Source organism: Malania oleifera, chromosome 9 (genome assembly GCF_029873635.1).
Source record: "Malania oleifera isolate guangnan ecotype guangnan chromosome 9, ASM2987363v1, whole genome shotgun sequence".
Lineage (NCBI taxonomy): Eukaryota > Viridiplantae > Streptophyta > Magnoliopsida > Santalales > Ximeniaceae > Malania > Malania oleifera.
The window spans coordinates 15,722,179-15,794,267 of record NC_080425.1 but is presented as its reverse complement, the minus strand read 5'-3'; the positions used below and the strand labels follow the sequence as shown (position 1 = coordinate 15,794,267).

The window sequence follows — 72,089 nt, the reverse complement described above, 5'->3', positions numbered from 1 at the left end:
GGATCATGTGTAGTAGATTGGAGCTAAAATCTTATGCCTATTTTTTCTGTTTGATAAATTTCAAAGTGCATTCTTTTTATGTTATTATAGTTATGGATCATTAAATGATTCGACAATTTTACTATTAGCGCTAAGGTTTTACGACCTAATTTCAATGTTGACAACTATTTAAGAACTAATTACTTTGAGCATAAGTGTGATGTACAAGTTGTTAATGAATTCATGAAATGGGCAAAGTTTGAAGGATATTTTTAAAGATTTAGAAATAGGCAAAATTTGAAAAATATTGAAGATTCTCTTACGTATTTGATTGTATTTTTAAAATTGAACTGTATGTAATCTCTAAGAAAATGAATGATCATGACACTAAAGTAACAAAAAAACAAAATAGAAGAGAGAAAAGGAGACTATTCTAGACTTGTCGCTTGGGGTGGTTGACGACTTTGATAGAATGCTTGAACGATCGATTGGGCCAAGTGAGTTGTCAACCAGTATATCTTTTTAGAGATTGCATCGGTTTTATTTTTACTTTAATGACTAATATCAAGTCAACAATCTTTGTAAGCGGTCGATTGGTCTAACAAAAAATCATACTCTGTTATGCAAAACAACTAACTTGCCCAAATTTTATATTCATATTGATATTTGAAAGTCACTAAAAACTTTTCTCTCAAAAAGTTTATTTATGCTGAAAGTTGCTTACTGTTGAAAATTGTTTCAAAAACTCTTGTGTATATCCTTCTTAGTGTGAACTTTTCTCTCAATTAAATTTGTCCTTATCACCAGGTGGAGTAAGGGGTTTGTAAGAAATTTGGATTTAGTGGGTTCTCAATGTTAATTGTGCCGAATAATTTTATGAAATTCTAGCAAGTTGGGATAGTGACTTGCGTGATAGAAAGTTCTTCAACTTTCAGAGAATATTTTCGCTTTTATGCAAATACACAATGGGTGGTTAAGTTGAAAATTGCCACTTGATTAAAATGTTTTATTGTTATGTTGAAATTATTGGTCTTGAAACATTTGTGATGATATTATTGAATAAGCAAGAATCCATGCTATGATGATTGTATATATGTTTATTATATGTGCATGCACACGCACACAAGAAGATGGAATGCATATGTTTTGTTTTTCTTTTTTATTATTATTGTAATATAGAGAAATATGTGCACTAGAACAAGTTTCAATGCATGCAAAATCAATTGTAGTGTACATAAACAAATCCAATTTCTCTCTCTCCTTTGACCTATGGTTCCTTTCTTGGACTCTTATGCATTGATTCAAGAAGTAAGAAGTTGTTGCCCCCAAGGTGTAGCTCAGTTGGCAGAGCGGATCTTGTGGAGTGCCGCTTGATGGTTAGCAGAAATGCCTCCCGGGTTTGATTCCTGTGGCGGGCTCCTGAATTTACCCCCCTCGTGGTGATGTGGGGCCATCTCCACGGGGCGTGGGATTAGTCACGACCGGTGCGGACCGTAAAACGGACGTTGACGGGCGTGGACACCCAGCGATATTCAAAAAAAAAAAAAAGAAGAAGAAGAAGTAAGAAGTTGTTTTAGTTTCCTACCGACAATTCTAATAATTACAGTTAAAAGGGAAATGTTCAAAATTATCATCTTCTTAAGCCTAGTCATAATAGTGATATGTAATCACAACTTACTTACCACCTATTGCCACTTTTTGAGTTCTTTATAGATAACCCACTATGCACTTCTCAACAAAAAAAAAAAAAAACACAAATTATATATTATTAATCTGACAACTTTAATAAAAGATGATAGTAATGACACATTTTTTAGCCTAGTTACTTATTTATTTTTGACTTTGAGCTTGAATTACATCACAAGAAGTAGCCTATCTATCATTCCATACCCTTTCCTAACTCTCGTAAGATTCGAATATAAGACCTCTAATATGTAAGTCCCGAGTTATAACCACTAGTACGTCCCTAAATGACTATCATAGTATCTCTAATTGATCTAGCATAAGAGCATTGACAACCATTCATATACCAAAAATTAAAATGTGACGATGCACCTATACTACTTCCAAGCAGAGATCTTGATGGCTTCTAAAGTTAATGAAAGTTGAAACCTCCATGTTTGTTACATAGCCCAAATAACAAATATTGCAACCCTACATTTAGGTTTACAAAAATTGGTACAAATCTGTTTAACTAATTAATTGAATTTGACTAGGTTAATTTTTTCTACATAAAGATTTGTTTCATTTGAGACAAAGGGGAAGAAAAGAAATATTTTTTTTGCTCATTTCTTCTTTTGTTCGCATGAGATAGAGAGGAGAAAAGTATAGAAAACAAAGGTTTAAAAAATGCTAACTTTTTAATCCCCTAAATTGGAGGTAAATGAAGAGAAAGCGTGCAAATATATTTAGGTAGTATTTGAAAACATTGATTTTAAGGTTTGAATTTTGATTTGTGTGAACTTAGACAAAATAGAATATAAAATTGCATCCATTTTTATTTAAATTTACACGTATTCAAATTCAAGTCTTGAAACTCATAATTCCAAATATAGGATTAAAACACTCTTTAACTTTAAATAGTAGTCTTACAAGGAGCATTCTAATGAATAATAAATTGACACCAATTTTTTTTTTCTCCCAAGTTTATCTCTACAATTTACCTTATCAAAAAACAAGAGTGCAAGTGAATGAAACCTACTCGCAAGCTATTCAAACTTGTTAGAGTATGTGACTCATATTGAGTGGAATACATGCACAGGGAAAGTATGGTGAAGTAAAAACAAGGAAGTTGGGTTGTAGGAAACTGTCGACGGTTTGGTAGATGGTTTACCCTCGGGAGATACCGTTGACGGTTTGAAGCTTCACATTTCAATATTTGTATTAAACCGTTGAACGTTTTCTGAAACCGACAACGGTCTTGTTTGATAGTGATTATGAATTTTGAATCGGGAAGATTAGTAGATTTGGGATTTCGGAAGATTTTCCTCAGATGATTGCTATAGTGGTACTTGGGGAACTTTCTAAGCCTTCTGTACGTACAGGGTAATCATATAAATAATACTGTAACCCTTGTTTGAAAAGATAGTAAAAATCAGCCGCTTGCTCCCATGGACGTAGGCACATTGCCTAACCACATAAATTCTTGTGTCGTGTGTTTTATTGCTTTCCTTTATTACCTTTGTGATTGATTGTTTTCTAATAGTTCATTGTTGGTTGCTGCATTGCATGACCCAATTCAATTTGTGCTTCCGTTGCGCACTGATAATCTTTGCACAACAAATTAGTATCAAAGCATTAGGTTCTAATGGCATTGGAATTTCTTATACAAAGTTCGACGGAATGAGAAGTTTTGGACTTTGGTAGAGGAGGGTTAAGGACTTGTTAGTGCAGCAAGGTATGGTGAAAACATTATACGTGAGGTAGCTGGAAGACATGGACGAGATGAGTTGGAAGGACTTGGAAGCAAAGGTTGTGGTGAGTATCAGGCTTTGTCTCGCTGCTGATGTGATGTATCACATCATGGATGAGGAATCGCCAGCAGCAGTTTGGCTGAAACTAGAGAGTCGGTATATGTCTAAGTCATTGACAAACAAGTTGTATCTTAAGCAAAAACTGTATTGGCTTAAGATGATAGAGGGTTCAGATCTGAATCAACACATCAATGTACAGTGTTTTAAGTGGGAGAAGCAAGTTATGAAGTGGACAGAGTAACAATAAGGCTCGGTCCAATTCTAGGAATAGGAAGGACGTACGGTGTTTTAAGTGTGAGAAAAAAGGACACATAAAACCAGATTGTCTAGAGAGGAAGAAAGGAAATGCAAAAAATAAAGAAGGTTCGTCAAACTCGGCGAATGTAGTGGAAGAAGGAGACTCAGGGAGCGGTGGTGGTGATATGCTTTCGATTTCATCCGGTACAAATGGTCTCACAAATTATTGGATCTTAAATTTGTCATGCTATTATCAAATGACACCCAACAAAGACTGGTTCACCACTTATATATTAGTAAATTTTGGTTCTATTCTGATGGGGAATGATGCTTCATGCAAAATTTTCGGAATAGGGAACATTAGAATAAAAATATATGATGGTGTGGTGAGGACGTTATATGATGTTAGGCACATACCGTAGTTAAGGAAGAATTTGATTTCATTGGACACTTTAGATTGTAATGGGATGAGTTTATTTACAAGTCTGAAAGTGGGATAATGAAAGTGAGTGTCGCGATGTTCCTAGGCGGAACGAAGGGAATGAAAAATGAATTTAAATTTTTGTGAAAAATGGTGTAATGGAGTCGCCACTAACCTTTTAGTATCGTTAGAACACTTGATTCTATCTTTAATGTCGCGACAGCTTGAAGATTCCGTTGGGGATGATCAATCGGAAAAGAAATCCTAATTTTATTTTATTTTTGGCTGTCTTTAGATTACCCGCTTTGAGACTCGACAACCAATGCCTTAATTGATTCTTGAGGTCAACTGCCACAATTTCAAAGTATGTCAATATGTGCATGGGGTCAGCTGCCCTAGTTTTCAAACATGTCAAGACAAGAATGACTTAATCAAGAATGCAAAAGGATTATTCAAAAGTTTATTTAACCAGACAAGTATAAATGAATGGTGCTCTATTGCTATATGTATGCATGTTGCTATCTGGGATGCTAGAATGCAGTGATATGTTATTATGTGTACGTGTGCATAATAATGCATGAGTGCAAAGATGTATGCACATTGTATGAGATGTCCTTTGTATTTTCTTTCTTATGCAATGCATTGAATGCATGCTAATGCATGAACTTTCCTTCCTACAATGTGCTTGTAATCGACAAACCTATCCTTATCCTTGGTCATTTTTAAATTTCAATCCAATATGAGGGTCCTTGAATTGATTCATTAAAAATTCATCTCGTCATTTGCCCGAATTACATTGGTTTGTGCCTGCTCTCGACCATGTTTTCAAATCCCAAGTTGCCGATGATTCTAGCCATGTTTCAAATTCCAAAAGTGCTCAAAATCTACCCCAGTGTTTATCTACCATTAATCTTGGCTATGTCTTCATCTTGTGTTTTAATATGAAGGCATCGAAATCAGTTTAGACAAAATTCAACCCAAAATCTGCCCCAATTACCATTATTCTCCTTTCAAATTCGACAGGCGCCCAAAATCTGCCCCAATATCGAGAACTCTAAATTTTTTTTTTTTTCTGACTGTCCATTTTTTAGGGCTTTGAAAAACAAAAGTATTTTTCATTATGCAATTATGACATTAATTTGCTAACGTAGTGTATCAAACTATGCAAAATAATTGTTTTTCTATGTTCAAAAATTATTTTGGGAAGAGGGTAAACTCGACACCAGTACCCCTTGTCAAGGTGATGACGTCAATTTATAAAGCCGAAACAACTTTTCCCTTTTCAAGAACTGCCCTTTTTCACCGAAAAGAACTCACTCCTCCTTTTAATGTTGTAAGACCAAATGATACTCTTCGTTCATTTGTTTGTCCATGACCCGATTAGGCATTATTCATTCGACCTCTAAATGGTCTTTAAGACTTAGGACAAAACATTAGCTTTAAGTATAAGGGCTTTTAGAAGAATGGGAAAACTAAAGCTCAAAGTCTCACCCCCAGATGAATGTGTTCTCCCCCATTTTGGGGTTTTTGCAAAGCATTGACCGAGCTTGTCAATTTGAACAAGCTAGCTATGTACCTTTATAGGATCAGGTCATTACGTAGTTCAAACTCAATATTGAGTCTGACAAATCATTTGAGACAACAACATATGCCAAAACTGCCTCCATATATTCATTTAGGCCTAACTCTCGTAAGATTCGAATATAAGACCTCTAATATGTAAGTCCCGAGTTATAACCACTAGTACGTCCCTAAATGACTATCATAGTATCTCTAATTGATCTAGCATAAGAGCATTGACAACCATTCATATACCAAAAATTAAAATGTGACGATGCACCTATACTACTTCCAAGCAGAGATCTTGATGGCTTCTAAAGTTAATGAAAGTTGAAACCTCCATGTTTGTTACATAGCCCAAATAACAAATATTGCAACCCTACATTTAGGTTTACAAAAATTGGTACAAATCTGTTTAACTAATTAATTGAATTTGACTAGGTTAATTTTTCCTACATAAATATTTGTTTCATTTGAGACAAAGGGGAAGAAAAGAAATATTTTTTTTGCTTATTTCTTGTTTTGTTGGCATGAGATAGAGAGGAGACAAGTATAGAAAACAAAGGTTAAAAAAATGCTAACTTTTTAATCCCCTAAATTGGAGGTGTATGAAGAGAAAGCGTGCAAATATATTTAGGTAGTATTTGAAAACATTGATTTTAAGGTTTGAATTTTGATTTGTGTGAACTTAGACAAAATAGAATATAAAATTGCATCCATTTTTATTTAAATTTACACATATTCAAATTTAAATCTTGAAACTCATAATTCCAAATATAGGATTAAAACAATCTTTAACTTTAAATAGTAGTCTTACAAGGAGCATTCTAATGAATAAAAAATTGACACCAATTTTATTTTATTTTTCTCCCAAGTTTATCTCTACAATTTATCTTATCAAAAAACAAGAGTGCAAGTGAATGAAGCCTACTCGCAAGCTATTCAAACTTGTTGGAGTATGTGACTCATATTGAGTGGAATACATGCATAGGGAAAGTATGGTGAACTAAAAATAAGGAAGTTGGGTTGTAGGAAACTGTCGACGGTTTGGTAGATGATTTACCCTCGGGAGATACCGTCGACGGTTTCAAGCTTCACATTTCAGTTTTTGTATTAAACCATTGAAGGTTTTCTGAAACCAACAACGGTCTTGTTTGATAGTGATTATGAATTTTGACTTGGGAAGATTAGTAGATTTTGGATTTCAGAAGATTTTCCTCAAAAGATTGCTACAGTGGTACTTGGGGAACTTTCTACGCCTTCTATACGTACAGGGTTAGCATAAAAACAATATTGTAACCCTTGTTTGAAAAGATAGTAAAAAATAGCTGCTTGCTTCCATGGACGTAGGCACATTGCCTAACCACGTAAATTCTTGTGTCGTGTGTTTTATTGCTTTCCTTTATTATCTGTGATTGATTGTTTTTTAATAGTTCATTGTTGGTTGTTGCATTGCATGATCCGATTCGATTTGTACTTCCGCTGCGCACTGATAATCTTTGCACAACAAATTAGTGTCAAAGCATTAGGTTCTAATGGCTTTTGGAATTTCTTCTGCAAAGTTTGATGGAACGAGAAATTTTGGACTTTGGTAGAGGAAGGTTAAGGACTTGTTGGTGCAACAAGGTATGGTGAAAGCATTATTCGTGAGGTAGCTGGAAGGCATGGACGAGATGAGTTGGAAAGAGTCGGAAGCAAAGGTTTTGGTGAGTATCGGGCTTTGTCTGGCTGATGATGTGACGTATCACATCATGGATGACGAATCGCCAGCAACAGTTTGGCTGAAACTAGAGAGCCGGTATATGTCTACGTCATTGACAAATAAGTTGTATTTTAAGCAAAAACTGTATTGGCTTAAGATGACAGAGGGTTCAGATATGAATCAACACATCAGCGTATTCAATTAGATCATTAGTGATCTGAAGCGGATTGATGCGAAGTTTGAGGAAGAAGACAAGGCATTGATGCTGTTGAATTCCCTACATACGTCTCCTACGTATGAAAATCTAGTTACAACTTTGACACGGGCTAAAGAAACTCTGGAGTTGGAGGATATCACTAGTGCCTTGTTGGGTTTCCATCAAAGGAAGAAGACTAGTGATAAGAATTCTCAAGGTGAAGGGCTTGTGGTGAAAGGTAATTAGGACTGTGGGAGAAGCAAGTTATGGAGTGGACAGAGTAACAATAAGGCTCGGTCCAATTCCAGGAATAGGAAGGACGTATGGTGTTTTAAGTGCGAGAAAAAAGGGCACATAAAACCAAATTGTCCATAGAGGAAGAAAGGGAATGCAGAAAATAAAGAAGGTTCATCAAACTCGGTGAATGTAGTGGAAGAAGGAGACTTAGGGAGCGGTGGTGGTGACATGCTTTTGGTTTCATCTGGTACAGATGGTCTCACGAATTCTTAGATCTTAAATTCGTCATGGTATTATCACATGACACCCAACAAAGACTGGTTCACCACTTATATATTAGTAAATTTTGGTTCTATTCTGATGGGGAATGATGTTTCACGCAAAATTTTCGGAATAGGGAACATTAGAATCAAAATGTATGATGGTGTGGTGAGGACGTTATGTGATGTTAGGCACATACCGGAGTTAAGGAAGAATTTGATTTTATTGGACACTTTAGATTGTAACGGGATAGGTTTATTTACAAGTCTGAAAGTGGGATAATGAAGGTGAGTGTCGCGACGTTCCCAGGCGGAACAAATTGAATGAAAAGTGAATTTAAATTTTCGTGAAAAATGGTGCAATGGAGTCGCCACTAACCTTTTAGTGTGGTTAGAACACTTGATTCTTCCCTTAATTGGGTAGTAATCGAGTGTTCTAACCACACTAAAAGGTTAACGACGACTCAATTACACCATTTTTCACGAAAATTTAAATTCACTTTTCATTCGCTTCGTTCCGCCTACGAACGTCGCAACAGCTTGACGACTCCGCTAGGGATGATCAGTCAGAAAAGAAATCCCGAGATTTTTTTTTTTTTTGGGTTGTCTTTAGATTGCCTACTTTGAGACTTAACAACCAATGCCTCAATTGATTCTTGGGGTCAATTGCCACAATTTCAAAGTATGTCAATCTGTGCATGGGGTCAGCTGCCCTAGTTTTCAAATATGTCAAGACAAGAATGACCCAATTAAGGATGCAAAAGGATTATTCAAAACTTTATTTAACCAGGCAAGTATAAATGAATAGTGCTCTATTGCTATATGTATGCATGTTGCTACCTGAGATGCTAGAATGCAATGATATGTTACTATGTGTACGTGTGCATAATAATGCATGAGTGCAAAGATGTATGCACATTGTATGAGATGTCCTTTGTATTTTCTTTCTTATGCAATGCATGAAATGCATGAACTTTCCTTCCTCTAACGTGCCTGTAATCGACAACCCTATCCTTATCCTTGGCCAATTTCAAATTTCAATTTAATATGAGGGTCCTTGAATTGATTCATTAAAAATTCATCTCGTCATTTGCTCGAATTACATTGGTTTGTGTCTACTCTCGGCCATGTTTTCAAATCCCAAGTTACCGATGATTCTAGCCATGTTTCAAATTCCAAAAGTGCTCAAAATCTGCCCCAGTGTTTACCTGCCATTGTTCTTGGTTATGTCTTCATATTGTGTTTTGATATGAAGGCATCGAAATCAGTTTAGACAAAACTCAACCCAAAATCTGCCCCAATTACAATTATTGCTAGCTCTACCCCCCTTTCAAATTCGACAAGCACCCAGTATCGAGAACTTTTTAATTTTTTTTTTTTTTTACTGTCCATTTTTTAGGGTTTTGAAAAACAAAAGGATTTTTTATTATGCATTTATGACATTAATTTGCTGACTTAGTGTATCAGACTATACAAATTAATTATTTTTCTATGTTCAGAAAGTATTTTGGGAAAAGGGTAAACTCGACACCAATACCCCTTGTCAAGGTGATGACATCAATTTATAAAGCCGAAACAACTCTTCCCTTTTCAAGAACTGCCCTTTTCACAGAAAAGAACTCTCCTCTTGATGCTGTAAGACCAAATGATACTCTTCGTTCATTTGTTTGTCCATGACCCGATTAGGCATTATTCATGTTTCGACCTCTAGATGATCTTTAAGACTTGAGACGAAACATTGGCTTTAAGGATGAGGGCTTTTAGAAGAATGAGAAAACTAAAGCTCAAAGTCCCACCCCCAGATGAATGTGTTCTCCCCTATTTGGGGTTTTTGCAAAGCATTGACCGAGCTTGTCAATTTGAACAAGCTGCCTACGTATTTTTATAGGATCAGGTCATTACATAGTTCAAACTCAATATTGAGTCTGACAAATCATTTAAAACAATAACATATGTCAATTTGATTAGGTCTTTTCATTTGGGTTGTAATGTAAGCTGTGGGTATTGGTTAAAGAAGAAATGGTGCATGAGGCTCGAACTTATGAATTTTACCAAAGGGTGAATTGGTCAAAGATCACAAACGATGCATGTCCTTTGTTTCTCCTTTGCTTTGATTTTCCCCTTTGTCCTTTCGCCGCATTTTCTTTTTTTTTTACGGGGAATCGTGCCTCCATTTATTCATTTAGGCTTTGTTCGAGACAAGTCTTTCCAAAACTACCCCATGTGGGGTGTGATCCTTTGGTGGATTTAAACAAAAGATTAAACATTTTCAGGCTCAACAGGGGGTATCAAGGAGTATTTTCTTTCTCTAACTTTTGGATAGCGGAAAAATGGCTTGCCGTCATTTTGGCATTGTGTTATTGCCTCGCATGATTTGCCTGACCTTTGAAAATCCCAACCCAGTTTAAATTTGGGAAATGACTTTTGAAGAAAATTGGTTAACTTTTAAGTTTAAAAGGGTTTTCCAAGTGATAGACAAATTTTTGGGTTTTTTAAGGGGGGAATTGGTCGGCCAAAAATGACCATCTATCATCTAATCAAAACATGAACAAATAGAGAGCGCATGGAATAACAACATGAACAATTTATTGCTTTCTTTTGAAAGTGTACAAGGCCTCTAAGCATAATATTTCTTTACAGCATCAGAATTAACAAGGTGCAAGAGGTCGGCTCCATCCACGTTTGCTAAGAACAAGGCGCCTCCTGAGAATGCCTTCTTTACCACATAAGGCGCTTCCTAGTTAGGCGTCCATTTACCACGGGGATCCATATGGATTGGTAAAATCTTTCTCAATGCTAAATCACCTTCTTGAAATTGTCGAGATCATATCTTCTTGTTGAATTCCCTCATCATCATTTTCTAGTACAACTGCTCATAAGCTATTACGACTATCCTTTTTTCTTCAATCAAGTTCAACTGATCATACCGAGATTGTATCCATTCTGCTTCGGTCAACTTTGCTTCCTTCAGGACCCGTAGGGACGGGATTTCAACCTCTATCGGGACCACAGCCTCCATCTCGTACACTAGTGAGAAAGGAGTGGCACCTGTGGAGGTTCGGACTGTGGTTCTGTATGCTATTAGGGCAAAAAGGAGCTTGTCATGCCAATCTTTGTAGGTTTCCATCATTTTTTCCAAGATACTCTTGATGTTCTTTTTGCCTACTTCTACTGCCCCATTCATCTGTGGTCTGTAAGGAGCTGAATTATGGTGCCTAACCTTGAACTGATTACACAACTTTGTCATTACTTTGTTGTTCAAGTTCTTGGCATTATCCGAGATTATCCTTTCGGGAACTCCATACCGGCAAATTAACTCCCTCTTTATGAAGCGACTGACCACGTTCTACGTGACACTAGAGTATGACACTACCTCTACCCATTTTGTGAAATAATCAATAGCCACAAAGATGAAACGGTGCCCGTTGCTGGCTTCCGGAGTAATCGGCCCAATCATGTCCATGCCCTAGGCTGAGAAAGGCCAAGGTCCAGATAAGGCGTGGAGTGGGGCTGGTGGAACTTGAATCCAGTCTCCATAAATTTGGCATTTATGGCACTTCCGGGCATATTCAATGCAATTCCTTTCCATGGTCATCCAGTGATATCCACTCCTAAGGATTTTCCGCGCCAATGAGTGACCCCTGGCATGAGTACCACAGACTCCCTCATGGACCTCATGCATGATATATCGTGCTTCTCGCGCTTCTACGTTGTCGTGCTTCTCGCGCTTCTACACAACGTAGAAGGGTCATATCGTGGTTCCTTTTATGCAACACCTCACCGTCCAAGAAGAACCCCATAGCCAACCTCATAATTGTCTTTCAGTCATTGCTGGTTGCTCCTTCAGGGTACTCATTTTGCTGGATGTATGTCCAAATTTCATGGAACTAGGGCTTTTTGTCAACTTCTTCTACCACTACACAGTGAGCGGGCTCTGACTATATTCTGATTTGAATCAGATCAATATCTACTCCAAGTTCTACTTTGAATAAAGCCGCTAGGGTTGCCAAGGCATAAGGAATTAAATTGTTTCCCTTGGTAGGTGTGAGAAAGTGATGCTATCAAATCCTTTGATCATCTCTTGAATGTACTCATGATACGACACCAATTTGGAATCTCGGGTTTCCCATTCTCCTGTCACTTGATGAACGACTAAGGTTGAGTCTCCCTTCACGACTAATTCTTTGATATCTCAGTCCATGGCGGCCTGTAAACCCAATATACACGCTTTGTATTCTGCTATGTTATTGGTGCACGGAAAAGTCAGTTTGGCTACGACCGGATAATGTCTCCTTTCTGGTGATATGAGTATGGCTCCTATTCCATGTCCCCACACATTGACTGCCCCATCAAATAACATCGTCCATCCTTCGTAATCTTCTTCTTCTTGGCTTATCGAATCGATATCCTTATTTAGGAAGTCAAACTCCATAGGCTGGTAATCTTCCACAGCTTTATCTGCTAGATACTCCGCAATGACGCTTCCCTTAATAGCTTTTCGGATCACATAGGTGATGATATCATATTCAGTCAACAACATCTGCCACCGCGCAACTCGTCCTGTTACTGCGAGCTTTTCGAAAACAACTTGATCGGGTCCATTTTGGAAATTAGTCAGGTCGAGTAATACAATGTGTATTGTCTCAGCCTATTGACTACCCAAACCAGAGCACAACATGTTTTCTCCAAGTCTAAGTACTTAGATTCATATTCTGTGAACTTTTTGCTAAGGTAATAAATGACCCTTTCTTTTCTTCCCGACTCATCGTGCTGGCCCAATACATAACCCATGAAATTTTTCGATACTGCCAAGTACAAAATCAGCGGCCTTCCGGGCATTGGGGGTACTAGCACCGGGGGGTTCAGGAGGTATTTCTTTATTTTCTCAAAAGCTTCTTGGCATTCCTCATTCCACCTCTTCGGGTTATTTTTCCTTAACAACTTAAAGATGGGTTCACAGGTAGCAGTTAGTTGGGATATGAATCGAGCTATATAATTGAGCCTACCCAAGAAACTCCGTACCTCATTTTCAGTCTTGGGACTAGGCATTTCATGAATGACTCTGATTTTATCAAGGTCGACTTCGATTCCTTTCTCACTTACAATAAATCCCAATAATTTTCCTGAAGTAGCGCCAAAGGTGCACTTTTCCGGGTTCAGTTTTAATTGGAATTTTTGAAGCCTTTTGAATAACCTCTCCAAGTTCACCACATGGTCACTGTCATTCCGTGACTTGACGATCATATCATCCACATACACCTCGATTTCTTTGTGCATTAAGTCATGGAATAGACTCACCATAGCTCTTTGGTAGGTAGCCCTAGCATTCTTTAGATCAAATGACATGACCTTATAACAAAAGGTCCCTCATAATGTGATAAAAGTGGTTTTTTTTCCTTATCCTCTAGGGTGATCTTGATCTGATTATACCCTGAAAAACCATTCATGAACAAAAATAAAGCGTGCCCCGTAGTGTTGTTTACCAACACATCAATGTGTGAGAGCGAGAAATTGTCTTTGGGCCTAGCTTTATTTAGATCCTGGTAGTCCACGCAAACTCGCACTTTGCTGTTCTTTTTCATTATCGGAACGACGTTGGCCATCCATTCAGGATATTGGGCTACCTCTAAAAACCCAACTTCAAATTGTTTTTGCACCTCTTCTTTTATCATAAGCAACATCTCCGGCCGCATTCTCCTTAACTTTTGCTTGACCGGCTTCGAACCTAGGTAGAGGGGAATCTTGTGAGTTACCAAATCCGTGTCTAGACCCGGCATGTCCTGATATGACCAAGCAAACACCTCCCAGTATTCTTTTAACAGTTTAATTATTTTGCTCCTTTCCTCACCCCCTCAATAGTGCTCCAATCTTTACTTATTTAGGTCCCTCTTTAGTTCCCAAGTTGATTATAGTGGTGGGGTCGCTATTGGTTAGTGTTGGCTTTTCATCTGACTTCAACATTCTCTCCATTTCAAGGGATAAATTCACCTCACCTTCTTCAATTTCGATTTCATGAATTATATTTTCAAAATTAACATCAATTTCTTTATCAAGGATATTGATGTCATTATCTCTCCTATTCCTGCATGAAGTCACAGCAAACAAATTTTGACAGCTGAACCAGGGATGCAAACAAATATCAAGAAGTGCATAATTTTTTATGAACTAAGAAGAAACTGCTTATGACTATAGTGCCTTGGGCTTACGAAAAAAAAAAATTTTAAATGAAAAATCAGAAATAAAAGAAATCATTACATGAAGAAAATGGGACAATCAAAAGAACTTCAATTGTGTAGTTACTCTCCTGGTTGAAGATGGCGGACCCATTTGTTCGAGGTGGTTGATGAAGCCTCTGAATCTAGAACATATATGCTTAGCTGTCTCATTTCAAACTCAAAATCATCCTGACTGCTTTTTATGAATGTCTGATTGATCTGAGGGACGCCTGACCCCCACCGAGCGTTGGTCTCACTAATGAGTCTTTCCCTTCTTTGAGTTTCTTTTTCTGCTTTCTTCTTTTTCTTGTTTACAAACGTAGGCCTATATCTCAGACCGTATTTGTCTTTCATTTCAGGAATCACCAGTGGCTTCGAAATCCTCTGTAAACATCTTCCCAGCCCTTGACCCGGATGATACCCATCTCTAATCAGTTATGTCGCAATCATGCGAGTTGTTGAGGAAACTCGTGTTTGTGGGACTAGGAACCCTTCGACCACAGTTGCTACCTTGATTATTTCGAAGGCTTGAAATGAATCCTCTCGGGCTCCTTCAACAGCTTCCACATAAGGGGTGGAGGTGGGTTTTGGTTACCATCAACTCCATTTCTCCGTATACACAAACCAATTTCCCATCCACTACAAATTTGACTCGTTGGTACAAAGAGGACGGAACTGCCCCGATTTTCATGTATCCACGGCCTCCCCAATAAGCAGCTATAAGATGGGGTTATGGCCATGACTTGGAATGTAATGTCGAAGGTGACCGGTCCAATTTGCACGGGAATTTCAACAGATCCCACCGATTCCCTACAGGTGTCATCGAAAGCCTGCACAGTCAGATTGTTTTGCCTTATGTAGGACGGGTCAACAGGCAGCTTCTGTAGGGTCGTCATGGGCATGACATTCAAGGATGACCCATTATCAATCAACACTCATGCAATCATGTGATCTCGGCATTTAGCGGAAACGTGCAACACCTGATTATGCCCCTGTCCTTCCATGGGGATCTCCTCATCAGTGAATGTAATGTAGTTGGTAGTTGTAAGACCACCAATCATGTGATTAAAATTATCGATGCACTAATGTCTTGGGGAATATAGGCCTGATTAAGGGCCTTTAATAGAGCTTCCCGATGGGCTTCCGAGCTTAACAACAGCGATAAGATAGAGATATGGGTTGGCATCTTCTTCAGCTGGGCAATGATGTTGTATTTACTATATTTAATTATTTTTAAGAATTCCTCAGCTTCCTGAGGTTCAACCGGCTTCTTCAAGTTCCTGTTTAGTTCTTCGCCAGAATGCACTTTCTCCAAGACCTCCGACGTATAAACCCTTCCACTTCTGGTTATCCCTCTTGCTTCAGCAACATTGCTAGTTTCTCCTTCAGTGCGTACTTCACAATTGTACCTCCACGGTACTGTCCGGTCACTGCGGTATGCAAAAAGGCAAGGGGCTGAGATCACTACCCAAACCGAGGCCTCTAGGACTTGTGGGGTTTTTCCCATGATGGGGATAAATGGTCTGTTGGTGAATTAGGGATAGTCAGATTCCCCTATAACTAAAACTTCATTCGTTTTCTGAATGCGGCTGACTTCCACTTGTTTTTTATAAATCAAGCTACTCAGAAAAATCCGAAAAGTCCCATATTGTTGTATTGATCCTTTCACAGTATTTTGGCATGTGCATGGAGCGCCTTCAGGGCAAATAGCCTTTAGTCCTACTAGGCCTGCCATTGTCAGTTCACCATACACCCAGTCTAGCGTTATTTGTTTCCATTTTCTTTCTAATTTTTCCCCGACTTCTTCTTCGATCATCCCGACATTGTCCCTTCTGTGGTCGAGTAAGGGATTTTCTTGAATACCAACTGGCTTCCCATTGAATGACAACCAATTAGCGTCCCTCAGATCTTGCACCTTGTGTTTGAAGACCCAACACTAGTCAATAGGGTATCCTAGAGAATTGGCATGGTACGCGCATCGGACCTCGAAATTATACCAGTGCGGGGGAGGATTGGTGAGAGGAATCCCGGGGATGGTAGATATCATCCTTTGTTCTAGCAGCTGAGGGAATAAGTCTGCATGCGGCATGGGAATCGAGTCCACTCTTCAAAAACTCTTGGGTGTATTTCTCGTGTGTGTCTGCTAGCTCGGGCAGGCTGGTATGTTCGGTTGGGCTAGCATAGGCGTGGGGGCCACAAACTGGGGCCTGGTGCTTACATATGCTGCTTGATTCACTACGGGTTTGATTGCTAAGTTTCGGTTGGACCACAGACTACGGCCCTTTGTATTTTTTCTGTTAGGTGGTCCCTGAACCATCTGAGTCTCTTCATCCTCCTTTTTGCCAATCCATTTCCTACTTGGACCACTTTCCATGCTACTTTCTTTGACATGACCTGCTTTAATGTCAGCCTCGATCCTCCCCCTTGCAATCACTATGTCCATTAAGTCGTGGGGAGTTACCCCCCCCCTCAAATGTCCTCGTTAGGGTTCCTTCAAGGTGTTAACAAAAAGGGAAATTGCTTCTCGGTCACCCACCGGGGGGTCGACTTGGACTGCTAGGTCTAGCCATCTATAGGCGTATTCTCGGAACGTCTCAGCATGCTTCTTCTCCATTTCAAGCAAGGTCATCCGATCCGGGGCCATTTCCATCACATGTCGATATTAGACTACAAAGGCGGTAACTAGGTTTCCCCATGTTTGGACCCGTGTTTTGCCTTGGTGGATATACCACCTGGCCGCTGTCCCCGTCAAACTGCTTCGGAAATAGTGTATCATCAACTTTTCGTCATCGGAGTATGCGACCATTGCTTGGTAGTACAACCGTAGGTGGGTTTGAGGGCATTGAGTTCCATCAAACTTCTCAAATTCAGGCACCTTAAACTTTGGTGGGAGCACTACCTTAGGCACCAAGCATAAATCCACAGGATTGACAGAATTTGACACACGGTTCCCTTCAATGGCTTTTAATTACTCTTCAAGCTCGTCACAGCAGTATTCAATTGTGGTCTTGCCTGTTCCTACAACTGCCGTCATTGCCGAGGGCATCCCACTTCTCGGAATTGTTGCTCTCGGGATGAATGTGGCTGCACTCAGAGGCGGTCCCTCTAAAATAACTGATGAAGGTCCAAATGAGTGCCCATGGATTGATGTGAAGCCTGGAGGGTTGATAGAATCCGTGTCTACTTCATGGTCCAGCTCTTGAACCGTATTTCCTTTGCTCAGTAGCAAGACCAGCATTCTTTTCATTTGGTTGCTCAGTTCCTCCTGTCCCTGCTCGATGCCTAGGACGCAGCTTTCTAACTGTTCTACCATACCTTTTGCTTTTCTGCGAATGTTGTAAGGGTGTGTAGGTGTCTTAATTTTGCCAATTCTCAATCACGCCTCTTTTCCCCCTGAACATGAAACCCACGTCTTTCAGGAAAAATGTATGATATGCCATAAATGTTTATGCAAATATGTATTTAGTGCATGAAAGAGCAAATACAATTATGCAGCCTATGTGCTTTGACCAAGGTTCCGAAAAAAATCATCATCATTTCATTACAACTTTTCATAAAATATATGGATCTTTTAAATGTTCTACACAGACGGAGGATTCTGATTGTCCCATTTACTCTTGTTGATGCAGTGCGATCCTTCTTGGGCTGGCTCTAACCCTATGAGTGCCGATCTATCCACTCTCCGCTTTAGTGCCTGGTATTTGTCCTCCCAGTACATGGCTTGTTCTATGAATGGTTCGGCCTTATCCAGTGTCTGACTAAAGGTTTCCCTCTACTTATCCCATTGGTCGTCTAATTCTTGAATGCGGAGGGTTCTCTTTTCAATTTCAGCCTTTGCACCTTCCAATGTCTTGGATTTTTTATCAAGCGCAAATCGAAGCATCCGTCTCTCTTTTCTTAAGGCTACTACTTCTTTTTCCGACAGATCGAGCTAAGTTTTCTGTCGTTTGACTTTCTTACACTAAAAGGCTACCAGCTCTTCCTTCTCTTGCTTTGTCCGTTGACTTTCTAATACCATTTCTTTCTTTGAGCATGGCTTCATCTGTAACTATGGGTCCTTTAATGACTGGCCATGAGTAGCAAGGGCTTCAAAAGTTCCTTTGAATTGGGGGTTCACCCAGTTGACCCACCATACCTCATGGCTCTCCTGAATTGCAATTGCTTCCTCATATGGGTTTACCAAGTGCACGTGTTTCCAGGCCACTGTGAACTTCCTGATCTGATTCTAGGCATCCATTGCTGTATAAGCGAAGTATGATTTTACCAACCCGTGAGTTGCTGGCACAAATTGATATGCCCCAATTTGCCTCCTAGCCATCGGAGGAGCATATGTCACTCCTCCCCATGGACCTAGTAACGAGACCCATGGGAGGTTTCCACACTGGTATATCATGCCGAAACGCTTCATCCATGGCGCTTGCCAAATTAGTCCCGAATCTCCTAATTTGTGTAATTTTTCATTCCATATGACCTTGCTCCATTGGACGATTTGCTGAGCCTCTTCAAACTCTACTAAGGGAATTCTAAAAACTGAAAAGGTGTCGCGGTACCCCCCTCGGTTGCTTGGCAGGTGACTGGCAAACCAAACATAAAGTAAAGGAACACAACACTTTAATCGTTCTTGACCCTTATCCTTGCATTTGTTGAGGGATCGAAAAATTTCCGTCAAAATGCATGGGATTGGATTAACTTCATTCTTCACTTGTGCCACAAAAGAAATGGTGGTTCGGTCGATGGTCCCTAATTCTTTAAGGAAAATAACCAAACCATATATGGCCAGGGCTAGCAGATGATCTGAGTTTCCTTACCTTCTTCTTCTTCCAACAATGCCTTCAGGCACTTCCAAGTGATTTTCTCGTCTTCCCCTGCGACTCGCTGAATCTTGATTCTAGCAACATTACACAATTTTCTTTCTAGAGAAGCTCGAGAATCGGGCATATAAATCTGATAAGGTGACCGCCGTTTCATCAAATGTAGGAGTGACGTGTACTCTTCGATTGTAGGAACCATGTCTATCCCATTTACCATGAAACATGCATACGGGGGATTTTAGAAATCGACTAATGCATTCACCATCTGAAGGTTCACCGATATGTGCAACAGAAAACCAATGTGGCCATATAACTACGAGAACTCCAAACGGCGTTATGGTGTCCACCCTTTCCAAATAGACTTTAGTTCATCCAGTGGGTTTGGCAGAGTATATATGTAGACTTTGGTTGGTAACTTCACCACTGACTCTTTGTTTAGGTTGTCTCCCCACTGTCTCTATTGATCTTCAGAGTATAATTGTACCACAGACTCGGTTTCCTGGTAAATTATTGCATCCTCCATGGATGGCCTTGATTTTTCTCGGAACCTTGGTAAAGCGGGTTGGATGCCTATATGTATGCAATATGTTAGTAATACTACCATGCAATATGTATAGCCATAAAATCTCTTGGAAAAGGATGGGGTTCCTATCCCAAACCCGGGGTGGATATATACAAAGCTCTTCGAGACTCTGTCCTATGTAAGGGATTTTGGATAAGCATGTATGGTTAAGCTCTATCCCTATAGACAAATGGTTCCGAGATTGAAACTTCATCATCCCTCACAGAGGTTCGGACAAAGCTTGCACTGAGCAGAGTAGTTCGCGGGTCTCATCAAGCTTAAAATACAAAGGGACAAACGCTATTATACCCCTATTTAATCCTAAAAGGAAAAGTCTGGGTACAGAACTGTGAAGGTGTGAGTTCGTCCATTTTCTCCCACACCCTCTACCCCACATTTATCCATTCGTTATTCACAATCGAATACATGCAACATATCACATGTTAGAAATCTATACAACTAATCACATAATTACCAACTAATCATATGCTCAACATGACAAATATTTACAAGTATCAATTACCACTTATTTGAACATAAAAGGTAGGTCAAAAACTTATGGTTATTAATATGCACAATTACTCACCTATGCACCATCAGTTTTATCAATTTGCACAAAAAGAAAAGGGGAGTATTCAAAAGGTTCATTATATTTGAAATTTGGATAATCGACGATTAATCACTGGCTCAACTCTCAATGATCTCTAGTGGAGTCGCCAAGCTGTCGCGACATTCCCAGGCGAAACGAAGCGAATGAAAAGTGAATTTAAATTTTCATGAAAAATGGTGTAATGGAGTCGCCACTAACCTTTTAGTATGGTTAACACTTGATTACTACCCAATTGAGGGTATAATCAGTCTGCATTACTAGAGACGGGCTTGGAAGTACGGTTACGCAAGTGAAAGATATTCGCACCCCCTACGCGGGCTCTTACGAACGGTACTAGATTAATAAAAAATTATCCCAAGATTAATTTAATAATTCTTTAAAATTACTCTCTTTTAAAGTTGTGAAACAAATACCCGAAGAAAAATAACTTATAAGTATTCCCTCATAACCGAAGCATATCGTGTTTCGAAAAGCTCAACGCCCTTCTTTGCAATCATTGGGATCAGAAAATCGAGAAAATAAGTTTTTACAAAAAAAATAACTCTCAGGTATTTTGAAATTAATAAGATTTCTTTTAAGTAAGGAAAATTAACATTTTTGAAACCTTGGAAGGTTTTGGGCTCATTGAGGGTAAAAATGATTTCTTGGACCTTAAAAATGTTTTTGTGATTTTTTTTTTAAGTGTGAAAACATTTTTGTGACTTTAATGATTTTTCAATATTTTTCCCGAATTTCAAAAAAACACAAATAAAATTAATACAAAACTCATAGAAGTCAAAGTGTGAAAATATTTTTGGAATTTTTCCTAGAAAACTTTTGTGATTTCTTTTTGGCATTTTATGATATTTTTATGGGTTTTTTGAATTATTAAACGTTTAAAGAAAAGAAAAAAAAAATACTAAATAAAACAGTAAACCAGTTCCATACCGACTCAAGGGTTCAAACAATTCGCAGAGAGATAAACAGGGTTTAGGTTCAAGGTTGAACCTAACTTTGGGTTTGAGTCACTGATTCACAACTTCATACCCTGTTTATTACACTTTAGAATGTAACCTAAGAAGGGAAAATCCATTAGTTTTACCTCTCGTCTTCCTCTTCTCCGGTCTTCTTTTCCTGTCGGTGAGTCTACAGGGGTCAATCTACAACGTCTTCCCGAGGGTGGTTCTTGAGCTCTAACTCGAGACACTACGAATTGCCTTCTTCAAATGGGGTGACTCGGCACCGGTAGGAAACAGGATCAGTCGACCATTTGATCTTCTAAGAGAATGAAACGTAACTTTACTCAATAAAAGACTTCAATATTCAAAATCTTCTTCTTACCACTCAGAAAAACTAGTTTCACAAACTTACAATAAAAGACTTCAATATTCGAAATCTTCTCCTTACCACTAACAAAAACTCCTCCCTTGTGTTTAGAATGAGAAGGTTATTTATAAACTTACCTTGGGATAAGCATAGTAAAGAAGACATAGGGGAGTAATTATGGGGGGAGCAAAGCATGAGGTGAAAAATGATGGATGAAATATAGCATGAGATGAATAATAAAGAGGAAAACAAAACATGTGGAGAGTGAGGATGAGGGAACAAAGCATGAGGTGAAAAATGATGAAAGGAATATAGCATGAGATGAGTGATAAAGAGGGCAACAAAGCATGTGGTGAGTAATTATGTGGGGGAGCAAAGCATAGGGTGAAGAATGATGAAAGGAATATAACATGGGATGAGTGATAAAGAGGGGAACAAAGCATGTGGTGAGTGATGATGGGAACAAAGCATGAGGTGAAGAATGATGAAGGGAATATAGCATGGTATGAATGATAAAGAGGGGAACAAAGCATGTGGTGAGTGATGATGGGGGAAACAAAGCATGAGGTGAAGAATGATGAAGGGAATATAGCATGTGATGAATGATAAAGAGAGGAATAAAGCATGGGGTCAGTGATGATGGGGGGAACAAAGCATACTTACATTTGATAAATTAGATTAATAATAATAATAAGTGTGGAGCCCAACAGAGATGTGTTTGGGGCCACGCGCCATGTGGGGCCCAATGGAGATGTGTGGGGCCCACAAGCCGTGTGAGGGTTATAGGAACCCGAACTAGCATGCACCGGATATAGGGATCCGAGCTAGCGTACTAAAGGAGGTAACGTGCACTGGAAGTAGGAATCCGAACTAGCGTACCAAAGGAGGTAACGTGCACCGGATGTAGAAATTCGAACTAGCATACCAAAAAGGGATAACGTGCATCGGATGTAGGAATTTGAGCTAATGTACTAAATGAGGTAACGTGCACCGGATGTAAGAATCCGAGTTAGCGTACCAGGAAATATGGGGCCCACAAACCATGTGGGGCCCAAAAACCATGTTGAGCCCAATGAAAATATATGGGCCCCACAAGCCATGTGGGGTCCACGAGTCGTGTAAGGGTTAAAGGATCCCGAGCTAGCATGCATCGGATATAGGGATCCAAGCTAGCGTACTAAAGGAGGTAACGTGCACCGAATGTAAGAATCCAAGCTGGCATACCAAAATGGGTAACGTACACCGAATGTAGGAGTCTGAGTTAGCGCACCAAAAGGGGTGACGTGCATTAGATTTTATAAATCAGAATTAGCGTACCAAAAATGTAGGGCCCACAAGCCATGTGAAGCCCAATGGAGATATGTGGGATCCACAAGCCATGTGGGGTCCATAAGCCGTGTGAGGGTTATAGGAACCCGAGCTAGAATGTACCGGATAAAGGGATTCCAGCTAGCATACTAAAGGAGGTAATGTGCACCGAATGTAGGAATTCGAGCTAGCGTACCAAAGATGTGGGGCCTACAAGTCATATGGAGCCTAATTGAGATATGTGGGGCCCACAAGCATCGTGGGACCTACATGTGTGGAGTCCACAAAGATGTGTGGGGTGCATAAGCAGTGCGGGAGGGTTTGACATGAGGTCTCCTCGAAAAGACCTGGTTAAAATTGAGGTGTTTACAACTGTCTCTCTTTGCAGGCATTGTTGCTTTGGGGTAACAATAGGAACTCTCCTATGTTATCTATAGCGACAAGGCTATAAAGATTAAAAAAACACCTATTTTAGTCAGGACATACAACTGACCACGTGTCATCTTCTGAGTAAGGTTATGTGTTGACCATCAAAAGGGGAGATAGAGGGTGACCCGGATGGAAGACGTGGCATAATCTTGTCCGTCATGAAGAAACATAGTTCAAATGGCTCACAAGAGACTACGTAGCATATGACAGTGTGTAGGAGGGCGTGCCACATGTCAGTAGCTAAGTGGCTGGTCAAATTTGACCCGAATCTAGGCGTGGCACAATCTTGACCATCCCCGGAGAACATAGATCCAGCGGTGGTCAAGGGGGTCACGCAGGACTTTTCGTGTGTTAGGGAAAACGAGCCACGTGTCGGTGGCCCGATTGGTGGGTTTATTACGGGTGTGGATCAATGACATGATTCAATCCAAGCTGTCCTTGGAAAAGCAGGATTCAACGGTGGAGGTAAGGCATGCTCGGATTGCTAACATGGAGAGATCCTCATCGTCCCGAGAAAACACACATTGGACGGTGAGCAACAAGTGGTACTCAAATTGCAAATGTGGAGCGATTCGAGTCGTCCCTAGAAAACACAGATCGTGCGGTTGAGGAGGGGGCGTAGACTCTTGATGCTGACGTGTTGATGTGGAGTGATTTGGACTGTTGGTGTACTGTAGGGATCCGTAGGGATTTGACCTGCACAGATCTCCTGTCGTGGCATGATCTGATCCGTCTAATAGAAGGACGATCCAATGGCTTGTGGAGAGGGCTCGTGAGCTTCTATGCGCATTAATGATGAGGGTCACGCACTTGCCATGTGTCACCTGGCGTGTAGACACTCATGATGACTTTTTCTTGAATATGCGATCTTGACCGTTGTTGATCTGCGAGGATCGGACGGTTATCTAGAGTACTAACACGGTGAGATATAGGTCGTTGATGGGGAATAGAAACGAACGAACGCAGGGGAGCCATATGGTTTCTTCGATCGAACGGATGATGAAATGCCACGTGGTCAAATCTTATGGCTTTGGAGTTTTAGATACTTAAACCCTATTTTTTCGTTTTGTTCAATTTTTCAATGTTTCATTCTCTCGAATGCCCTCTCTCTCTCTCTCTCTCTCTCTCTCTCTCTCTCTCTCTCTCTCTTCTCTCTTCTCTCACCCTCTCTATTCTTCTCTTGGTTTTCTCTGTTCTTCTCTCTTCTCTCACCTTCTCTATTCTTCTCCTGGTCTCCTCTGTTCTTCTCTTTTAGTCTCTCTGTCCCTATCTTCTCTCTCAAACGAACCCCCTTCGAAACCCGACTCTCAGACCACCTATTTTTCCTTCTCATATTAGTAAAGCTTCCATCCTCCTTATTCCTTGGCTGTCAACGGGCTACTGAACACATGAGTGTGTTCAAAACTGCACAAGGTTTGCTTGGACTATAACGAACAACCGGTTGACTAAAGGCATATCAAAAAGTCACCCTAGAAGATCCAAGAAGTCTAAAAAGCTAAGTACCCCTTGTTCTCCCTTTATCTAGAAGAGAGACTGAGAGAGAAGAACAGAGAAGACCAAGAGAAGAATAGAGAGGGTGAGAGAAGAAAGAAGAGAGAGAGAGGGCATTCGAGAGAATGAGACATTGAAAAAATGAACAAAGCAAAAAAATTAAGTTTAAGTATCTAAAGCCCCGGAGCCACAAGATTCGACCACGTGGCATTCCATCATCCGTTCGATCAAAGAAAGCATATGGCTCCCCTGCGTCCGTCCGTTTCTATTCCCCATCAACAGCCCAAATCTCACCGTGTTAGTACTCTGGATAACCGTTCAATCCTCGCAGATCAGCAACAATCAAGATCGCCTCGTTCAAAAATAAGCCATCATGAGTGTCTGCACGCCAGGTGACACATGGCAAGTGCTTGACCCTCATCATTAATGCACATAGAAGCTCGCAAACCCTCTCCACAAGCCATCGGATCGCCCCTCCATTAAACGGATCAGATCATGCCACGACAGGAGATCTGTGCAGGTTATATCCCTATGGATCCCTACAGTGCACCAACAGTTCGAATCACTCCACATCAGCATGTCAGCATCAAGAGTCTACGCCCCCTCCTCAACCGTACGATCTGTGTTTTCTAGGGACGACTTGAATCGCTCCACATTGGCAATCTAAGTACCACTTGCTACTCACCGTCTGATATGTGTTTTCTCAGGACGGTGAGGATTTCTCCATGTTAGCAATCCGAGCATGCCTCACCTCCACCATTGAATCCTGCTTTTCCAAGGATGGCTTGGATTGAGCCACGTCATTGATTCACACCCGCATAAACCCACCAATCGAGCCACCAACACGTGGCTCGTTTTCCCCAACACACGAAAAGTTCGGTGTGGCCCCCCTGACCACCGTTGGATCTTTGTTCTCTGGGGACGGTCAGTATTGTGCCACGCCTAGATTCGAGTCACATTTGACCAGCCACTCAGCTACTAACACGTGGCATGTCCTCCTACACACTGTCATATGCTACATAGCCTCTTATGAGTCGTTCAATCTATGTTTCTCCACAACAGACAAGATCATGAAACATCTTCGATCCAGGTCACCCTCTATCTCCCATTTTGATGATCAACGCATAACCTTACTCAGAAGACGACACGTGGTCAGTTGTATGGCCTGGCTAAAATAAGTGTTTTGTATCTTTATAGCCATGTTACTATAGATAACATAGGAGAGTTCCTACTGTTACCCCAAAGCAACAAGGCCTATAAAGAGGGGCAACTGTAGACACCTCAATTTTAACCAAATCTTTCTGAGGAAACCTTATGTCAAACCCTCCCACACTACTTGTGGACCCCACACATCTTTGTGGACCCCACACATGTAGGTCCCACGATGCTTGGGGGCCCCACATATTTCCATTGAACTCTACATAACTTGTAGGCCCCATATCTTTGGTATGCTATCTCGGATTCCTACATCCGGTGCACATTACCTCCTTTAATACGCTAGCTCGAATCCCTATATTTGGTGCATGCTAGCTCGGGTTTCTATAACCCTCACATAGCTCATGGACCCCATATGGCTTATGGGCCCCACATATCTCCATTGGGCGCCACATGGCTTGTGGGCCCCACATCTTTGGTACACTAACTTGGATTCCTACATCTGATGCATATCGCCCATTTTGGTACCCTAACTCGGATTCCTACATCCGATGCACGTCACCCATTTTGGTACGCTAGCTCGGACTCCTACATCCGGTGCACATTACCCCCATTTGGTACGCTAGTTCGGATTCCTACATCCGATGCACGTTACCTCTTCTAGTACGCTACCTCGGATCCCTATATCTGGTGCATGCTAGCTCGGGTCCCTATAACTTTCACACGGCTCGTGGACCCCACATGGCTTGTGGGGCCCACATATCTCCATTGGGCCCCACATGGTTTGTGGGCCCCACATCTCTTGGTACGTTAACTCGGATTCCTACATTCGGTGCACGTTACTTCCTTTAGTACACTAGCTCGAATTCCTACATCCGATGCACGTCACCCCTTTTTGATACGCTAACTCAGATTCCTATATTCGGTGCACGTTACCTCCTTTGGTACACTAATTCAAATTCCTACATTCGGTGCACATTACCTCTTTTAGTACGCTAGCTCGGATCCCTATATCCAATGCATGCTAGCTCGGATTCCTATAACCCTCACACGGCTTGTGGGCCCCACACATCTCCATTGTGCGCCACATGACGCATGGGTCCCACATATCTCCGTTGGGCACCGCACGGCTTCAAGGACCCCCGTATTATTATTTTACTGTTGTTGTTATTATTATTATTATTATTATTATTATTATTATTATTATTATTATTATTATTATTATTATTATTATTATTATTTATCTCATTTATCAAATGCAAGCATGTTTTGTTCCTCCCATCATCACTCACCATATGCGTTGTTCCCCTCTTTATCATTCATCACATGTTATATTCCCTTCATCATTCTTCATCCCATGTTTTGTTCCCCCCATCATCACTCACCACATGCTTTGTTCCCCTCTTTATCATTCATCTCATGTTATATTCCCTTCATCATTCTTCACCTCATGTTTTGTTCCCCTCATCATCACTCACCACATGCTTTGTTCCCCTCTTTATCATTCATCTCATGCTATATTCTCTTCATCATTCTTCACCCTATGCTTTGTTCCCCCTATCATCACTCATCACATGCTTTGTTCCCCTCTTTATCACTCATCTCATGTTATATTTCTTTCATCATTCTTCACCCCCGTGTTTTGTTCCCTCATCATCACTCACCACATACTTTATTCCCCCCATAATTACTCTCTTATGTCTTCTTTACCATGTTTGCCCCAAGTCAAGTCTATAAATAGTCTTCTCATTCAAAGCACAAGGGAGGAGTTTTTATTAGTGGTAAGGAGAAGATTTCGAATATTGAAGTCTTCTATTGTAAGTTTGTGAAACTAATTTTTTTGAGTGATAAGGAGAAGATTTTGAATATTTAAGTCTTTTATTGAGTGAGATTACATTTCATTCTCTTAGAAGATCAAGCGGTCGAACGATCTCGTTTCCTACCGATGTCGGGTCACCCCATCTGAAGAAGGCACTTCATAGTGCCTCAAGTCAAAGCTCAAGAACCACCATCGGGAAGACGCTGTAGACAGACCCTTGTAGACTTACCGACAAGAAAAGAAGACCGAAGGAGAAGAAAACGAAAGGTAAAACTAATGGATTTTCCTTTCTCGGGTTACATCCTGAACTGTAATAAACAGGGTATGAAGTTGTGAATCAAGGACTCAAACCCAAAGTTAGGTTCAACCTTGAACCTAAATCCCGTTTATCTTTCTACGAATTGTTTGAACCCTTGAGTCGGTATGGAACCAGTTTACTATTTTCTTTCCTTTAAACATCTAATAATTCAAAAAAACCCATAAAAACATCATAAAATGCCAAAAAGAAATCACAAAAGTTTTCTAGGAAAAATTCCAAAAATATTTTCAAACTTTAACTTCTATGAGTTTTGTCTTAATTTTATTTGTACTATTTTGAAAGTCAAGAAAAATATTGAAAAATCATAAAAGTCACAAAAATGTTTTCACACTTAGAAAAAAATCAGAAAAACATTTTTAAGGTCTAAGAAATCATTTTTACCCCGAATGAGCCCAAAACCTCCCAAGGTTTCAAAAATGTCAATTTTCCTTACTTAAAAGGAATCCTATAAATTTCAAAATACCTGGGAGTAATTTTTTTTTTTGTAAAAACCTATTTTCTTGATTTTTCGATCTCGATGATTGCAAAGAAGAGCGTTGAACTTTTCGAAGCACGATATGTCCTGGTTTTGAGGGAATACCTATATGTTATTTTTCTTCGGGTATTTGTTTTACAATTTTAAAAAGGGAGAAATTTTAAAGACTTATTAAATTAATCTTGGGATAATTTTTTATTAATCTGGTACCATTCGTAAGAATGGGCGCGTAGGGGGTGCGAATACATTCCCCTTGCGTAACCGTACTCCCGAACCCGTCTCTGGTAGCGCAGACCGATTCTACCCTTAATTGGGTAGTAATCAAGTGTTCTAACAACACTAAAAGGTTAGTGGCGACTCCATTACACCATTTTTCACGAAAATTTAAATTTACTTTTCATTCACTTCGTTCCGCCAGGGAATGTCGCAACGGTGAGTAAGAGTGTTCTAACCGTGACGAAGGGGCAAAAAGTATCGGTAAATATTTATATACACTGTTAGGTACCACAGTTGTAGGTGGAGTTGCAGTTGTAGAGTTTGAGTCAGTTAGTACTGTCTTGTGGCATATGTGGTTAGGGCATATGGGTGAGTGGAATGATGAAGCTTCATTAGAGAAATCTTTTGAGGGGGAGGGGGCTGGGGGTCAAATCATAGAAGCTGAATTTTTGCAAGTACTATATGCTTGAAAAATAGAATAGGGTGCACTTCATGGCAGCCACACACAAGATAGAGGGACTCTTTGACTACATTCATTTAGATGTTTGGGGGCCAGTGAGAGTAGCATCACGAGGAGGGTTCAAATCTACTTTGTGAGTTTTATCGATGATTACTCACGAAAGGTCTAGGTGTACTTCATGCGGCACAAGTTAGAGACGTTTTCCAGGTTTAAATTGTGGAAAGCTGAGGTGAAAACCAGACCAAGAGAAAGATTAAGTACCTTAGGTTAGACACTGACATTGAATACACAAGTTTGAGCTTCAGAGTATTGTGCAAGCAGCATGGCATAAGAAGACATTTTATAGTACACAAGACACAACACAAAATGGTGTGGCTGAAAGGATGAATCGAACTCTAGCTAAAAGAGCCCAATGACTCAGGTTGAATGCATGGTTTGCTAAGAATTTCTGGGCCGAGGCGGTAAGTATGGCTTGTTTCTTAGTTAACCGATCACCAAGGGCATCATTAGATGGGGAAGTTGCAGAGGAGGTGTGGACAAGTAACGAGGTAGACTACTCTGGTTTAAGAGTATTTTGATGTCCAGCCTATGTGCACGTTGAGGAGAGATTAAAGCTTGAGACAAAGGCTAGACGGTGCATCTTTCTAGGGTATCAGAAAGGGGTGAAAGGATTCAAGTTGTGGGATCTGAAGGCAAACAAGGTGATGATCAGTAAAGACAAGGTTTTTGATGAGAAAGCTATGTTGTAGTGTACTCAGGAAGAAGAAAAGAAACAGGTGCTAGAAAACTGCAACAGCAATGAAGATGCGGTGCAGGTGGAGTTAGAGACTCAAGGTGGAGATAACAATGTTCAGAACACAAGGAATTCTAGCTCAGGTAACCAACAACGGCATCACAGTATAGCTATAGACAGACCCAGGCACACTATCAGGATACCTCCTAGGTATACATCTAACGATCTGGTTTCTTATGCCCTCATTACTAGTGGCGGGGATCCTATCACTTTTCAAGAGGCGGTGCACAACCAAGAGAAAAGTAAATGGATGGGTGTTATGGTGGAGGAGATAGGAGTCCTTGCATAAGAACTAGACGTGTGAGTTGGTGAAGCTTCTCAAGGGGAAGAGGGCGATAGGATGCAAGTGAGTGTATAGGAAGAGAGAAGCAGTTTTAGAAAAGAAATGAGTTGATTATGATGAGATCTTCTCCCATGTGGTTAGACACACTTTCATCAGGATAGTGTTGGGATTGGTGATGCATTATGACATGAAATTGGAACAGATGGATGTAAAGACATCGTTTCTCCATAGTGATTTAGATGAGCTGATTTACATGGCACAGCTAGAAAGGTTTAGCCAACCTACACAGGAACACTTAGTATGCAAGCTAAAAAATCATTTTACGGGCTAAAACAATCTCCGAGGCAGTGGTAGAAACATTTTGACTCCTACATTATCCGGATTGGCTACAAGAGGTATGAGTACAATTGTTGTATTTATGTGAAGAGTCTTAAGGATGGTTCACTTATATTTTTGTTACTTTATGTTGATGACATGTCGCTTGCTGCAAAAAATATGACGAAGGTAAATCAGTTGAAAAATCTTTTGAGTAAAGTGTTTGACATGAAAAACTTGGGTGCAGCCAAAAAGATTCTTGGAATGAAACTTTGCAAGGACAGAGTTATAGGGAGATTGAAGTTATCTCAGGGCAGCTATGGGGAGAAGGTGTTGGAGAGGTTTGACATTGTTAATGCTAAATCAGTGAGTACACTGTTAACGAATTATTTTAGGCTATCTATCGCCTAGTGCCCAAAAACGGATGATGACATTCGTGACATGTCAAAGGTCCCCTATGTTAGTGCAGTGGAGTATTTGATGTATGATATGGTATGTACAAGACCGGACCTGGCACAAGCAGTCAGTGTGGTGAGAAGTTCTCTTTGAATCTAGGTTGACAACATTGGGATGCAGTCAAGTGGGTTATCAAATATTTGAGGGGTACAACAAACTATGACATTATGTTCAGCAGGCAACATAATGATCCTTTAGTGGTAGGTTATGTGTATGCAAACTATGCAGGGGACTTAGATGACAAGAGGTCTATCGCAGGGTACGTATTCACCCTTGTAGGAGCGATTATTTGTTGGAGGTCCATGGTGCAGTCACTTGTTGCTTTATCTACTACTAAATTAGAATACGTGGCAGCGGCTGTGGCTGCCAAGGGAGCGTTGTGGCTTACAGGATTAGTCAAGGAGCTGAGTATCCAACAAGGTGGAGTTAACCTGCATTGTGATAGTCAGAGTATCATCTATTTGGCGAAGAACCAAGTGTATCATGCGAGGACTAAGCACATAGATGTGCAATTTCATAGGATTAGGGAACTGGTTACTTCTGGTGAAGTGCTACTTGAGAAAGTTCACACGTCTGAGAATGCAGCAAATATGTTGACAAAGCCTGTTACAACGGACAAGTTCAAGCATTGCTTGGACTTGATTAACGTCTCTAGGTACTAGATAGGAGGCGTTCCAATCTACTATATAAAGTGAAGCTACAAGTTAGGCTTTCATATTTCTCCTATGGAGTAAATATTCGCCAAGGTGGAGATTGTTGGAGTATGTAGCTCATATTGAGTGGAATACATGCACAGGGAAAGCATGGTGAAGCAAGAACAAGGAAGTTGGGTTGCAAGAAGAATTTGTCGATGGTTTCAGTCTTCACATTTCAGTCTTTGTATTAAACCGTCGACGGCCTTGTTCTATTCTAATTACAAATTTTGAATTGGGAAGATCAGTAGATTAGGGATTTGAGAATTTTCCTTCGAGAATTGCTACAGAGATACTTAGGGAACTTTTTAAGTCTTCTGTACTTATACGAATAGCATATAAACAATATTGTAACATTTGTTTGAAAAGATAGTGAAAATGAGTCGCTTGCTCCCATGGACATAGGCACATTTTCAAACCACTAAATTCTTATGTCAAGTGTTTTATTACTTTCCTTTTATCTTTGTGATTGATTATTTCTATATAGTTCATTGTTGGTTGCTGTATTGCACGATCCAATTCGATTTGTATTTCCACTGCGCACTGGTAATCTTTGCACAATAAAACTCAACTCTCTTTGTAACTTAACTTGGTTCTATTCTTGAATCGAGTTCAAACTACTTGACTAGCTTAATGAAACAAGTTTAAATTTTATAATACAACTTGTGAGCTTAATTGAACCCAATGGAGGTTTTGTAATTTTATTATTTTTTATATTATATATGTCATATAATATATATTTTTTATACATATACTTAATATTCCACATTATGTTATTCTACATTAATTTATAATCGAATCAAAGTTGATCGACTTGAACTCAAACCCAAGTTTTAAGAACTTGCAGTTGAATCAAAAAGTCAAGCCCAATTTTTAAGAACTTGTAATTGAAACGAGTTTGATTTCAAATTTGAGTTCGTGATCAAGTTCAAGTTTCGAGCTCAATATTTTCAAGGTTTAGTTCGAGTATCTCATTTTTTTTACTCGACTCAACTCAAATAGACCCCTAAATCCAAAATATATGAAGAGAAATTATTTGTTCTCTCTCTTAAGTATTTTTCTCTCCCCTCACTTCATTCTAACGAGGCATGATTGATTGCACGTTTAGGCTACAACCTTCAACTAGTGGGAAACTAAGATGCTCCTCTTCGTTCGGTTATCCTCCTACATTTTGAAAGTTGAAATTGCTCTGCCAATAAAAAACCCTACGCTGCCTCCATAGCTCAACCTCAGAGTCAGAGGAGCCCTCTGCTTCATTTGTTGATGCTAACTGCAGCTCGCAAAGAGTCAAAAGCCAGCCTTTTGAATCTCAAAACACATTGGCTATTTGGAATTCAGGCACTCCTTTTCTAAACTAGGCAATTTCATAAGAACCCATTACTTGTCATGGACTGCATAGCTTATTTAAGAATCCTTTTGCAATGGACACGTGTCCACATTAATTTAGGTAGATTTTGGCACTGAAAGGTAACAGATGGCACGAAGATAAATCTAGAGCTAAGAATAATTAAATCTATATAAACCTTGCTCAGTTAATAAAGACGCTAAACATGGAAGAAGTCCTTAGGAATCCAATAAATGTTCTTCCATAGGAATCCAATAAATGTATGAACGCTTAGTTATAAAAAACTAGCTACAGGATCTAAAGTGCTTCAGATTGTAACGTATTTCAGATGGGACGTTGACAGATCTTCAAATCAAACCATTTCTAATCAATAAAGACAATGAATTTAAGCCATACAAAATCACCAATAAAATAACCCCTAAATACAGTTGAGAACATTGTTGATGACGTAGCTATCATACCCCCTATGGGTTTACAGATCTCGACAAGACAAACATGTTTTATGATTTGTTTAATTCGATGGTGAGAACAAAAAACAAAAAGACGACGATATTTAAAACAGCTAGAACCATTTCTGCAGCAAATAAAACTACAAAAATTACAGGTTTTCTTCCAACTATCCAAAATTTGCAAATCATTCAAGAGAAAGCCCACATGCTGAAATAAGTTCATAAACAACCATAGGCGTAGCTCATAATAAGCCTTTTACTGACCAACATTTATCAGTTATATATATGTAAGGCAAACAAAATACAAAATACAGGAAGAAAACATTCTAACAAAAATTAGAAGATACATGCCTGCCAATTTATTCATGGTTGTATTACTTGGACCTGCACAAGAACAAATTTTTTGATTTTCCAGTAGACAAAATCATAAAGCAATGACAGAACAAATAATTAAACACCTATCTGCTAAAAGAAGAAAAAAATCAAGCAGTCCCAACAAGAATTTTCCTTGTACATCATAAGCCAAGCGGCAATCACCAGTGGAAAAATTAAAAGCCAGCACCCTCAAGGTGAAGAACAGATATAGAACCAAATCCAGCTTGTAAAAACACAGCAACTGATCTGGATCTGAGTAAACAAAACCACGAAAGCATACACATGCACTGAAATAAACATAAAAAGAAGCCTCTTCCCAAGAAGAGCAACAGAGAGCCATAAGATAAACAATGGATAGCTGTTGCTGAACTCTTCAAGAGCTTCTAAACAATGTGCCTCGTGTTTACGAAGAATGGAAATCTTCCATCAGTGCGCCGTGCAGAAGGTAAGTGTCCTTTATGTTAAATTTCAGATGGTGTGCTGCCCAAAAACTTTCACAATTTTTACAATTTTAAAACCATGTATGATTTAGCAAGTTAGAAACCCAATCGCGCAACCAAAAATACCATAAATAGCCAGTATCCTGCCAAAGGGTTAAGAGTATTAATATTTATGCAAAAATTGAGAACTGACATGGCAAACAGCATAACTGTATAAAATCCAAAAATAAAAATAGAATGTATGGAAAAAATTACCAGGTTGACTCCAATTTATTAAGAAACTGAGTTAAGAGAACTGGAAAGCCAAATGAGAATTTTACTTCTAACATAAGCCTGTGTCCCAGAAGATGAGAAGAACCAGACTCCCAATGGTTGGAACCATCAAAAAATATTTTGTAAAAGCACCCAAAAAACAAACTAAATTGGTTGTTCCCAAAAGTCCTCCAGATATGTATCCAACAGCGGACAAAACTTGTAATCTTATGCAAGCAAAGTTACTAGAAATCCCGCAGCAATAATGGAATTTGCAATTGCCTATGCAAGAAAGTCACTAGAATCCAGCAGCAAGAATGGCATTCAAAGAGCACAAGACCCAATTCCAAAGTGCATGTCAAGTAAGCATAAGACTCCACTGGCCCAAAACATCGAATTGAGCATTTTAGGAACATAACATAGTTGAATTTTTGTGCCAAGTTTCACACTTCCAAAAACCAATCCAGTAAAATTATACGATCCATCCAAAAAAGATGATGAGGCAGTGGCATCCGTCGAAAGGAACTCCAAAGCTTTCCATATGGTATCAGCAGGACCTCCACCTTCTTCAACTGCAATAGGATGTGAGTTCCATCAGTACACCACAGTAACCCCAAAGAATAAGCAAATATCAATACACGTTGCATACCACAATTAAGCATCAATTCTATCCAGAACGAAAACCTCCTGATCCACGGCGCTCATATGGTCCAGAACGATCCCGATTATACCTATCACCTCCTGAACCCCCACGACTGCCAGCATCCCTGTTGCGCCCACCAAATCGATCTCCAGTTCTATTAGGTCCATAACGATTACCTCCACCACCTCCACCATATTTGTCATCCCTGCCACCATACCTGCCCCCTCTTACTCCTTCACCAGGGCATTCCCTGGCAAAATGTCCTGGCTTACCACACTTGAAACACTCTCCACCATTAGATCCACGGCCACCACCACCATAGTCCCGGTTACTATCACGGTCGCGGCCACGGTCACGGCTGCGGTCACTATCATGATCTCTACCAGAGCCTTGGTTATTCTGAGCCTTATCAACAGTAATATTTCTCCCATCTAAATCCATTCCATTCATTGCATCAATAGCCTCTTCCATTGCTTTCTTCTCATCAAAAGTAACAAACCCGAATCCACGTGAGCGTCCAGAAAACTTGTCAACAACTACCTATCAAACAAAATATTATCTGTCATAATCCCATTTGTAAAATATAAAAAGCTTGCAGAAATCAAATATGATAGAACTTATAATAATTAACCCATGATTTTGTTCAATGAACTAATTTAAAATCGCGCTACCTTATTTCATCAGTTCAATCATTTGATGCACAGAAAACTAATCCAAACTTAAAGTGAGCCTTGATTGCTGCCACATGGAAACATGTACATTTGGTTCATTGCTGAATTTGGGTAATGGGAGGGAAAATAAGGAAGAGAGAGACACAAGCTTTGAGCATTTTCTTCTGTTTGTTTATCCAAATCCTTTGTTAAGCACTTGCACCTTGTGTTAAAACATTATACCTTTATTACTGCTTTAAGTCATCCATCCAAATCTCTCCACATTTGAGATGATCTGCTTTGGTAGGCTTATATATAAAAAGTCGTACAGTATTCCCACTTCTCTCATTCTCTCTCTCAATCAAAAAAAAAAGTCAGGGAGACCAATGGACTCCAGAAATTTTATCATTGAGATTTTATCATCATTCTCATGCCCAACTTATCTTTCCATCCTCCCAAAGAAAATGTCAATGGTAGCATCGAGGAGATATTTTCAATTCATTGAAGGACAGACAATCAGGTATCCAATAAAAACAGTTCTTATTCATGAACACAAACTGAAGGTTTAACTGGATACAAATTTAGTATGAGCATTATGTGCAAGGTTAAAAGAACAAAATTATATCCAAGAAAGCAATAGAAACAAAACCCAATGATTGATTACCTTTGCCTCAAGAAGATGGCCAAACTTCTCAAATGCATCCTTCAGATGTCTATCAGATGTTGACCATGAGAGGTTCCCAATAAAGCAGCGGTACTCTGCCTCTTCTGACATAATCTGGACAACAGTTGTTTTTTATTTTTTCCAGGGAACAAGCATCAGAAATGGAGAAAACAAATTGTACATCTGTCATGAGTCACATTTCTAAACCAAACCATGTGCAACTGGAAGAAATTTGGAATAGACTTGTTTGGATGAACAGCAATAAATTAACTAATTTTAGCAACGGAAAAAAAAAAATTACATGTGGGAAAATAGTACTCCATTTCTATTTAAAAATTAAGAAAAGTTCTATATAGTAGAATAAATGAGTAAGCTCTTGTCTGTTTCTTACATGTATTACTGAAGTTTGCTTGTGCTGCCTTTTTTTTTGGGCGGGGGGAGGGGGTGGGTCAAGTGTACCCATTCACATATCCCAAGGAAATGAACAAAAGAATCCAGACATGTTCATAACTCCTTAAACCAACAAAACAATAACCGAAAAACTTAACTCTTCCAAAATTTTAATTGACATCTCTGTACCATCTAAAGAAACAATAACACATGGAGAGGAATCAACGCCCAAACTTCTTTTAACCCTTTCACCCGTCCTCCTCAACAACTTGGAATAAACCAATAACATCCAGGATAAGCCATAGAGCACCAAATAACAATCAAAACCCTTCCCCAAACTTACCTTGCCACTCAACAAAATGTTAGAATGGCAATTAGTTTATTCTTCTTGTTTGTACACAGAGCACTTGTTCTAAAATCACTTCTCAAATTGTTTGTCTCCATATCACATTCTGCAAGCAAAGAACACCACTGCTGAGGAAGCCTTGACTGTCCAAATAAGCTTCTGAGAAAATTCCATCCATGTAGCTAGCTCAAAGCACTCCATTTCTTTCCCACTCCCACAACATGGTTCCAATACTCCCCTCCCCCTAATCTTGAAAATACCTAGTCATTTCTCATTTCCAATAAATGCCAAGTGAAAAAATGAAGAATCTTATGTGTCAATCTCACTCCTCTACACCAGCCATCATGCCAAAAGTAGACATTCTGTCCACTCCCAACATCATATAAATTATTTCCTCTAAAATCCTCCCATCTCATAACCTCTTTTTAGAAACCTATGCCATTTCAACTGCATTGGTTCTTCACAGACCAGCATCTGCGCTCATGCATTCTTTATGGAGAACTTCTCATTAATTAAAAATTCTACAAAAGCATATCCTTAACACATACAATTAAAGAAAGAAAAAAATATTAAGAATCAATTGCTTGGGGTTTTGAAAATCTCATGATAATTATACAAGTTCATCATGCTTTTTACATGGTATTTTATGTGCAATGTCATGTATTTTGGAAGAAATTTGAGTCATTCATTTTATTTATAACTCATTTAAAATAATGTCGAATAAATTTCCACAAATAACTTTCTTTCAATCAATTTGGTTTTTTTTTTTCAGAAAAAGAAATAAATTAATATAGACAGGAGAAAATTAGAAGGTATCCTCCTGAAAACAAAAAAAAGCAAAGAAATAAAAACAATTACATCAAAGCCTCTTTTGAATCTCACTGAAGATTCAACAACAAAAGTCCTTGAAAGTAACACAAGGAGTAAGCCCAAAAAGAAGCTAGGAAAGTAACTCAATTCTCAATCCCAACAAAAATGCAAGAAAATTTTTTTTGCAAATTGAAAATCCTTCCATTCCTTTCAATCCACAAGGTCCAAAAAATTTCAAAGCTGCATATCTCCACAAAACTATCCCCTCTTACTCCTAAGCCTTTGTACTGCACCATCAAGGAAAACAGCAGCAGTCAAGGGCAGCACCAAAGTCCTGTAAAAAACTGAGAGAAGAAAAACTTAGAGCTGCCTAGCCATCTGATAATGGAGAAACAAACAGTCGTACATATTTTTTTTTTATGGTGATCCATTCTACTTTCTAGATGGTATATTTTTCTTTGTTTGATATGCTCATTCTAGATAATATATTTCAATGAAAACAAAACTACTGGTTCATCTTTCAAGATGCCCTAACACATCCTATTCAACTCTTTAGATGCTTTTTGTTACAATCTCACATTGGGTGTGTACTAAGGAGATCCAGTCCATATAAGAGCTGATTAGGTCTCAACCATGCTTGTATAGGGTAAAATGACAAGGCCAGCCATCAAGCGTGCTTCACCAGAGTTGGGTCCAGGAGAACATTACATTTGGTTTCAGAGTTGCCTAGGGGTATTATGTGGGTGGGACTCATGCAAAGGTGTGGGTCATTCTAACAAGGGCATCAAAGAGTAGATTGGGGAGTCTGTCACGTTCACACCTAGGGCATGTACTAGGGAGATCTTGGTAATATAATGACCGACTAATCTCAACTTTGTGAAGTGCCTTTTTTCGGGGGCAAAACCTTGAGTGAGGCCTAACGAGCTAAATTGAATAATACCTTACCAAAGTTGGGCTGAATATGTTTATTTGTTACATGAGAAAGCCGACATTTAAAAAAAAAAAAAAGGAAGTTCACCTATCATCCATAGTACTATACAAAAATACCCACTTTCCTCTAGTTCAGTTCTTGTAAATTAATTTTACCATTTTGTTTCCAAAAATGCCCCTAAGAGTTACACCATTAGCAAGGTAATTATTTACAATTGCCAACTTAACTAGTACCTTCTTAGCACACCACCGTGTGCAACCTTATCATATAATTCCAAATCCTAATACACTAAAGAATGATTTCCAAAATAAATAAAAGAGGCAATATTAGTTATGCTGTTAATCATATATTCAATAAAAAATCCATGAATAATTAACGGGTAGAACTTTTCTGCATAAAATGTTTTCTCATCTACCAATTACATCCTAAACCAGCCTAGTGCCCCCCCTTACCACTATTGCTATGCAACTTCTTCATTGTCCCAACAAACCAAAAGTCATAATTGCCCAACCCATGTTGGGTTTCCCTTCAATGCAGAGGATGGCACACATACATGTGAATTAGGTCTGGAGATGATAAGCTTCGTTCTGTTCTCTAATTAGGATTCTATTAATCAGGTATATGATGAGAAGGATTTAAATTGAAGTATGACACTAGCTCTATAAAAAGCCAATTTCCCTTTACTCTCTTGTTTGCAATTCTCTTAGAAGCGAGAGAGAGAGAGAGAGAGAGAGAGAAAAGGATTACCAAAAATTCTGGGTTAAAGGGCCCAGTGCAATTAGATTGTTTGTGACGACTAATGGTGACTTCTCATCAATATGAACTAAAATTTAAAAGTATGTTCATGACTCATCCTTCTTTAGTTTGAATGGCATTACTTTCACTGGAAGCTCTCTAAAGCAGGTTTCTTTGATGGGATAGAAACCTTTATTTTTGGGTGAGACCTCTCCATACTTCACTCTATTTTGATTTCACCTCGTTGGTTGTGACTTATACCATGTTGAGTGCCAAGAATTTGTTATTCTTGATGATTTATGATTGATATATGCCTATAGTTTTGCTAAGAAACATTTATTGTAATCCTACTACTATACAGTGGGAAGGTTGCAATCGAACTTCAGACACATGATTTTTCCCTTCGCATTAAAGTATTTCCCACGTAAATCATGGTGTCCCCTTTATGTGGGTTGATTTTGTGCTGATTGATAGCTGATCACCGGTCATATTAAGTTATTGATTATCCTAGTTAGTCTTGACTTGAACAGGGGAAGGATTATCATGAACTATTGTGTTCCGGCCATCACCTCTATACCACCCTTTCCCAATAATCTAGTCGGGACATTCATACACAATCTTCAATAAAAATTCATTGCAGCAGCGAAATCACATTCTTCTTTCTTTCCGCGTGCAAGCCATAACAAAATTATTGCATACTCCCCAGTTATCATAGAATTTTTTTTTTTATTTAAAAAAAAAAAAAGGGAACTATAAACGAATCATTAATGAAAACTTCAACATCCACATCTCAAAACCTACTCAATCAAATAACTACTCGGATCTGAAGCTCGTAATCAGCTGCATAGACGTAGCTCTCATTCAGAGGAGAATTCCAAAAAATAAAAAATAAAAAAAGCATAATTCAAAATGGCCATAAATCTCCGTGTAGGTGAATTACGTAGACAGGGCTAACAAGATTACGATTAAGATAAAAATCAAATAAAGATGATAACTTATTTATAAAACACTAGAAGGGGATAACTTGATCTACCTGGAGAGAGGAGACCGCTTTGCCTTGCTGGGAAGGAAACCCTAGAGGTAGAACGAACGGAGAACTGTGGTAGACAGGAAACCGCGAAAGGAGAAAGGGTCAAAGGAAATTGCTTTATTATTATTATTTTTTAAAATTTTTTTGCTTTGGGATATTTTTTTTAATTGGCGGCACCGGTTGTAGAGTGCACGGAAGAGCGCCCATGGCGCGTTGTCACCACGCTACTGTACAAGCTCCACAAGATGCTCGTATTGGCTGCCCCTCATGCCCAAGTGGCCAAGTTGGGCTCTTAATTAGTTTAAACTTTAATAATTTAAATTTTTGAATAAATTTATTTACTTTATGTTTTGAGTTCATACTATTATTATTATTATTATTATTATTATTATGTAATTTTACTTAAAGTCCTCAAAGCTAGTCCAAGTAAACTAACAAGAGAATATAAGTGCACCATTTTCACAAAATCAATAATTTACAAAATTATTAGCATTCTTTGCATGTTACAATGCTATCGTTCACCATAAATATTTTAACCATGCTTTCTATGTTGATGACATTTTATAAGCCCTTGTAGGAATGTTCATTAATTACCCATATGACAACGATAGGATTCTTGATTCATTTGCAACCTAATCTATAAGGAAGAATCAAAACACTGAAATTTATGAAAATGGTGGTGGAAGAAAGTTTGAAGTCACATATTAGTGATATTGCTTTTTAAAAATGTTTTACTAGTGTTGGATGTTGTGAGCTTAATTTCTATTGATCAATTTCATAGATGATTTGTTTTATAAATGTTTTTTTTTTTTTTCCTCCTAATGGGGTTTCTTTTTATTAAGGACAAAAGCACATGGAGGAAACTAGCAACTAGACATAAAATGCAGGGATAAATGGGTTGTATGCTACGACAATATATTGATGGAGGAAGGAAAGAAATAGTGTTGTACTACTAGAGTAAGAAAGTCAATGAATGTGAGGCATGATACTCAAGTGTAGCGAATTATTGTTGTGCCATGACATTGCTCTTCTAATTTCTAGAATGGATTGGTTGAAATAGATCTTTAAGAAGGTTTCCTTATCAAGAAGAATTTCTAGTTGGAATATGTTGTTGTCAAAGTATGGAATTGTTTGTATGATCATGAAAATCAAAGGACAAGGAATGACATATCATTTGGGTAAACATTCTCTTTATAATTGTGAATCTATCAACATGAAATTCCTAGATGAAAATGTACTGGTCATTTCGTATTTTGACAAAAAAGTGTCGATTTAATGAGGTGCAAGTTAAGGTTGTGTTGGTATTTTCAAATGGTGAACAATTCTTAATTGTAGTAAAATTTGAGTTCTTGTGAACTAATAATATCATGGAGCATTAAGTTTGCATGAAAAAAGTTATAGGTTACTTTTAAAATGAACAAGATAGACCTAAAACTTTATGGGGACAACTTTCATTAGCTACTAAACAATGGTGAAATGGAAAATTAGGGTGCAAAGTCAATTCCCTACCACCAATACTTAGAGCATTTGCTTAAAAAATTTAGGCCTAATTCCTCGCTTACATGCCTTAAATGCAAAGTAGTTCAATGATGCCTTAGCTGTCAACACGTTTAGATTGAGATGCGATGATTCAACAGGATGACTATCCAAAAATGTGTTAATGACATTTATCTTGTGCTTTATAAGTTCTACGGAGTCACCACTAACCCCCCTCCCCCCCCTTTTTTTTTTTTATTATCTAGGTATGGTTAAATTCACCTAATTACTATCAATTGATTAGTCTTTAACTAATCATAGGGTCTATGGGATCGATAGTTTGTAGTTTATGTATCAAAGTTGAATTCGCGAGTTTAGTTATGTGATGGAAGGGACTAGCATAGTAGCATCCCTTGCACACCTTTCCTTTTGAATAGTATCAATCAAGCCACATATATTCACCAACACATCAATTGTCTTTCATTTTAATTTGATTCGCCTTTCCTTTTAATATTATTCCACTTTACGTTCCCATGGTATTTCAATTTGGAACATAAAGCTTCCCTCATCTTAATAAAACCAATAGGAATGTTATTGTGTCCTCCTATGGTATCATTGTAAGGACCCGAACCCGAGTGGGTTCTTACATATAAATTTTTCAGCGGACGCAAATAAATCTAAATTATTTTTATTACCAGTGCACTAATTAGCTTTATTACAAATATATGTCTTAACTATTAAAATATAAATATCTAAAATTCTAACATACACAAACATATTCTAAATTGTATTATGCTAATTTTTTTATTCTACTCTACTCTGATCTTTCTATTCCCACTCATGCACTTGTTACGCCAAATTTTTGGTATACTCTTCAAAATAATCTGAAATGTAAAATAATGATTGGGGTGAGACGACATTCAGTAAACTTCGAAAATGCTTTTAAAATAAATATAAATTTAAAAATTTCTGCATAAAAACTTTTACCATCAACTACAACAGTAAAATTTTATAATCATATACTATAACTGTTAAATTAAACTTTTAACTTTAAAAACTGTAATTATAATTTTTAATTTTATATATATAACCTTATACGTTTCCTTTAAATCATCATTTAGGCACACTAATGACCATGTTCATATAAACTTATACTTTACCTTCAAATCATCAATAATTCTGTACACGTAATTAAATATGTATATACATATACTGTAAAATCTCTCTTAGGTTTGTTAATCGTAAGTCATGTTTACCCCCATGACTGGGTTGTGTGGTCCGAAAACTGGACTTAACTGACTAGCTGACCAAATTAAATCAACATACATCATCATTAAATGAGATTTTCCCTATTAAACCTTGGTCCGACCTAGTTGCGCATTCAGGAGAAATTCACTACTATATAAAACCACTCTATAAATAGTGTGGGTGCACTCTGATCTGTTTAAATTTTAAGTTGCGGTACCGAACATCTGTAACTTTGAACTTTCTTTGCCATAAGGGGTTTTTAAAATATTTTTATTATATAATTTGTACAATTAAAATAATATTATGAAAATCTCATTTTTACTCATATTTTCGTGAAATACGCAACGCAAAAAAAATCAACTCTTGTAATATTTACTTATATTTTCGTGAAATATGCAACGTATAAATAAAACTATGCTACACAATTTTTATATTAAAAATATTTTCTTGAGTAGAAATTAATGATGTAAAATACCCGAGGGGTTTAGAACATTTCTTAACTCAAAAATAAATGCATGTATATTAAAGATAAAACTAGCATAATTAAATATGCGTAAAAATAAATTTAAAAAATTTTTATGAAACTAACTAACATAATCGAAATTTACTTACAAATAAACTCGAGTATAAATTTTAAATAAAAATCTAACATAATCAAATTTACGTACCTCTTTCTTTACCTTGTGCTACAAACATAACAAATATCTCTAAAAAATGAGATCAAAAAGAGTGGATGAGTGAGAGTTTTAATTATAACAAAAATTCTCCCTTCACCACTAATTATTTCACTCACTAATCCTTCTCTTCCTTTGAAATTTTTTTTGTAAAAAATGAAGGTCGAGAGCTTCTTATTTATAGGAAAATTTTGGGGAAGAAAATTGAATTTGTAAAAATGTAGAGAGAGAGGTGAAATTATAATTTTTTAAAATTAAGGAATGGGCATGGGATGGGTTAGGCATGGGATACAGATGGAGGTCATGTGGGAGTGCTTGCCACCACTCTCATTTAATTAAGTCTTAATTAATTAATATTTTTTTAAAGTTATTATTATTATTATTATTATTAAGTTATATTTTAGTATTTTTTTTTTAAAGAATTAAGTTCGAATTTTGAAAATTCATGTAGGCTCCACACAACTTCGAGACCTAAGTGAGTCTTACGTAACTCCACTAGACCTCACACGATTTTATGAGCCCTACATAACCTCGGAACTCATGTGGACCCCACACGACTTCGAGACTCGTGTAGGCCCCACACAATCTTGTGGGCTCCACATAGGATACCTATATTATTATTATTATTATTTGACCATGTATTTCTACAAATTATGTTTGTCAAAACACTATTTTATGTATATGTATTTATTTACGTGTACAAACAGTGTCTGTCCTGTTTATCCTATGAAATTCCATTTTGACCAGCCCGACCTCTAGGGAGTGATTGAACCGCAATGGTCTCTGAGCATTTGCTAAGACAAGGTCTTTCTTAGGCATCATATATGAAATCAAGTATCCTACAGAAAGACACTTTTGTATTGATATTAACTTAATGACCATTTTTATTATTTTATTATTATTATTATTATACTTTAATCATATATATATATATATATATATATATATTTGGGTCATCACAATCATTGTTGGATTAATTAATTAGAATTTATGTCTCATACAATTAGATTCATTCAGGATTTATGCTTTGAAAATTATCAGGCCATAATTATTTCCACATTTATTAAACATGTCATTCTTCACCTTAGAATAACCTCCAAACGTACATTACATTTGCCATTCATAGCATGATATATTCAATGAAAACCCAGGGACATGAGTTAAGACAGTTATTTACTTGCAAATCATACTGAGCTACTCACGGTCAATTACATATGAAGTTAGCAATCAAATTCTTAAAAAGAAAAAAAAAACAAGGTAATTCTAACTATATAAAACATGTGTTGGGAAAGTAACAAGACAACTAGTACAACGGATAAATCTTTCCCAAAAATTAAATCTGTGATGAGCAAAAATAACCAACCAAAAATAATAATAAATCACACACCACAATAGAAACACCATAATTTTTAACGTGGAAAACCCCTCCAATGTGAAGGGTAAAAACCACGGGGCCTATGAGACCCAATAAAATATTTTCTATAATAGAGGAAAAAAATCACAGCAGTACAATCACCAAAAAATGCTCACAAACTTATAGCAAAAAGGATTCCCAAAGGAATTGTGAGAAAATAAGAATGAGTAGAAAGAAGTCACCCGAACACTATCAATACTGCAAAATCGGCTCCTCCAAAGCTCTGAAACAGATCTCCACCATCCTGATCGAAGGTCGACAAATCCCAAACGTGCTCTCCAAATTTTAGTAAAATCGGATCACAAAAGACCTTCCGATCATCGAGTTGATGAAGAATGATCATCGCCTCACACACTATTTTTCTTTTCTTGCTCTCACTGTTGCGGCACTACTACTGCGGCTCTGCACACTACCGCACCTTTAATTTGCCTTAATGGGATTCAAGCCATGGGCCTCCTTTTTTTTTTTTTTTTTTATGTGGGCTAGACCCAAAAAATCTCCCCCTCTAGCCCATAAGAGGAAGGAGACATTCATTAAGATTATCAAACAATTTTGATACCGGTTGCCTCGGCGCACAACTTAAGCTTCGCACGAGGCACCACCTTTGTCATCATATTAGCAGTATTCTTATTAGTGTGGATCTTCTCAAGTTCAAGCAACTTAGAATCCAATGATATCTCACATCAATATACTTTGATTTACCATGAAAGGTTGAATTCTTACTAAAATTAATAACACTCTAGTTATCACAAAATAACACAAACATCTTCTCAGTGAATCCAAGTTGACAAACCAATTTCTCTGTCCAAAATAACTCTTTACATGCCTCAATAACTGCAATGGACTCAACTTCTATAGTGGACAAAGCAACACATATCTGCAACCTGGATTGCCAAGACATAGCTCCCCCTACAAAGGTAATCAAATAACCTGAAGTAGATTTCCTCGAGTCCGAATCTCCAGCCATGTCTGAATCTATATAGCTAATTAGAACAAGTTGTTCAAAACCAAACTAGATTTTCAAATCAATTGTACCACGGGGATACCTTTATTGACCTTATAGATCGCAATCGATTTTGATAATGATAAATACTGGTATTTGATGATTGTCAAATGTTTGTGCAAACTTAAATAAATATCTTAAGGAATGACAGTTGAAGCAGCCAGAAGACCCTGAAGACCTTTAATTTGTGATTGTAAATTCAATGTTTGTAATATGGGTCTGTAATAGTAACTTAGGGTGTGATCTGTATTTATCTTACTTGCACATCATGCAAATAGGATATATGGTAAGCTCAATAAGACCATAGCACGACTCTAGGTACCAACACTCACACATATCATAGAATATATATATATATATATATATATATATGAGTGTTCATTTGTGCCTTAAAATTGAACAAATATCAGGATTTTGAGAGAGCTCGAGCGACCGAACATATGGAGCTCAAAACTCCTCGAGCGCCCGAACTATTGACAAGTCAATAGTTGACCAGGGCTTTCGGGCGACCTATCAATAATATGCATACCTTCCACAGGCGCCCGAACCCCTCGAAAGGGACAGTCCACCAACTCAGTTGACTGACTGTTTTAGTTAAAAAAGGACCCTGGGTGACCCAACACATGGATTCGGGCCACCGAATATAGGATCGGGCACCTGAAGTCACAAAGCAATGCTACTGACTTTGATTCAGGTCTCTGAACGTAAAATCGGGTGACTAAACTAAATTAAATGAATTTTATTACTGAGTCTTGTTAGGCGACCAAACCTAGGTTCAACCACCCGAACCCCAGCTAGTTAAAATTAATTTAATCGCGGTAAAACATTGTTAATTTGGGCAAATTACATTTTAACCATTTGGGACTTTTTTAATTATTCCCAACATGTCCCAACCGATTATAAGTTTACCCCTAGCTATAAATATGAGTTTATTTGCAAGATTAGAGAATGATTAGCAAATGGATTAGCCAAAATATCCTCTCTTTTGGTCAAATACTCTCAAATTTCCATTCCTTTGATATATTCTAAGATTGTGAGAGCTCTCTTTGTGTGATCGTGATTACTAAATCTTGCTAAATACTCCCACTTGTTTGTGTGATTGAGATATTGTTTTTAGGGAGTTTAGCTTAGGTTTATCCCATGGATTTTTGTATTATAAATCTTGTCTGGGGATAAACCAAGGAAGCTTAGGATATTTGTATCTTGTTACAAGTGTCCAATAACTTGGTTTTTGGTTGTGCAAATATTTTTCAAACAAACAAATATTTTCAAACTAGTATTGTGCATATTACATTGAAGAAAACTCTTTTGAACTAGTTTGATTATCTGATTTGTATCCTTGGAATATTGATTTGCTATTGAAGTACTTTGTTTAGATTCCAAGATATTGCTTGTGTTGAACACTCTTGAGCATCATATTGATTATATTTTATTGGGTGTTGATTGCACAAAAAAACTTGCATCACTGAGCTTACACTATATCCATATCATTTATGTGTATGTGAATGTGCACATTTGGGTACATATCTTCTTTACGTGAAAGAATAATCGTTGTACCATCTATTTGAGAGAATACTGTTGTATTTTTAGGTGTGGCCTGAGGGGGTGGTAATCCAGTCCGGTAAGGATTGGTTGTAAAGGTTGAGGTTAGCCCTGTGCTAATTGACCTGGTTTGTTTAGGTGTTACTCCACCCGTTTAAGTGTGCAATTATAGTGGTAATCCTTGTGTTTGTTAGCCAAGGCGGGGACGTAAGCAATTGGCTGAACCTCAATAACATTTCTGCGTGTCACTCTCACTTTACTATTTTTTGATGCTTATGTTGCTAATTAGACTGCTATATTTAATTACTGGTACATATTACAACTGATTTACATTACTTGCACTAGATTGACCATAGGGTTGTGAATATACAGTTATTAGAAGATTTACCTAAGGCTTGAATTTTTAAAAGTACCGATTCACCTCCCCTCTTAGGATCACGGTAAAACTATCAATTGGTATCAGAGCCACGTAGCATAGACTAGCTGTTATTTTGCAAAAGATGACATATGACTCATAGTTTCGTGACCCCTTTCCTTGAGGGACCATCTTCCACGCAACCTCCTATTTTCAGTGGTGTTAATTACACCTTCTGGAAACAGAGGATGCACATCTACCTTTAGAATACTAATTGTAAGGTGTAGAGGATTGTCTCTAAGGGAAATATGTCCCTATAAAAACCGAGGGTACAACTAGAGTTCCTAAGACTGAGGATGAATATGATGATGATGATATGAAAGTTGTTAGTCTAAATGCCACTGCTATGAATATTTTGTACAGTAGTCTTGATGTCAATGAATTTAATAGAATTATAACATGCTCTACTGCAAAAGAAATATGGGATAAGTTAGAGGTCACATGTGAGGGCACTAGAGATGTGAAAGACAGTAGGATAGATATGTTAACCAGTGAGTATGAGGCCTTTAGGATGAATGCAGGTGAGTCCATTCAAAGCATGTACACTAGATTCACACACATCATAAACTCACTGCATGCATTAGGAAAGATGACTCACTCAAAAAATGAGCAGCTCGGAAGCTATCCCAAGTATAGGAGTTCTGTCGTGTAATATTAAGCCCAAGGGTTAGATCGTCTCCTCAGGGAATGTGTTTAATCTCAGATTTTACGTTCTTCCAATCGAAATTAAAAATGCACTGAACTCAGTTCAGATTCGGGTTTTTCAAGATGGTTCAATTTCACTTGTGACAAATTAAATGACACGCAATTTAAACCTTAAAATTAACATGCACTAAATAAAAGAAAACAAAAATAGAAACCCTACGTCTACTTAAGGAAACACTAGATCATACTAACTAAAAATGAAAACTTTAAACATGGAATTAAAATAACAATAATGAAAACCCTAGTCTACTTAAGGAAACACTGGGACATGCGTTAATTAAAAATGGCAACCTAGAACATAGAATTAAAAACACACAATGGAAACTAAACTAGACACACACTAAAAAAAAACCAAACCTACTAAAAATCGAACCTTTAGCACAATTAAGAGATCAAATCAAGACTCACAATTTAAATGCAAACATGAATTCAACGGAAATTTAAAAAACATAAACAATAACGGAACACAATAAAAACACAACCTTTACTAATCATAGACCCTAACTAAATCGAATTTCGACAAAAAAAATATCTAAATTTAAATAAGAATGCTAAATTAAAATAACTATCAATTAGATAAACAAAGAGATTAATTTAACAATAATGAAATACCCAACATTACTCAACTTAAACAAAAAGAAAGAAAACTCCAATAACATTAAAAAAAAAAAACTAAACTTTCTTCAATATTCCAAAATTCAAAGAAAAGTAAATAAAAGAAAGAAAGAAAGGAAAAGAGAGAGAGAGAAACAAATCCACGGAGCCGTGAAGTTGCTGCTGTGCTGGAGAAGTTGCTGAAGATGGTGGAGGAGGCTGGCCGTATTGCAAGAGGGCAGAGGAGGCCAAGAGAAACAGAGGAAAGGGGGAGAGTGAGGGAGGAAAGACAAAGGGAAGGAAGAGAGACAAGGGAAGAGAAGCAGAATTGAAAAGAACAAAAAAAAAAACAAACTAAAGAAGAAGAAGAAGAAGAAGAAGAAGAAGAAGGAGAAGAGGAGAATGGAGAGCCATGGGGGCTGCCTATGCAGGAAGAGAAAGAGAAGGGTTAAATAGGATAGGGGGGAAAGCCCTAGACCCGAATAGGAAACCCGAATTGCTATATTTTTTCATTTTTTTCATTCTCTGTTCATTACAAATTCTGCTCTTCTGGGGCCCGTATCTCACAAAACTCAAAACACAAAAGTTGTATATAATCCTTTCCTCTTTCTCCAAAAATTTGAATCGTCTCAATCGGAGTTCGGATGGAAAAGTTATGTACAAAATACGAATAGGTATCGGTTTTGATTCCCGGGAATTTTCCTGCGACAAAAAATTACCAAATTCTCATAAATAGTGCAATAAAGTTCAAGAATGATGATTTTGGCATTTTATTAAAATATTGGACAATTTTGGATATTTAATTAAAAATATAAACCGTAAAGCCCGGGTTAAACGTCCAATTACCCAGTTTCGGTGCATAATCAAAAGACATATCCCACATATGAGATGATTAGGAAAATCCTTAGACGCTTAGCTCCTGTTTGGGAAGCCAAGACTACGACCATTATTAAGGGTAAAGACCTTAAGGACATGACTCTAGATGAATTGACAGGTTCCCTGATCACTTATGAATTAACCATAAATAAGAGGCTCAATAAGCATAATAGGTCTAAGAAAGTAACTGCATTAAAAACTTCCACTAACTCATCTAGTGAATGCAGTGAATTTGACACCGATGATGATATGGTCATGCTAATTAGAAAATTTAGCAGATTCTTCAGGAAGAACAAAAAGCTTTATAAAAAAAATACAAGGAGTCTACTATTGAGAAGGGAGAGTCCAGAAAAAGAAAATAAAAGTCAAATGGTCCCACGTGTTATAACTGCAACAAGGTCAGGCACATCAAACCAGACTAGCCACTACTGAAAAAGGAGGCTAAGAAAAAGAAGAAAGTCATGAAGGCTGGGACATCATGAGATAAACTTAGCAGCAGCAACTCAGAATCAGACCACAACGACTTAGAGGTCACTAATCTATGCTTAATGGTGCACGATGATGAGGTATCGTCTTCTAGTTCATTATCTTCATATAATTCATCTGATGATTGTGATTCTGATTGCATGCCTACATTTAGAGAGTAATAATTTGAATATATTCGTGTATCTAAACTGTTATGTAAAATGACAAAAAAAAAAAAAAAAATGACGATTTGAAAAAGAAATGTGAAAATTGGTCAAAATTGTTTGATATTGCAAAAACCTCTCATGCTTCCATTTTAAAATAAAAAGATGCTACTATTGTTGAGCTTGAGAAGAAATTGGAGGATAGCTCCAAAATTATTTTTAAATTCACCGAGGGCAAACGCAATTTTGAAAAACTACTTTGTGCCTAAAAAAACTCCTTAAGTAAAGAAGATCTTGGTTTTAATGGTATTGAAAATGTTAGACAACCTAATCTTTACTTAGGACACGTGAGTCAAAGTCTCATAGTCCTCCTAAAGATCCTAATTGTAGAATAACATGTTTTAAATGTAAAAAAATTGGTCATATTCAATTTGATTGTCCACTTAGGAATAAGCATGCTAGAATTAGGAAAGTATGGGTAGTTAAGGGAGATCCGACCACTAACCCCCGTGGACCCAACAAAATTTGGGGACCAGCATCAGTTACTTAGTTTATTTTACAGGTATGCCTAAGATCGTCCTCCTCCAAGGACTGGTGGTACCTGGATAGTGGGTGCTCACGACACATGATTGGGGACAAGGGAAAATTCATTTCAATCATTCCCAATGATGGAGGCTATGTGACATTTGGCGATAATGCAAAAGGATGCATCATTGGGGTAGGTAAGGTTGGTAAGGATTCCTCTCTTTCTATTGATAATGTTTTATTGGTTAATGGGCTGAAGCATAATTTGCTAAGCATAAGTCAATTGTGTGACATAGGATATAAAATATCTTTTGAAAATGATAAATGCATAGTAGAAAATAAATCAGATCACAAAGTGTTTTTTACTGCTGATCGCCATGAAAATGTTTATACTACTTCTCTTGATAACTTAACTTCACAACAAGTCACTTGTTTTTCTGCTGTAAATGAAGCTAGTTGGTTATGGCATAGGCGCTTAGGACACGCAAGTATAGATTTATTGTCAAAACTTGTTAGAAAAGAATTACTAAAAGACTTACCTAAAATGTCATTTGTAAAAGAAAAAAATTGTGATGCATGTCAAATGGGTAAGCAAACGAAATCTAGTTTTAAGAAAAAGAAATTCATATCTACTACTAGACCACTTGAGATGCTTCATTTAGATTTTTTAGGTCCTAATTCTGTGCAAAATCTTGGTGGTAAATCATATGCTTTTGTAATTGTGGATGATTTTTCTAGGTTCACATGGGTATTATTCCTTGTACATAAAAATGAATCATGTGAACAGTTTTCCAAATTCTGTAGGAGAATTCAGAATGAAAAGGAATATAAGATAACGAATATAAGAAGTGATAGAGGCACGAAATTTAAAAATGAAGTCATAGAAAATTATTGTGACTTAGAGGGCATATCACATAACTTCTCTGCACCTAGGACACCTCAACAAAACAATGTGGCAGAAAGAAAGAATAGGTCACCATAAGAAATGGGTAGAACTATGCTGAATGAACATAACTTACCTAAATATTTTTGGGTCGAGGCTATAAATATTGCATGTTATGTTATGAATAGGGTGTTGATTAGACCGTCAATAAATAAAACCCCTTATGAATTGTGGAACAACCATAAACCTAATATTTCCTATTTTGATGTTTTTGGTTGTAGTGCTTAGGGATAATGAACACTTACGAAAATTTGACTCTAAATCTGATGAAGGTATTTTCCTAGGTTATGCACTTAATAGTAAAACATATAGGGTTTTCAACAAAAGAATATTGACTTTCATTGAATCTATTCATGTTGTGTTTTATGAATCTAATCCATTTTCTAATAAAGATGATGAAGATGATATTGATATTAGAAAATACTTGGATAAACTGTCTATTGAAAACAATGCAAATGAAAACCCTGAAGTAAAAAAAAATCATCTAAAGATAATGAAAATCAGGAATTGCCTAGAGATTGGAAATACATTAGAAGTCATCCTATAGATCAAATCATAGGTGAACCATCCGGTGGTGTAGCCACAAGATCCTCCTTGAGAAATCTAGTGATTCATTCTGCTTTCATATCTCAAGAAGAACCTAAAAATATTAAAGAAGCAATAGAGGATGAGTCTTAGGTGATGTCCATGCAAGAAGAACTTAATCAATTTGAAAGAAGCAAAGTGTGGACTCTAGTTCCTAGGCCTAACGATCACACAATTATTGGAACTAAATGTGTATATAAAAATAAGAAAGATGAAAATGGGGTAGTAACTATGAATAAGGCTAGACTTGTTACCCAAGGGTACAATCAGGGGGAGGGAATTGATTTTGATGAAACATATGCTCCTGTTGCAAGGTTAGAAGCCATTCGTATGCTACTTGCTTATGCCGCTTTCAAAAATTTTAAATTGTTTCAAATGGATGTTAAAAGCGCTTTTTCTAAATGGCTATTTCAATGAAGAAGTATACGTAGAACAGCCACCCAATTTTGAAAATCATAAATATCCAGATCATGTTTACCGGTTGTCTAAAGCCTTGTATGGATTGAAGCAAACTCCTAGAGCTTGGTATGAGAGGCTTAGCGGTTTTCTACTAGAAAATGGGTTTACCCGTGGCAAAATTGACACTACACTCTTCATCAAATCTAAAAATGATGATATGCTCCTTGTTCAAATTTATGTGGACAATATCATTTTTGGAGCAACTAATGATGAGTTGTGTAATGAGTTTGCCAAGGGCATGCAAAGTGAATTTGAAATAAGCATGATGGGTGAACTTAGTTTCTTCTTAGGGCTACAAATTAAGCAAGCTAAACATGGAATTTTCATATGCCAATCTAAATATATTAGAGACTTGCTAAAGAAATTTAATATGGAAGATTGTAAAATTCTTGGTACACCTTTGAACTCTTCCATTAAGCTTGATAAGGATGAACAAGGGATCCCTGTTGATGTAAAATTGTACCGTGGCGTGATTGGGAGTCTCCTATATCTCACCGCTAGTAGGCCTGACATTATGTTTAGTGTGTGTATGTGTGCTAGGTTTCAGGCTGCTCCTAAGGAATCTCATCTAAAAGTTGTTAAACGAATCCTTAGATATCTAGTTGGAACTATAGAGTTAGGCTTATGGTACCCTAAGCATACTACTTTTGAGATTTTTAGTTATACTGATGCTAACTTTTCCGGTAGTAAGGTTGATAGAAAAAGTACCAGCGACACTTGTCACTATTTAGGACAATCTCTTGTTTCTTGGTTCTCCAAGAAACAAAACTCAGTTGACTTATCCACAGCCGAAGTAGAATATATTGCGGCTGGAAGTTGTTGTGCCCAAACTCTTTATGTGAAACAACAACTTATGGATTTTGGATTGTACTATGATACAATACCAATTAAATGTGATAATACTAGTGCAATCAACATCCCTAAAAATCCTATCTCACATTCACGAACTAAATACATTGAGATTAGACATCACTTTTTTCTTGATCATATGCAAAAAGGAGATGTTGCACTTGAGTTTGTGTGCACCAATGAACAGTGGGTAGACATATTCACTAAACCACTTCCCAAAGAAAGGTTCATACAAATTAGACGTGAGTTAGGTCTAATGCACAGTAGAGATGCTTCTTAGATGTTTCATAGTTTGCGTAAATTTAGGGGGAGCTCTCAAGTGATATTTACAAGTCTTAGCAAATAATATTATTGTTGATATGTCTCATTGCCTTGGACTTTATGAATATTGACTATTGTTTGTGATGCATAATTCTTTTATCCATTTTATGTTGATATTAGACTTTATGTTTTATTGTATGATCATACGGAAACTGTTTTTGTAGTTTTGGATAAACTGTTAGGATTTATAAACTCAAACAGGTTATTATTTGTACAGGATCTGTTTTGGAAAGTCCTATTTTCAAACGGCACTCTGCTGAAATATTTTCAAAAACTTTCCAAAATTTGTAATGTATAAATATGGTATTTACCCTTTGCTTGGAGTTCTCAATTTTTATGGCCCTTTTTGCTGTTGCCAAAAGGGGGAGATATATGGGCAAAAATTGGGTTATCTTATTAGATTAAATTGAATTGTGGATTGAATTTAACTTATTAGATTAGAACTTCACATAATGCACATTGTTAGGGGGAGTCTTCTAAGGCTATATCCATTTTTTGCATGATGTATTTGTCATCATCAAAAAAGGAGAGATGGTTTTGATAATAAAAAATACTGGTATTTGATGATTGTCAAGTGTTTGTGCAGGCTTAAATAAATATCCCAAGGAATGACACTTGAAGCAACTAGAAGACCTTGAAGACCTTTAATTTTTTTATTGTAAATTCAATGTTTGTAATATGAGTTGGTAATAGTAACCTGCACATCATGTATATAGGATATATGTTAAGCTCAATAAGACCATAGCACGACTCTAGGTACCAACACTCACACATATCATATAATATATAGGAGTGTTAAATTTGTGCCTTAAAATTGAACAAATATCAGGATTTTGAGAGAGCTAGGGCGACCGAACCTATGGAACTCAAAACTCCTTGGGCTCCTGAACTATTGACAAGTCAACAGTTGACCAGGGCTCTCAGGCGACCGATCAATAATATGCATACCTTCTACAAGCGCTCGAACCCCTCGAAAGGGACAGTTCTCGAACTCGGATGACTGTGTGTTTTAGTTAAAAAGGACCCCGAGCGACCGAACACATGAATTCGGGCCACCGAATATAGGACCGGGCACCCGAAGTCACGAAGCAATGCTACTGACTTTGATTCGGGTCGCCGAGCGTAAAACTGGGCTACTGAACTAAATTAAATGACTTTTATTACTGAGTCTTGTCGAGCGATTGAACCTAGGTTTAGCTACCTGAACCATGGCTAGTTAAAATTAGTTTAATCGCGGTAAAATATGGTTAATTTGGGCAAATTGCATTTTAACCATTTGGGACATTTCTAATTATTCCCAACATGTCCCAACCAGTTATAATTTTACTTCTGGCTATAAATGAGTTCATTTGTAAGATTAGAGAATGATTAGCCAATAGATTAGCCAAAATATCTTCTCTTTTGAAAATACACCTTTTGGCCAAATACTCTCAAATTTCCATTCATTTGATATATTCTAAGATTGTGAGAGCTCTCTTTGAATGATTGTGATTACTAAATTTTGTTAAATACTCCCACTTGTTTGTGTGATTGAGATATTGTTTTTAGGGAGTTTAGCTTAGGTTTATCCCACAGATTTTTATATTATAAATCTTGTGTGGGGATAAACCAAGGAGGCTTAGGATATTTGCATCTTGTTGCAAGTGTCCAATAGCTTGGTTTTTGGTTGTGCAAATATTTTTCAAACAACCAAATATTTTCAAACTAGCATTGTGCGTATTACATTGAAGAAAACTCTTTTGAACTAGTTTGATTATTTGATTCGTATCCTTGGAATATTGATTTGCTATTGAAGTACTTTGTTTAGATTCCAAGATATTGCTTGTGTTGAACACTCTTGAGCATCATACTGATTATATTATATTGGGTGTTGATTGCACAAAAAAACTTGAATCACTGAACTTACTCTATATCCATATCATCGAAGTGTATGTGAATGTGCACATTTGGGTACATATCTGCTTTACGTGAAAGCATAATCATTGTACCATCTATTTGAGAGAATACTGTTGTATTTCCAGGCATGGCCTGAGGGGGCGGTAATCCAACCCAGTAAGGATTGGTTGTAAAGGTTGAGGTCAGCTCTGTGCTAATTGACCTGGTTTGTTTAGGTATCGCTCCACCCGTTTAAGTGAGCAATTATAGTGGTAATCTTTGTGCTTATTAGCCAAGGCGGGGACATAGACAATTGGTTAAATCTCGATAACATTTTTGCATGTCACTCTCACTTTACTGCTTTCTGGTGCTTGTGTTGTTAATTAGACTACTATATTTAATTACTGGTACATATTATAACTGATTTACATTACTTGCACTAGATTGACCATAGAGTTGTGAATATACTGATGTTAGGAGATTTACCTAGGGCTTGAATTTTTAAAAGTACCAATTCACCCCCCTCTTGGGATCACGGTAAAGCTATCAGCCTCATAATCCATTTCACAGCATTCCAATGCTCTCTACCTGGATTAGAGAGAAATCTATTAACTACACTAATTGCATGAGCTAAATCTAACTTTGTGCAAACCATGGCATACATTAAGCTACCAACTTCAGATGCATATGGAACACTTTCCATGTCTCTCTTTTCTTCATCATTAAAAGGAGACTGTTTACTACTTAACTAGAAATGTGTAGTAAGAGGAGTACTTACCACTTTAGCTTTCTCCATGTGAAACCGTTGAAGTACCTTCTCAATATACTTTTCCTAAGATAGCCATAACTTCTTAGCACTTTTGTCATGTGAGATTCTTATGCCAAGAATTTGTTTTGCCGGTCCTAAGCCTTTTATGACAAAAGACTTGCTCAGCACGTGCTTTAACCTGTCAATTCTAGAAGCATTATGACCAATAATAAGCATGTCATCAATGTAAAGCAAAAAAATAATAAAATCATCATTAGAGAATTTTTGAACAAATACACAATGGTCTAAAATCGTCTACCTATAGCCTTGTTGAACCATGATAGACTTGAACTTCTTATACCACTGTCTACGAGCTTGTTTCAAGCCATACAAGCTCTTCTTCAATCTATAAACATAATTCTAATTACCTTTCACCACAAAACCCTCAGGCTGGTTCATATAAATTTATTCCTTGAGATCGCCATGGAGGAAAGCAATTTTCACATTCATCTGCTCAACCTCCAAATCAAGACTAGCAGCCAAGCCCAAAACAACACGGATTGACGACATTTTCACTATCGGTGAGAAAATCTCCCCAAAATCAATCCCCTTTTTCTGACTAAAGCCTTTGACAACTAATCTAACTTTGTATTGTGGGAGTGAAAAATTCTCTTCTTGTTTTAATCTATTGACCCACCGATTTTTCAAAGTTCTTTTACCTTTAGGTAATTTTACCAGATCAAAAGTGTTGTTGTTATGTAGAGATTTCATTTCATCTTCCATTGCACTAAACCATTGTTGCTTCTGCTCACTTTCACTAGCTTCTTTATAACACTTTGGTTCTCCCTCATCAGTTAGAAGAACATACTCATCTATAGGATATCTTGTGAAGGGTTGTCGATTTATGGTAAACCTCCTGAGTAAAGCGGTAGGTGGTTCAATATTCGAAGTACCTTCCTTATCAATAGTTTCATGACCTCCCAACACATGATCATTTTGAACATCTGCCTCTGTATCATACTGATTGCCAATCTCAACTTTATTAGGAAAATTTTAGAAGGAATCAGATCTAAGTCAACTGAGCCATCACTATCCTGAAACTGAGAATTTTTCGTCTTGCCAATGTCTTTAGTGAGTTGATCCTTCATGAAGATTACATCATGACTTATCACAAGTTTCTTTTCAACTAGATCATAAAACCTGTAGCCAAACTCATCCTGGCCATACCCAATAAAAATGCACTTCCTTGCCTTGACATCTAACTTAGACCTTTCATCTTTAGGCACATGAACAAAGGCTTTGCTACAAAACACACGTAGATGGCCATAGAAAACATCCTTCCCATACTAGATTCTATCAGGGACATCAGTCTACAGCGCAACAGTAGGAAACAACTTAATTACACGAACAACAGTATATAATGCCTCACCCCAAAATGATCTAGGTAGTTTTGCTTTTGAAAGCAAACATCTGAGTCTCTCTTCAAGTGTTTGTTCATCCTTTCTGCCAAACCATTCAATTGAGTCCTAGGAGGTGTCTTCTTGACTCACTCGAAAAATGCAGCTTGGAAGCTTTCCTAAGTATAGGAGTTCTGTCATGTAATATTCAGCCCAAAGGCCAGATCGTCTCTTCAAGGAATGCAGTTTAATATCAAATTTTACGTAATTCCAATCAGAAAATAAGAAACAAAAAGACACTGAACATAGTTTAGATTCAGATTTTCTAAATTGTTTGAGATTTTCCTTTGACAAATTAAATAAACATGCAATTTAAATTCTAAACCCCAACATGCATTGAATTTAATAACGAGAAACAGAAATCATACGTCTAATATTCCGAACCAAACAAGAATTGAAACACGTGTGAACTTCAGGATAAAAACTAGAGGCGAGAACTTTCCTACTTAATTAAAGCATGCAAGACTGAGAACGCAACTAATCACAATTTTGAATAATACTAATTTAAGTGCAATCAAGAATTGAAATAGAAATCTGAGACTTCAAGAACTAAACCATAAACGGAATATGGAAAAAATCAGACTTTAATAATATTAAATTAAATCGAACTCAAGAAAAATTTAAATCCTAAGAAGATTTTTTTTATATTTTTCTCTTTTTTTTTTCAATAAACTAAATTGAACTCTAATCGATTAAAAATTAACGCAAGTAAACAAATTTAAATCTAATGCTAATATTAATTTATAAAAAGAAGAAAATAACTAATTTAAATAATAGCACCCAAACAAATTTTAGAAATTAAAACTTTAAATAAACATAACACCCAAGCAAACTTCAAAAATTAAAACTTTAAATAAAATTCCACCCAAAAAATACAATTATTCAATCAATTAAAAGCAAGAACAAATAAAACTAAAAAAAAAAGAGAAGAAAGAAGAAAGAAAGGAAGAGAGAGAGAGAGAGAATTATCGGGTAGTAGGTGGCTAGCCGTGGAGACTGGTTGGCTGTGGGCAGTGGCTGGAGCAGCACCAACAGTTCTTCTTGGCTGGACTAGTACTCTCGGCTAGGGGCAGCAGTAGCTGAGAGGAGAGGAGCAGGCTGTGAGGATCTTCATGGCTTCAGGAGCAGCACATAGTAGAGTAGCGAGGATGGAGTAGTGGGTGGGCGTCCTCCTTCAGCGCAGTAGCAGTTGCAGTAGTGGCGGCACACGACTGTGGGGAGCAGGGAGGACGAAGCAGCGGCAGTGGCACACGACTGGGAGCTTCAACAGTAGCAGCAGCAGACAAAGAAGAAGGAGGATCAACAGGGGAGTACGGGGAGTAAGGGAGAAAAAGAGAGCTGGAGGAAGAGGGAGAAGAGAAGGAGAAGCTTCGGTTGACAGCAGGAAGGGAAGGAGAAAGGGAAGAAAAAGAAAGGAAGAAGGGGAGCTGGGGGTTGTGTCTGAGAGAAGGAAGAACAAAGGAGAAGGGAGGGAGAAAAAAAAGAAGGAGATGAGAATAAGGGAGAAGGAGAGGAGGTGCGAGCCAAATGAGGAAAAAAAAGAGGAAATTTATAAAGGAAGAGGGCCACTGCCCTACCTAGCGAGACACCTGGACAAAAGGACACAATCCAGCTGTAAAGACCCAATGAATTATATGAATTAAATAATAGGAGGAGGAGGAGAAAAAGGAAATTGTAATTTGGAATTCTACAGGGTCTCGTCGACGAACATGCTTGATGGAATCATCGATGGGAACACGCATCTCGTCGACGAGAAGTTACCGAGGGGCTATTTTTAGCTCTGAATTTCATCGATGAGGAATAAAGGTTTGTCTACGAACTCCCTTCGTGGCCTCGTTGACGAAGTGACGTATTTCGTCAACGAGCACAGGTGTATAAATAGCCTAAACTCAGTTTTTACTGCAAAAATCATGTGAACAACTTCTCTCTCTCTCTCTCTCTCTCTCTCTCTCTCTCTCTCTCTCTCTCTCTCCTCTTCAGTTTCTTTTCCTTCTCTCTAAGATTTTGGGTCCGTTCTTCACCAGATTGACGATCCGAAGTCGCCACGCTACTTCTAGGAAAGTTCTTTTCAAGTCTACTAGAGTAGATCGTTGGTGGGGCTAACTTGGACTCCATCCCAAGGTTAAGGTAAGACTTTATGTTGAGTATTTGGTTTTTCTAAAATTATAGAAAAGGTAGCACTCGAAGAAATACTAAAGTTTTGTTTGGGACAATGTTGTTTTCAGGGTGTTGAACGGGGAACCCTACGGGTGTAGGACTAGTTGTTTTAGGGGCTTTCTAGTAGTCAGGTAAGGGAGTAAACTAAAACAGTAATTTTTCATGAAAATTATTATTATTTAATAGAAGATTAATTCTCAGAAAGCATGTATTATGTATGAGTATATTTGGGAAAATACTATTGTTACACAAAAATATGCTTTTAGTGTAAAATTTCAAAAAATGTGATTTTAGAACAGAATTCATGATTTTATTCAGTTTGTGTGGCATGAATATTATTTCACGTATATTATATTATGTTAAGTCAGATTTACAGAAAAAACATGTTTATAATTATTTTTAGGAATAATATGATAAAACAAGAAATTATAATTTCAGAATCTATGATAAACAGTATATATGCTCAGTTCAGTATTTATGAAATGTTTGGCGCAAGGCCGTAGTTATGTATGTATTCAGCGCAAGGCTGTGATTATTTATGTTATGAAAAAATTCAGAAAATGCTATCAATTTATTTATGTCAAAGCAGTATGTTATCATGTACTATATGTTATCAGAATCCGGATGATAGTTCAGATCAGTTAGTAGGAGCACGGTACCGTAGCTATACAGTTCAGTTCAGTTCAGACTTGTGCAAACTACCCCTGCTAGTAGAGGGGGCGGGAGATGGATAGTCGATGTGACTTTCAGTGTAGAGTTGTAGACGTCCAACTGGTAGTCCGGACCAGGGTGTGGCGGGCCGATCGTACTTACAATCATTTTTGACTCGGCAGTGGTCGGCCAGCCATTGTTGGGTCTCGCTTTCGGGCTGCACAACCCGTCATGGGGGGATAATACATGACATCAACTAGTTATTCATCCTGGGTAAATTTCAGAACTACTAGTTATATCAAATGATTTTATGAATAGTGAGATACAATATGATTTAGTATAATTATGAAATTGTATGTTTATTCAGTTATGATCTTATCAATGTTTTCAGGCATGTAATATGTACTGTATATTTATTATAGCACATAGATATTCATGTTATCACACAACTGTATTTAACTTATTTCCCTTACTGAAAGGTGTCTCATCCCAGTTTAAACCATTTAAGGGAACCCAGAAAGACAGGCAAACCGAGCTCCGTGCTGTTGAGACAGTTTTTACTACCCCGCTAGGAGGGTGAGTTCTTGAACTAGGGTCAGTAGGTTCTTGATGTAAGATCCTAGTTTTAACTTTTGGTATTTTGAGGATTATATATATATACATCTACAGAAATATAGTGGAATGTAAGTATCTCTGGTATTGTATTCTATGGTTGGGTGAATGATATTTATATTTACTGTTGCTTAAGTGTCCGCTGTGTATGACAGATGTGTCCCTGCTACCCACAGGTTCGGGTTGACTTTGTTATATTATAAGTTAATGGTATCAGGGTATTTAATATGGTTGATTATGTAGTAAATTAAGCAGGTTGTTACACCAGATGCATGGCCAGGTCACATCAAGGTAGGATTTTCATTTTTTTTCTTTTCCTTCTTTTTGTTTCCTAGCAAATAAGGGTGATTTTGACCCTCCTGGAGCCCGTTTCTCTCAAAGCTTAAAACACAGAAGTTGTAGATAATATTCTTATCTTTCTCTAAAATTTTGAATCATGTTGATCGGAGCTCGGACAAAAAAATTATGCACAAATTACAAACTAGTATCGGTTTTAGCTTCTGATAATTTTCCTACGATATAAAAATGCCAAAAATTCATAAATTGCTCAATAAAACCCAAATATTATAAATAGGACACCGTGTTAAAATATTGAGAGTAATTAGGTATTTAATTAAAAATATAAGTCTCAATACATGAATTAAACCCCTAATTACGCAGTTTAAGCGCGTAATCACTTATGATGTCGGATGCCCTGTTGTCTATAGTACACATCAATTGGACCACAATACTCGCCACCATTATCAGTGTAAATACATTTCATCTTCTTTCCTGTTTCTCTCTCAACTAAAGCCTGAAAATCTTTAAACATATCAAGCACCTGATTTTTGTATTTCAAAACATAAACCCAAAGTTTTCTTGAATGATCATCAATAAAAGTAACAAAATAAAGTGCACCAAGAAATGTCCTTAATTGCCTTCATTAGGCCACAAACATCTGAATGTGTTGACTTTTTGAGTCCGATTCCTGTTTTGATGCTGACAAAACACTTGGATCTAATGTGTGTGTCTAGTACTTGAACAGGTTTATGATTCATATCACACACATGGAAGAGGATTAATGGAAGCCTAGACGAAACTTAAAACTTGCATCTTTTGGCATTTTCCATGCACAAAGAGCAAAAGAAGAAGGAGATATTTATGCTTATTGTGAATGCATTTAATTATTTGGTCTGTAATTATAATGGTCTGTGATAACCACATCATACGTGATAAATATTTTATGCTCAAGACCATAGATTGACCTTAGGGATCTCCTTAGTTGACGGACGTTGGATTTTTGGGGTTAACTCTCAAGAGACCATAGACTGACTACTAGACCCTAAAACCTTTGCACAAAATACTATAACTTATTCACACATGGTTGAATAAGTTCAAGGACAAAAATAGGATTTCAGGCAACCGAACCTAGAGAGTTAAAAATGGTTTGGGCGACCGAATGTGCAAAGGGTCAACAGTTGATCATGGCCTGAGCGACCGAACCTAATTTGAACTGAATGTCTACGGTTGATCGAAGATAAGAACGATCACTTTTTACCTTCCTCAGGCGCCCGAACTCTAATTTCAAAATAGTCCCGAGCGACTGAAGTGTGAAGTTCGGTAGATCGAATTGACCACTGGGCAACCGAACCTCGTATGTTTGGGAAAATCACTTTGGCGTAGCCACCCAAACTTTTCCTTGAGCACCTAAACTTGAAAAAGGTTACTTTTCTCTGTGTGTCTATTCAGGCGACCATCCTTGAGGTCCGAGCAACCAAAACTCTTGGGTTGCCTTATTTTTACCATGGTTTATTAAGGTTATTTTAGGTTAAACTTTAATTTAACAATTTCAAAATACCCAATAGGTCCCCAACGGTCAAATTTCAATCCAACTCTATATATACCCCCTCATTATACATAATTAGCAAGATGATTAGTGAGAAGATTCTCTCAAATTTTTAAATCTCATTTTCATCTTCCAAGCATAATTTTTGATCCTTTATTTGTTATTGCTTTGAAAATAATTTCTCAAAGAGAGTGTTTTATTCATCTTGGGCATTTGTTTTACAAATCAAAAATTTATTTACTCTCATATTGCATTTATTTTTCACATCCTATTTTGAGAGTATTATTCAAGTTTCTCCCACATTATCTTTCGCAAATATTTTTTGGTAGAGAAATATATTCTTAACTTGTGAATCTTGCACATCCATTGCAAGATTCAAACACTCACTTGCTTGTTTTTGCGAAAACATTTTTTGAGCCAAAAACCCTAATATCTATTGTGCTTGATATTTAAAAAATCTTATTGAGATATTTGTTTAGGGTTGTAGAGTATCTTTGAATATTCATATTGTGATCATACCATTCTGATTCAAAGATCTCACTCACTCACACATATACATATAAATGCACATATTATTGTGAGTTGATACGTTGTTTGACCAATCTCTCTTGAGCATTAAATCCTTATCATATGTGAGTTATATGTGAGTATATTTATTGTGCTTTTATTGTTGTACATCATCTGTTTGTATTAGAAGCACTATATTTGTACACAATATTTGATTATCTATTGTATTCCTGGCGTATGGTCGAAAGAGGGAGACTAACCCTGTGAATAGTCCCGAATAGGTTCAGACCTGGTTAAGAGAACTAGTTGCACCAGCCTGTAAGGTGTTGTAAACGGTGCCGCTTCACCTGTTAAGTGAGTAATAGTGGTAATCCTCGGGCTTGCGAGCTAAAGCGGGGACGTAGGAAGTATTGGCCGAACCCTGATAACATATCGTGTGTCAACTTTTAATTTCTAGTACTTTATATTCCTGCACATGTATGTTATATTTGATATATTGTGAATGTTGTGCATGATTTAATTTTCGTATATTAATTTTATCTGCGCAATTGGTATATGCTTAGAAAGACCCTAGGCTGTGTATTACTACCGCTAGTTTAGTTGAACCTAGGAGATAATTTTTTAAATACCCAATTTACCCCCCTCTTGGGAATAAATCAATTCCAATAGAATGAATCGACTCAAGTAACTCTATTTTTCTAGAAAGGAGGATGACTCTTAAATGAAACCCTTTTCTGCTTCCCGACCAAACAGTGAACACATCTTTTTAATTTTGCACCATTTAAGTTCGACAACAAATACTTTTTTGACCAAGCAATCAAGTCCTTTCTCACTTATGTGACTGAGACGCTTGTGCCATAACTCTGATGTGCTATTTCTATCAACTGCATTCATAGAATTCAAGCAAATAGAAGCATTCATAAAATATAAATTAGAAAATTTGTTACCTCAGGTCACAATTAAATTTCCTCTGGTAAGTATCCAATGTCCATTACCAAAGAAGTTACAATATCCATCATCATCATCATCAAGTCTTCCAGTAGAGATCAAATGCAAATGAACACTAGGAGCATGTCTGACATTATTGAGTACCAATTTTGTTCCATTGTTGGTCTTTAAGCAAATAATTCCAGTGCCAACTATCGGTACCACAACATCGTTTCCCATCTTTAAAACTCCAAAGTCACCAGAAGTATATGAACTGAAGAAATTCTTCCTTGATGCCACGTGAAAAGAGGCACCGTTGTCAACCCTCCCCCTCTTGGGAAACATATTCTACTTTTAGGTCATGTTCATTTGTTGGGCAGCCTTCTGGTCTCACAAGCATTACTTGTCAGTTGGGCCGATTCTTCTTTACCTAATGAGTTGTGCTCATTTGTTGGGCAGTCTTCTGGCCTCACGAGCGTTGCTTGTCAGTTAGGTCGTTTCTTCTTTGCCTAATGAGTTGTGCTCACTTGTTGGGTAGTCTTTTGGCCTCATGAGCTTTGCTCATCAGTTGGGCTGATTTTACCTAATGAGCTGTGCTCACTTGTTGGGCAGTCTTCTGGCCTCATGAGCTTTGCTCGTCAGTTGGGCTGATTTTACCTAATGAGCTGTGCTCACTTGTTGGGCAGTCTTCTTGCCTCATGAGCATTGCTCATTAGTTGGGTTGATTCTTTTTTGCCTATTGAGTTGTGCTCATTTTTTAGGTTGAAATCGAATAGTGTGAGAGAGAACGCAGTTATAGGTATGTATGAAAAAATTGATAATTTAATAAATGCACACAAAATGTTCGAGTACATGACTGATAGAGACGCAATTTTATGGAACAATTTCCTTTGGCATGCTAGATTAGGTCAGAATGTGACGACCTGTTTAATTTTCTCATTTTTTTTTTATAAAAAAAAATAAATATCATAAATCCCAGTTCAATAGATCACAATCAACTTGGACCCGTGGGCACCAGGGATACATCAGAAACACATCACGGAAGCCTATGTAGCAGGAAACATAAATCATAAACACCTCATTATACCATACATCACAATACCAGAGTTACTACCATCACTGTATATATATACACAACACTCAACCCAAAAGATGTCTTAGGGCTATTTCCACAAAATACATCCAACCCTATCAAAATACTTACCCTTTTGGAAGGGCAGATCTATCGTACTAGATCAGCGGGGCTTTACCCGCTCTCCTATTTGGGGCTTCTGAAAAGTTTATAAAATTTTGGGGTGAGACATCTCTCAGTAAGGGAAATAAACTAATACCAGTGTGTGGCAACATGAGTATCCCGTGTTATACATATATCGTATAGAAACATATTTAATAATTGTTATGTCATATCTGGGAAAACATATATATCATCAAAACATGGTAGAACATACTACATTTTCATAATCATATTTCATCTCATAGAATATAATGCAAAAACATTCCTGGTAGGTTAGCTGGTTGTTGTCATGCATTACCCCCATATGAATGGGTTGTGTGACCTGAAGACGGGACCTGACAATGGTTGGCCGACCACTGCCAAGTCAAAAGTACAGTCTGTAAGTCTAATGGGTCTGTGAGACATGGTCCATACACCAGGAGCGCTCACACACTTCTTAAGAAACCACATCGACCATCCAATCTCATACCACTATGTACAGCGGCGTTAACACAGATATCATGATCATGATGACCATGGACACATAGCAACGGTACAGTGCAAGTGCTCGTCTAGACCAAGCCAACCAGGTTCTGATACCATATAACATATATTGAAACTGTGATATATGGATATTTCATATTATAAATTTTCAAATCAATTATATCATTTTGCATATATATATACGTATATCATAAAAATCATCGACCCGTACGCCGGCAAATCATAGCACATCCCGTACGCTGGCAAATCACATCCATAGCTTTGCTCGTACGCCGGAAAATCATATCATAGCTCTGCTCGTACGCTGAAAAATCACATCCATAGCTCGACCCGTACACCAACAAATTATATCATAGCTCAGCCCGTACGCTGGCAAATCACATACATAGCTCGGCCCGTACACCGGCAAAACATATAAAAATCTTGCCCATACGCTAATTTTACACATTATAAAAATTTGTATCATTAATACATTCCCAGAAAACAGTATTTTATAACAATTTCTACTCATGCCACACTGAACAGGTTTTTCATATATTCAATATACCATTATTTTCAACAGTATTTTCTCAAATATAAATCATATATATGAACCTATTTACTTTCCTGAAATCAAATGCTATATATACATACATTTTATTAAAAAGAACTAGCTTAATTTATCCTATTACCTGATTCTTGAAAAGCCCCTAAGAAAATCTGTCTCACACCCGCAGGGTTCCCAACTCAACACCCTAGAAACAACATTCCCCAGAACTAAAGTTCAGTATTTCTACGCGTATATCACTTCCTACAATTGTCAATTAACCAAATACTGAGTAGAAAGCTTTACCCTGGATTTGGGATGGTTTCCACTTTAGCCCCATCGACGATTTGCTTTGGTAGATTTGCAGAGAACTTTTCCAAGAGCGTTGTGGTGGCTTCAGATCCTCAAATCGGAAGAAATCCGGCCTGAAATCGAAGAGAGAAGGAGGAGGGACCGAAGGGTAGGAGAGAGAGAAGCTCTGCGCAGAAAATTTCGTCCAAAATGAACTTTAGGCCTATTTAAATTGTGGTCTTCATCGACGAGCCATGTCACCTCGTCGATAAGGTCAATATAAAATTCGTCAACAAACTCTCCCTTTCGTCGATGAAATTCAAAAACCCCAAAGTCATCCCCTCGGTATTTCCTCATCGACGAGCCACATCACCTCGTCGACGAGTCCTGTAGAAAGTTCATCGACGAACTCCAACCCTCATCGATGAGCTCCTATTATACCCTCGTCAACGAGTCACCTCTATTCGTTGACGAGGAGCTGAAAAATTCCTTGGGATTTATCCTTTCCAAAATGCAATGTCGTCGATTGCCTCCTTCTGTTTCTGGTTTCCATTTCCCTTTTTTTTATTATTTAAATACCATTATTCTTCCTGTCGTCACACAGAACCCCCTAGGGCATTGGTATGCAAGACATCTAGGGGAGTGTAGGACCAAAACTTACTTGTATGTCCTAACCCCCTAGGGCTACTCTACAAATTATTACTCTCTTGCCCCTTCCCTATTTTAGAAGCCTCCCCCGTATCCCTCGAACTCTTTCTCTCCAGATAAGTTTTCTCTCTTCCTGTGTCCATTACCTCTTCCAGATTAATATACTTATGCCCTCTTACCATCAGCTCCCCCATGTCAACTGGGGGTTTCTTTCCTAGAGAAGACAGAAAGTTTCCTGGCTGAAGGGCTGTGGTCAGGGCTGCCAATGCCACACCATTGTCCTGGTTGTGGATCTCCATGGTCACTGTGACGAAGTGGTGTGTGAACTTTTTCAACGTCTCCCGTTCTCCTTGAACTAAGTTCATCAGATGAGCCGAAGTTTTCACGATTCTTTGATTGCTGATGAAATGACTGGTAAACTGCCATTCCATCTCAGAGAAGGAGTCGATCGATCGAGGCCGTAGGGTTTAGCACCAATCCCTGGAACTACCTTTAAGGGTGGTTGCGAATGCTCAGCACATGATGTCCTCAGGTGCGCCCTGCAATTGCATCAACACCTTAAAGGTATCCAGATGATCGACTGAGTCAGTCAAACCCTCGTACGTTTCAAAAGTGGGCATTTTGAACTTGCTGGGCAGCAGAACTTCCATTACTTCTTTGTTGGACAGCGTCTTTGAGGATTTTAGAGAGGCTTCCCCATAGAAGGGGTTGGTTCGGCTTTTTTTCATCATCTTCTCAATTTGGTTTATCTTCTTAATCCTTTCCTCTAACTCAGTCGATCTTTGCTCGTTGGCTCCTATGTTGTTCGCATCTTCCACTTTCTTAGTGAGGTTAGTTTTTTCCTCACTCTCCTTTAGTTTCTTTTCTTTCTTAGGTGGGTTGGGGCTAACCTGTTGTTGGTGGGGCACATGCTCTTCCTGACTCTTTTGCTGCAAGTGTAGGTTGAACATATCCTCCATTTTCTTTTGGAAGGCGAGAAATCCCTCCTTGGTAACCCCAAAATGTTCTATGGGTGTGCAGTGAATGGACTGAGGTGATTGTTTTCCAGCGGCAGGGCCGGAGCTTAAGCCGTAAGTGGTTGTCATTATTTAAGTGTCGGAGGTCGGGAGCAGAATGAATACCTCTCAGAAGCAGTTCCCACAGACGATGCCAACTGTTGCGGGATAAAATGGTGATGACCTGCGGCGTTGCTCTACGACTTTCGATGACCTGAAAAGGATGAAAACAAAGCAGGCTTGGAGGACCTGAGGTGTACTCCGGGGGATCACTCTAATGCCAAAGTAAGGGAATGCTTCCAAGAGGTTGAATGCAATAGTAAGATTGGGTTAAGAGTGAGTAACCTTAACTTGTTTGCATCACCCTTCTTTATAGTGGCAAGGTTTGACCATTGGGGTGATCCGTCATTATGACGTAGGGACGTGGATCGCTCCAGAGGTTTAAAGCGTCAGCGTGGATTTGTTATTTCATTATTGGATTAGAGTTAATTGCTCCTACCAGATGATTTGACTTGGGTAGTGATTGTTGGGTTTTGACTTCCTTTTATAAGCTGATATATTTAGGGCATATCAAGGTGAAAAGTTATAATTTTAAATGAAGCATACATATCCAAAATTCCTCAAAACTCAGCCTCCAAACTTTGAAAATACCATATAATTTATCACTTCTATTGGGGATGTGACTCATATTTAGAGCAGATCACATGTACAAGATAAAGCTACGTGACGCGAGAGACAAAGGAATAGAAGCAAGTTGTTTTCTTCTGCCCCAAATCGTTGACGGTTTTGTCAAACCGTCGATGGTTTCCATCGGCTTAGAATACGTAATTTGAATTCGGCGGCTTGTAGATTGGGCTTATCCGGAGGATTTTCCTACAAGGGATAACACTAAATGTAGTTTAGGTTTACTAAAACTCTTTTATAGACATTAGATGGTTATATAAACAATATTTGTAACCCAAAAGTATGAACTTTGACATTGATCATAATGAAAACCCAAGTGCTGCTCCCGTGGACATAGGCTATTACTGAACCACATAAATCTTTTGTGTTCTAGTTGTGTTTTTTATTCTTCTTATCATTGTTTGATTGCTTAATTATTGAGATATTTTATCGTCGAGTGCTTGCATTAGATTGCTTATTATTTTGTGTTTGATTGTATGTGCTTTCGCTGCACGTGTTCAAATTGAACGTCAACAGCTCCAACTCACATAATTAACCAAAGAAATTTATGGTCTTGAAACCTTTGAAAATAAGCATATGTGCGTAGGGGATAAAAAGCATAGTGGGGGTTGAGGGAATGGGGTTCAAAGTTGAAACCTACGTCACATATGACCCAATGCTTGTCTAAGCAGGCACCCAATAAATAAAATAAAAAGAGCAAAGCAAATGCTCCTCATCTTTGTCGCACGCAACAAATACAAAAAAATCCCATCATTGCAGTAAAAGACAAAGCAGCACGGAGAGAGAGAGTAAGGGTTGTCATGCCCCATGCCCCATATATCAATGCTGAACCCGCAAGCTTACGGTGCCGGCCGGGCTCCACTCTTCTTCCCCAACCTTTATCCTTCCCCCTTTTCTGATAATAATCTCTGCACGTGAATCCTCAACCAATGGCTCCCCTTCACTATCTTTCAGTGCGCCCCAGGCTTAAGATTTTCTGTCACACATGTCAACCTTCTAAAGCACCAAAAAAAAAAAAAAAAACTAAGACGCCGAGAGAAAGTCAAGATTTTGGAGAAATATATGTAATATGAAATTGCCACTGCACAAGTGTTAGATTACAAAAATAAATAAAACAAAACAATATACGTTGTTATAAGGCTATGATATGATTATCAAAAGATTAAATGGATATATCCCTAATTGAAATAGCAAGTTGGTTTATATGAATTCAATTGGGGAGTTTTATTTTATGTTTTAAATACCTAACTTGATGAGTTGGGGACAAAATAAATTAAAGTTTAACTTAAAGGTAAATATATATACACCTATATGATATAATTTTCATGGACTCAAAGTTTGAATTTAGAGATCAGTTTAATTTGCACTCCGA

At 37.8% G+C, this 72,089-nt stretch overlaps 2 protein-coding genes across 2 annotated transcripts in view; both read right to left on the bottom strand.

Moving 5' to 3' along the window:
* Positions 1-34,935: 34,935 nt before the first annotated feature.
* Positions 34,936-41,104, bottom strand: LOC131163859 (glycine-rich RNA-binding protein RZ1A). Its single transcript, XM_058120663.1, has 4 exons — positions 40,843-41,104; positions 36,598-36,711; positions 35,290-35,823; positions 34,936-35,212 (listed from the first exon to the last, which is right to left on the bottom strand). Exons 2-3 carry the CDS (start codon positions 36,706-36,708, stop codon positions 35,308-35,310), a joined length of 627 nt encoding a protein of 208 aa, XP_057976646.1. The 5' UTR covers positions 36,709-36,711; positions 40,843-41,104; the 3' UTR covers positions 34,936-35,212; positions 35,290-35,307.
* Positions 41,105-71,279: 30,175 nt separating this feature from the next.
* Positions 71,280-72,089, bottom strand: part of LOC131163860 (NAC domain-containing protein 104) — a 2,689-nt gene continuing 1,879 nt past the window's right edge. The window contains exon 4 of the transcript XR_009139162.1: positions 71,280-71,713. The gene's annotated coding sequence lies outside the window, so the exon portion shown is untranslated. The remainder of the gene's footprint in view (positions 71,714-72,089) is intronic.

What these genes read in the sequence shown, in the direction of transcription:
- LOC131163859 (XM_058120663.1), bottom strand. Translation starts at nt 36,708, where the DNA reads ATGTCAGAAGAGGCAGAGTACCGCTGCTTTATTGGGAACCTCTCATGG. An exon ending in GCCATCTTCTTGAGGCAAAG is followed by an intron (nt 35,824 to 36,597) that starts GTAATCAATCAT and finishes TTTGTTTGATAG; the next exon opens with GTAGTTGTTGACAAGTTTTC.